Genomic DNA, 72,089 nt, shown 5'->3' with positions numbered 1-72,089 from the left:
GTGTGGTGTAGGAGTTATATTTGAATAACTGTCATATTGGGGGTTACAGTATACAGTCATATTGAGTAAAACCTAATTTTTGTATTTGTGATACTTTCCAAAATACCCGATTCGGTAAAAACTCACATAAATTCAATATTACAGGCTCTTTTAGACAAATTTCAAGTTTGGTTTTGGAGTAATGATTTTAAACAGTTTATATTTAGTATGACAGTTACACTGTTATATTGAATAAAAAAACTAACTTGTGTCTTTGCTAACCTTACAAAATATCATTTTTCTAGTACAACTAACAAAAATACACATCTCTAGGCATTATTAGCTATTTTGCATGTGTTTTTTAGAAGTTATGTTGGAATACATTTTTATTGCTTTTTTTGCATTATCTCAGGATTCTAAGATTATTATAGTCATATTGAGTAAAAAAACTACTTTTTGCATTTGCAAGATTTAAAAAAGCATATGCTTTGAATAAAACTCCCAAAGATGCATTATTTCAGGCATTATTAGCCATTTTTCATGTGTGGTGTCGGAGTTATGTTTAAATAACTGTCATATTGAGTGTTACAGTATACAGTCATATTGAGTAAAACCTAGTTTTTGTATTTGTGATTCTTTCCAAAATACCCGATTCTGGTAAAACTCACATAAATTCAATATTACATGCTTTTTTAGACAAATTTCACGTTTAGTTTTGGAGTTTCTTATTTAGTATGACAGTTACACTGTTATATTGAATAAAAAAACAACTTGTGTCTTTGCAAACCTTACAAAAGATAATTTTTCTAGTACAACTAACAAAAATACATATCTCTAGGCATTATTAGCCATTTTGCATGTGTTGTTTAGAAGTTATGTTGGAATACATTTTTATTGCTTTTTTCGCATTATCTCAGGATTCCAAGCCTATTATAGTCATATTGAATAAAAAAAACTACTTTTTGCATTTGCAAGATTTAAAAAAGCATATGCATCCAGTAAAACTGCCATTATTTCAGGCATTATTAGCCATTTTTCATGTGTGGTGTAGGAGTTATGTTTAAATAACTGTCATATTGAGTGTTACAGTATACAGTCATTTTGAGTAAAACCTAAATTTTGTATTTGCAAACCATAGAAAAACAACTGTATCTAGTAAAACTCACATGTATTCAATATCATAGGCATTTTTAGACATTTTGCACGTTTGGTTTGGGAATTATGTTGGAATACATTTTTATTGTTTTTTTTTGCTTTATCTCAGGAATCTAAGTACATTACTGTCAACTTGAGTAAAAAATTATATTTTTGTTTTTGCAAACCTTGCCAAATGTTTTTTTTTTCAGGAAAACTCTCAAAGATGCATTTCTTCAGGCATTATTAGACATTTTGCATTGTGGTGTAGGAGTTATGTTTAAATAACTGTAAAATATCTGTAAAAAATCTGTAAAATAATCATAGTTTTCTCTGGAACTACCAGCATTGTCACTCCATTAAAGTTGGTTGATCGTAACTAATTGGAAAAACTCTGTAGAAAAAAGGTATTTTTCTGCAGAGCTGTTTGCATCGTCACTTTATTAAAGGTGGTTGATCTTAACAATTTAGTAAAAATCTGAAATTTGTTTATACTTTTCCGCAAAACGTTTAATGAAAATTTCTGTAAATATGTTTTAGTTCATTATTTGGTATACAGCGTTTTACTTTAATTTTATGGTTTTCATTTGGTAGACGTAGCTGCCAGTAGATTACAGTTTTTTTTACAGAATTTTTTTTTACAGTGTACCTTTTGTGTTTGAGAACCTTAAAAAATATATTTTTTCTAGTAAAACTGAAAAAGATAAATGTCTCTACACTGTAAAAAAAATTATGTAAAAAAAACTGTCATCTACTGGCAGATACGGCTGCCAAACGAAAAGTATACAATTTAAGTAAAACATTGTAAACCAAATAATAATCAAAAACATACTTACAGAAATTTTCATGAAACGTTTTGTGGAAAAATATCGTAATTTTACAGACTTTTACTAAATTATTAAATTTAACCACCTTTAATAAAGTAACGATGCAAATAGTTTTGCAGAAAAATACTTTTATTCCACAGGGTTTTTCCAAATGAATACGATCAACCAACTTTAATGATGTGACAATGCTGGCAGTACCACAGAAAAATGCTATTATTTTACAGACTTTTTCTGAGTTGTTAAGATCAGGGGTTTCTAACTCAATTTAACTAGGGTCCACCGGATGCTGAAACTACATGAAAAGTGGATTCACCTTCTTTGAATGGCAATCTAGACTTAGCAACATGCTTGCCAATCCTCCCAAAATATAAAGAGACTTCTTGTGTCTCTCGCAAAGTATTGTTTATTTATCAGTGTGACAATCATTTTAAGGTGATGCCGTGACAACATTAACTTCAACTTCCTTGACAATCTTGCTTTGTGCTCACTAATTCAGCAAACTAACAGCTTGCCAAAAGTAGATGCATGCATGTTGTACAAGGGTTCAATGGTCATACAATGTTGACCACAAGACGTACTTGATCAACAGCCATAAAGATCACACTGACGGTGGCTGTACAAAAAATTTTAACATTGTTACAAATATGCGACACAATGCTAACCCACATCAAACAAGAATGACAAACACATTTTGGGAGAACATCTTCACCGTAACACAAAATAAACACAAAAGAACAAATACCCAGAATTCCATGCAGGGCTACTCTTCCGGGCTACACCCCCGCCAACACCCTACATCACCGCCCCCCTCCATGTGTCGGTTGAGGTGGGCGGGGTTTGGTGGTTGCGGGGGTGTAGCACGGAAGAGTAGCGCTGCTTGGCATTCTGGGTATTTGTTCTTTTGTGTTTATTTTGTGTTACGGTGAAGATGTTCTCGTGAAATGTGTTTGTCATTCTTGTTTGATGTGGGTTCACAGTGTGGCGCATATTTGTAACAGTGTTAAATATATTTGTATGGCCACCGTCAGTGTGACCTGTGTGGCTGTTGGCTGTAGATCAAGTATGTCTTGCACTCACCAACGTGTGTCATATTACAGAGAAAAATCTTAAATTGTTTGTACAAGCATAAACCTTTATATGACAGGCTACAAATATTTTTCAACGTAAATACAAAAATACACATACATATTAAAAAAAATAAGATATTGCTTTAAATTACATATAAAACTGGTAGATTATTAATATGGACATTGACTTTTATATAACAAGTACATGTTAAATGGAAGTTAATTACTGTGATTTTACATGAATTTGAAAGTAATTTGAGAAAACAGAAAATGATATGTATTATTGATTTGGTATTTTTCTGTAATAAAAAATAGTAATATACATAGTTTGTCAATACTGGCATATTACTTAAAATAACAGACAGTTTGTTTATTTACAGATAATGTCTTCAATTCTTCAGTTTTATAACCTATTTAAAAAAAAAGAAAAATTACAGTAGAAATTTAGAGTAAATTAACCATAAAAATATGATTTTTTTTTTACAGTGTAGGCATTATTAGCCATTTTGCATGTGTTGTTTAGAAGTTATGTTTGAATACATTTGTATTGCTTTTTTAGCATTATCTCAGGATTCTAAAAACATGATTGTCATATTGAGTAAAAAACTAGTTTTTGCATTTGCAAGATTTACAAAAGCATATGTTTCCAGCAAAACTCCCAAAGATGCATTCTTTCAGGCATTATTAGCCATTGTTCATGTGTGGTGTAGGAATTATGTTTAAATAACTGTCATATTGAGTGTTACAGTATACAGTCATATTGAGTAAAACCACATTTTTGTATTTGCAAACGATAAAAAAACAACTGCATCTAGTAAAACTCACATGGATTAAATATCGCAGGCATTTTTAGACATTTTGCACGTTTGGATTAGGAATTATATTGGAGGACATTTCATTGCTTTTTTCGCATTATCTCAGGATTCTCAGTACATTACTGTGAAATTGGGTAAAACATTACTTTTTGTTTTTGCAAACCTTACCATATGTTTTTTTTTTCCAGTAAAACTCAAAATGATACATTTAAAATAAATTTGTCTTAAAAAGCCTTAATGTTGAATTTATGTGAGTTTTACCTGAATCAGGTATTTTGGAAAGAATCACAAATACAAAATTTAAGTTTTACTGGCCTCATATTGGTCACACTCAAAATGACAGTTTTTAAAACATAACTCCAAAAATACACATGCAAAATGTCTAATAATAACTGTAGAAATGCATCTTTGAGAGTTTTCCTGAAAAAAAATAATTTGGTAAGGTTTGCAAAAACAAAATTTAATTTTTTACTCAATTTGACATTTGTATTACGAAAAAAGCAATACAAATGTATTCCAACATAATTCCTAATCCAAACGTGCAAAATGTCTAAAAATGCCTGTGATATTGAATACATGTGAGTTTTACTAGATACAGTTGTTTTTCTATGGTTTGCAAATACAAAAATGAGGTTTTACTCAATATGACTGTATACTGTAACACTCAATATGACAGTTATTTAAAGATAACTCCTACACCACACATGAAAAAATGCTAATAATGCCTGAAATAATGCATCTTTGGGAGTTTTACTCGAAACATATGCTTTTTTAAATCTTGCAAATGCAAAAAGTAGTTTTTTATTCAATATTACTATAATAGTCTTAGAATCCTGAGATAATGCAAAAAAAGCAAAAAAAATGTATTCAAACATAACTTCTAAACAACACATGAAAAATGGCTAATAATGCCTAGGGATGTGTATTTTGTTAGTTGTACTAGAAAAATAATCTTTTGTAAGGTTTGCAAAGACACAAGTTAGTTTTTTTTGTTCAATATAACAGTGTAACTGTCATATTAAATATGAAAGGTTTATAATCATAACTCCAAAACCAAACTTGAAATTTGTCTAAAAAAGCCTGTAATGTTGAATTTATGTGGGTTTTAGCAGAATCAGGTATTTTGGAAATGTTCACAAATACAACAATTAGGTTTTGCTGGCCTCATATTGGTCACACTCAAAATGACAGTTTTTGAAACATAACTCAAAAAGTAGAAATGCAAAATGTCTAATAATGCCTGAAGAAATGTATCTTAGACAGTTTTACTGGAAAAAAAAAACATTTGGTAAGGTTTGCGAAAAAAAAAAGTATTTTTTTTACTAAATTTGACAGTAATGTACTTAGAGTCCTGAGATAATGCGAAAAAAGCAATAAAAATGTATTCCAACATAATTCCTAATCCAAACGTGCAAAATGTCTAAAAATGCCTGTGATATTAAATACATATGAGTTTTACTAGATACAGTTGTTTTTCTATGGTTTGCAAATACAAAAATTAGGTTTTACTCAATATAACTGTATACTGTAACACTCAATATGACAGTTATTTAAACATAACTCCGACACCACACATGAAAAATGGCTAATAATGCCTGAGATAATGCATCTTTTGGAGTTTTACTCAAAACATATGCTTTTTTAAATCTTGCAAATGCAAAACGTAGTTTTTTATTCAATATGACTATAATAGTCTTAGAATCCTGAGATAATAAGAAAAAAGCAATAAAAATGTATTCCAATATGACTCCTAATCCAAACGTGCAAAATGTCTAAAAATGCCTGTGATATTGGAATAAGGTTAGTTTTACTAGATACAGTTGTTTTTCTATGCTTTGCAAATACAAAATTTAGGTTTTACTCAATATGTAACACTGTAACACTTAATATGACAGTTATTTAAACATAACTCCTACACCACACATGAAAAATGGCTAATAATGCCTGAAATAATGCATCTTTGGGAGTTTTACTCGAAAAATATGCTTTTTTAAATCTTACAAATGCAAAAAGTAGTTTTTTACTCAATATGACTATAATGTTCTTGGAATCCTGAGATAATGCAAAAAAAGCAATAAAAATGTATTCAAACATAACTTCTAAACAACACATGACAAATGGCTAATAATGCGTTGAGATGTGTAATTTTGTTAGTTGTACTAGAAAAATGATCTTTTGTAAGGTTAGCAAAGACAAAAGTTGTTTTTTTATGCAATATAACAGTGTAACTGTCATATTAAATATGAAAGGTTTATAATCATAACTCCAAAACCAAACTTGAAATTTGTCTAAAAAGCCTATAATATTGAATTTATGTGAGTTTTAACAGAATCGGGTATTTTGGAGAGGTTCACAAATACAACAATTTGGTTTTCCTGGCCTCATATTGGTCACACTCAAAATGACAGTTTTTGAAACATAACTCCAAAAGTAAAAATGCAACGTGTCTAAAAATGCCTGAAGAAATGTATCTTTGAGAGTTTTTCTGTGAAAAAAAACATTTGGTAAGGTTGGCTTAAAAAAAAAGTATTTTTCTACTAATTTGACAGTAATGTACTTAGAATCCTGAGATAATGCACAAAAAGCAATTAAAAGGTATTCCAACATAATTCCTGTTTCAAACGTTCAAAATGTCTAAAAATGCCTGTGATATTGAATAAATGTGAGTTTTACTAGATATAGGTTTTTTTTATGGTTTGCAAATACAAAAATAAGGTTTTACTCAATATGACTGTATAATATAACACTCAATATGACAGTTATTTAAACATAACTCCTACACTACACATGAAAAATGTCTAATAATGCCTGAAATAATGCATCTTTGAGAGTTTTACTCAAAGCATAAGCTTTTTTAAATTTTGCAAATGCAAAAAGTTGTTTTTTACTCAACATGAATATAATGTTCTTAGATTCCTGAGATGATGCGAAAAAAGCAATAAAAACATAACTCCTAATCCAAACGTGCAAAATGTCTAAAAATGCCTGTGATATTGAATTAATATTAGTTTTATTAGATACAGTTGTTTTTCTATGGTTTGCAAATACAAAATTTAGGTTTTACTCAATGTGACTGTATACTGTAACACTCAATATGACAGTTATTTAAACATAACTCCAACACCACACATGAAAAACGGCTAATAATGCCTGAAGTAATGCATCTTTGGGAGTTGTACTCGAAACATATGCTTTTTTAAATATCTTAAATGCAAAAAGTCGTTTTTTACTCAATATGACTACAAATGCTTACAATCCTGACATAATGCAAAAAAACTAAAAAAAAAGGAATTCAAACATAACTTCTAAAAAACACATGCAAAATGGCTAATAATGCCTAGAGATATGTATTTTTGTTAGTTGTACTAGAAAAATTATCTTTTGTAAGGTTTGCAAAGACACAAAATAGTTGTTTTATTCAATATAACAGTGTAACTATCATACTAAATATGAAAGGTTTATAATCATAACTCCAAAACTAAACGTGAAATTTGTCTAAAAAAGCATGTAATATTGAATTTATGTGAGTTTTACCAAAATTGGGTATTTTGGAAAGAATCACAAATACAAAAACTAGGTTTTACTCAATATGACTGTATACTGTAACGCCCAATATAACAGTTATTTAAACATAACTCCTACACCACACATGAAAAATGGCTGATAATGCCTGAAATAATGGGAGTTTTACTCCAAATGCAAAAAGTAGTTTTTTATTCAATATGACTATAATAGTCCTAGAATCCTGAGATAATGCGAAAAAAGCAATAAAAATGTATTCAACATAACTCCTAATCCAAACGTGCAAAATGTCTAAAAATGCCTGTTATATTGAATTAATGTTAGTTTTACTAGATACAGTTGTTTTTCTATGGTTTGCAAATACAAAATTTAGGTTTTACTCAAATGACTGTATACTGTAACACTCAATATGACAGTTATTTAAACATAACTCCGACACCACACATGAAAAATGGCTAATAATGCCTGAGATAATGCATCTTTTGGAGTTTTACTCAAAACATATGCTTTTTTAAATCTTGCAAATGCAAAAAGTAGTTTTTTATTCAATATGACTATAATAGTCTTAGAATCCTGAGATAATGCAAAAAAAGCAATAAAAATGTATTCCAACATAACTTCTAAACAACACATGAAAAATGGCTAATAATGCCTAGAGATGTGTATTTTTGTTAGTTGTACTAGAAAAATGACACAAGTTGTTTTTTGTATTCAATATAACAGTGTAACTGTCATACCAAATATGAAAGGTTTATAATCATAACTCCAAAACCAAACTTGAAATTTGTCTAAAAAAGCCTGTAATATTGAATTTATGTGAGCTTTACCAGAATCAGGTGTTTTGGAAAGAATCAAAAATAAGAAAACTAGGTTTTACTCAATATGACTGTATACTGTAACACTCAATATGACAGTTATTTAAACATTACTCCTACACCACGCATGCAAAATGGCTAATAATGCCTGAAATAATGCATCTTTGGGAGTTTTACTCGAAACATATGCTAATTTAAATATTGCAAATGCAAAAAGACAGTAATGTATTTAGAATCCTGAGATAAAGCGAAAACAAAAAATGAAAATGTATTCCATCATAATTCCTAATCCAAACGTGCAAAATGTCTAAAAATGCCTGTGATATTGAATAATGTTCGTTTTACTAGATACAGTTTTATGGCTTGCAAATACAAAATTTAGGTTTTACTCAATATGACTGTATACTTTAACACTCAATATGACAGTTATTTAAACATAACTCCTACACCACACATGCAAAATGTCTAATAATGCCTGAAGAAATGGATCTTTGAGATTTTTCCTGAAAAAAAAAAACATTTGGCTAGGTTTGCAAAAACAAAATATATTTTTTTACTCAATTTGACAGTAATGTACTTAGAATCCGGAGATAAAGCGAAAAAAACAATAAAAATGTATTCAAACATAATTCCTAATCCAAACGTGCAAAATGTCTAAAAATGCCTATGATATTGAATACGTGTGAGTTTTACTAGATGCAGTTCTTTTTCCATGGTTTGCAAATACAAAAATGAAGTTTTAGTCAATATGACTGTATACTGTAACACTCAATATGACAGTTATTTAAACATAGTTCCTACACCAGACATGAAAAATAGCTAATAATGCCTGAAATAATGCATCTTTGGGAGTTTTACTGGAAGCATTTGCTTTTTTAAATTTTGCAAATGCAAAAAGTAGTTTTTTAATCACTATGACTATAATGTTCTTAGAATCCTGAGATAATGCGAAAAAAGCAATAAAAATGTATTCCAACATAATTCCTAATCGAATCGTGCAAAATGTCTAGAAATGCCTGTGATATTGAATAAATGTTAGTTTTACTAGATACAGTTGTTTTTCTATGGTTTGCAAATAAAAAATTTAGGTTTTACTCAATATGACTGTATACTGTAGCACTCAATATGACAGTTATTTAAACATTACTCCTACACCACACATGCGAAATGGCTAATAATGCCTGAATTAATGCATCTTTGCGATTTTTACTCGAAACATATGCTTTTTAAAATCTTGCAAATGCAAAAAGTAGTTTTTTACTCAATATGACTAAAATGTCCTTAGAATCCTGAGATAATGCGAAAAAAGCAATAAAAATGTATTCCAACATAATTCCTAATCCAAACGTGTAAAATGTCTAAAAATGCCTGTGATATTGAATAAATGTTAGTTTTATTAGATACAGTGGTTTTTCTATGGTTTGCAAATACAAAATTTAGGTTTTACTCAATATGACTGTATACTGTAACACTCAATATGACAGTTATTTAAACATAACTCCTACACCACACATGAAAAATGGCTAATAATGCCTGAAATAATGCATCTTTGGGAGTTTTACTCGAAACATATGCTTTTTTAAATCTTGCAAATGCAAAAAGTAGTTTTTATACAATATGACTATAATAGTCTTAGAATCCTGAGATAATGCGAAAAAAGCAATAAAAATGTATTCAAACATAATTTTTAAACAACACATGCAAATAGGCTAATAATGCCTAGGGATATGTATTTTTGTTAGTTGTACTAGAAAAATGATCCTTTGTTAGGTTTGCAAATGCACAAGTTAGTTTTTTTATTCCATATAACAGTGTAACTGTCTTATTAAATATGAAAGGTTTATAATCATAACTCCAAAACCAAACTTGAAATTTGTCTAAAAAAGCCTGTAATATTGAATTTATGCGAGTTTTACCAGAATCAGGTATTTTGGAAAGACTCACAAATACAAAAACTAGGTTTTACTCAATATGACTGTATACTGTAACACTCAATATGACAGTTATTTAAACATAACTCCTACACCACACATGAAAAATGGCTAATAATGCCTGAAATAATGCATCTTTAGGAGTTTTACTCTAAGCATATGCTTTTTTAAATCTTGCAAATGCAAAAAGTAGTTTTTTATTCATTATGACAACAGTAGTCTTAGAATCCTGAGATAATGCGAAAAAAGCAATGAAAATGTAATCCAACATAACTCTTAATCCAAACGTGCAAAATGTCTAAAAATGCCTGTGATATTGAATTAATGTTAGTTTGACTAGATACAGTTGTTTTTCTATGGTTTGCAAATACAAAATTTAGGTTTTACTCAATATGACTGTATACTGTAGCACTCAATATGACAGTTATTTAAATATAACTCCTACACCACACATGAAAAATGGCTAACAATGCCTGAAATAATGCATCTTTTGGAGTTTTACTGGAAACATATGCTTTTTAAAATCTTGCAAATGCAAAAAGTAGTTTTTTACTCAATATGACTATAATGTCCTTAGAATCCTGAGATAATGCGAAAAAAGCAATAAAAATGTATTCCAACATAATTCCTAATCCAAACGTGCAAAATGTCTAAAAATGCCTGTGATATTGAATACATGTTAGTTTTACTAGAAACAGTGGTTTTTCTATGGTTTGCAAATACAAAATTTAGGTTTTACTCAATATGACTGTATACTGTAACACTCAATATGACAGTTATTTAAACATAACTCCTACACCACACATGAAAAATGGCTAATAATGCCTGAAATAATGCATCTTTGGGAGTTTTACTTGAAGCATATGCTTTTTTAAATCTTGCAAATGCAAAAAGTAGTTTTTTATTCAATATGACTACAATAGTCTTAGAATCCTGAGATAATGCGAAAAAAGCAATAAAAATGTATTCCAACATAACTCCTAATCCAAAGGTGCAAAATGTCTAAAAATGCCTGTGATATTGAATTAATGTTAGTTTGACTAGATACAGTTGTTTTTCTATGGTTTGCAAATACAAAATTTAGGTTTTACTCAATATCATTGTATACTGTAGCACTCAATATGACAGTTATTTAAACATAACTCCTACACCACACATGAAAAATGGCTAATAATGTCTGAAATAATGCATCTTTTGGAGTTTTACTGGAAAAATAAGCTTTTTAAAATCTTGCAAATGCAAAAAGTAGTTTTTTACTCAATATGACTACAATAGTCTTAGAATCCTGAGATAATGCGAAAAAAGCAATAAAAATGTATTCCAACATAACTCCTAATCCAAACGTGCAAAATGTCTAAAAATGCCTGTGATATTGAATAATTTTTAGTTTGACTAGATACAGTTGTTTTTCTATGGTTTGCAAATACAAAATTTAGGTTTTACTCAATATCATTGTATACTGTAGCACTCAATATGACAGTTATTTAAACATAACTCCTACACCACACATGAAAAATGGCTAATAATGCCTGAAATAATGCATCTTTTGGAGTTTTACTGGAAACATATGCTTTTTAAAATCTTGCAAATGCAAAAAGTTGTTTTTTACTCAATATGACTAAAATGTCCTTAGAATCCTGAGATAATGCGAAAAAAGCAATAAAAATGTATTCCAACATAATTCCTAATCCAAACGTGTAAAATGTCTAAAAATGCCTGTGATATTGAAAAAATGTTAGTTTTATTAGATACAGTGGTTTTTCTATGGTTTGCAAATACAACATTTAGGTTTTACTCAATATGACTGTATACTGTAACACTCAATATGACAGTTATTTAAACATAACTCCTACACCACACATGAAAAATGGCTAATAATGCCTGAAATAATGCATCTTTGGGAGTTTTACTCGAAACATATGCTTTTTTAAATCTTGCAAATGCAAAAAGTAGTTTTTATACAATATGACTATAATAGTCTTAGAATCCTGAGATAATGCGAAAAAAGCAATAAAAATGTATTCAAACATAATTTTTAAACAACACATGCAAATAGGCTAATAATGCCTAGGGATATGTATTTTTGTTAGTTGTACTAGAAAAATGATCCTTTGTTAGGTTTGCAAATGCACAAGTTAGTTTTTTTATTCCATATAACAGTGTAACTGTCTTATTAAATATGAAAGGTTTATAATCATAACTCCAAAACCAAACTTGAAATTTGTCTAAAAAAGCCTGTAATATTGAATTTATGCGAGTTTTACCAGAATCAGGTATTTTGGAAAGACTCACAAATACAAAAACTAGGTTTTACTCAATATGACTGTATACTGTAACACTCAATATGACAGTTATTTAAACATAACTCCTACACCACACATGAAAAATGGCTAATAATGCCTGAAATAATGCATCTTTAGGAGTTTTACTCTAAGCATATGCTTTTTTAAATCTTGCAAATGCAAAAAGTAGTTTTTTATTCATTATGACAACAGTAGTCTTAGAATCCTGAGATAATGCGAAAAAAGCAATGAAAATGTAATCCAACATAACTCTTAATCCAAACGTGCAAAATGTCTAAAAATGCCTGTGATATTGAATTAATGTTAGTTTGACTAGATACAGTTGTTTTTCTATGGTTTGCAAATACAAAATTTAGGTTTTACTCAATATGACTGTATACTGTAGCACTCAATATGACAGTTATTTAAACATAACTCCTACACCACACATGAAAAATGGCTAACAATGCCTGAAATAATGCATCTTTTGGAGTTTTACTGGAAACATATGCTTTTTAAAATCTTGCAAATGCAAAAAGTAGTTTTTTACTCAATATGACTATAATGTCCTTAGAATCCTGAGATAATGCGAAAAAAGCAATAAAAATGTATTCCAACATAATTCCTAATCCAAACGTGCAAAATGTCTAAAAATGCCTGTGATATTGAATACATGTTAGTTTTACTAGAAACAGTGGTTTTTCTATGGTTTGCAAATACAAAATTTAGGTTTTACTCAATATGACTGTATACTGTAACACTCAATATGACAGTTATTTAAACATAACTCCTACACCACACATGAAAAATGGCTAATAATGCCTGAAATAATGCATCTTTGGGAGTTTTACTTGAAGCATATGCTTTTTTAAATCTTGCAAATGCAAAAAGTAGTTTTTTATTCAATATGACTACAATAGTCTTAGAATCCTGAGATAATGCGAAAAAAGCAATAAAAATGTATTCCAACATAACTCCTAATCCAAAGGTGCAAAATGTCTAAAAATGCCTGTGATATTGAATTAATGTTAGTTTGACTAGATACAGTTGTTTTTCTATGGTTTGCAAATACAAAATTTAGGTTTTACTCAATATCATTGTATACTGTAGCACTCAATATGACAGTTATTTAAACATAACTCCTACACCACACATGAAAAATGGCTAATAATGCCTGAAATAATGCATCTTTTGGAGTTTTACTGGAAAAATATGCTTTTTAAAATCTTGCAAATGCAAAAAGTAGTTTTTTACTCAATATGACTACAATAGTCTTAGAATCCTGAGATAATGTGAAAAAAGCAATAAAAATGTATTCCAACATAACTCCTAATCCAAACGTGCAAAATGTCTAAAAATGCCTGTGATATTGAATAATTTTTAGTTTGACTAGATACAGTTGTTTTTCTATGGTTTGCAAATACAAAATTTAGGTTTTACTCAATATGACTGTATACTGTAACACTCAATATGACAGTTATACTGTAACACTCAATATGACAGTTATTTAAACATAACTCCTACACCACACATGAGAAATGGCTAATAATGCCTGAAAAAATGCATCTTTGGGAGTTTTACTCTAAGCATATGCTTTTTTAAATCTTGCAAATGCAAAAAGTAGTTTTTTATTCAATATGACCACAATAGTCTTAGAATCCTGAGATAATGCGAAAAAAGCAATAAAAATGTATTCCAACATAACTCCTAATCCAAACGTGCAAAATGTCTAAAAATGCCTGTGATATTGAATTAATGTTAGTTTGACTAGATACAGTTGTTTTTCTATGGTTTGCAAATACAAAATTTAGGTTTTACTCAATATCATTGTATACTGTAGCACTCAATATGACAGTTATTTAAACATAACTCCTACACCACACATGAAAAATGGCTAATAATGCCTGAAATAATGCATCTTTTGGAGTTTTACTGGAAACATATGCTTTTTAAATTCTTGCAAATGCAAAAAGTAGTTTTTTACTCAATATGACTATAATGTCCTTAGAATCCTGAGATAATGCGAAAAAGCCAATAAAAATGTATTCCAACATAATTCCTAATCCAAACGTGCAAAATGTCTAAAAATGCCTGTGATATTGAATAAATGTTAGTTTTACTAGATACAGTGGTTTTTCTATGGTTTGCAAATACAAAATTTAGGTTTTACTCAATATGACTGTATACTGTAACACTCAATATGACAGTTATTTAAACATAACTCCTACACCACACATGAAAAATGGCTAATAATGCCTGAAATAATGCATCTTTTGGAGTTTCACTGGAAACATATGCTTTTTAAAATCTTGCAAATGCAAAAAGTAGTTTTTTACTCAATATGACTAAAATGTCCTTAGAATCCTGAGATAATGCGAAAAAAGCAATAAAAATGTATTCCAACATAATTCCTAATCCAAACGTGCAAAATGTCTAAAAATGCCTGTGATATTGAATAAATGTTAGTTTTATATATGCATCTTTGGGAGTTTTACTCGAAACATATGCTTTTTTAAATCTTGCAAATGCAAAAAGTAGTTTTTATTCAATATGACTATAATAGTCTTAGAATCCTGAGATAATGCGAAAAAAGCAATAAAAATGTATTCAAACATAATTTTTAAACAACACATGCAAATAGGCTAATAATGCCTAGGGATATGTATTTTTGTTAGTTGTACTAGAAAAATGATCCTTTGTTAGGTTTGCAAATGCACAAGTTAGTTTTTTTATTCCATATAACAGTGTAACTGTCTTATTAAATATGAAAGGTTTATAATCATAACTCCAAAACCAAACTTGAATTTTGTCTAAAAAAGCCTGTGATATTGAATTTATGTGAGTTTTACCCGAATCAGGTATTTTGGAAAGAATCACAAATACAAAAACTAGGTTTTACTCAATATGACTGTATACTGTAACACTCAATATTACAGTTATTTAAACATAACTCCTAAACCACACATGAAAATGGCTAATAATGCCTGAAATAATGCATCTTTGGGAGTTTTACTCGAAACATATGCTTTTTAAAATCTTGCAAATGCAAAAAGTAATTTTTTACTCAATATGACTATAATGTTCTTAGAATCCTGAGATAATGCAAAAAAAGCAATAAAAATGTATTCCAACATGACTCCTAATCCAAACGTGCAAAATGTCTAAAAATGCCTGTGATATTGAATAATTGTTAGTTTTACTAGATACAGTTGTTTTTCTATGGTTTGCAAATACAAAATTTAGGTTTTACTCAAATGACTGTATACTGTAACACTCAATATGACAGTTATTTAAACATAACTCCTACACCACACATGAAAAATGGCTAATAATGCCTGAAATAATGCATCATTGGGAGTTTTACTCGAAACATATGCTTTTTTAAATCTTGCAAATGCAAAAAGTAGTTTGTATTCAATATAACTATAATAGTCTTAGAAACGTGAGATAATGCGAAAAAAGCAATACAAATGTATTCAAACATAACTTTTAAACAACACATGCAAAATGGCTAATAATGCCTAGAGATATGTATTTTTGTTAGTTGTACTAGAAAAATGATCTTTTGTAAGGTTTGCAAAGACACAAGTTAGTTTTTTTATTCCATATAACAGTGTAACTGTCATTTTAAATATGACAGGTTTATAATCATAACTCCAAAACTAAACGTGAAATTTATCTAAAAAAGCCTGTAATATTGAATTTATGTGAGTTTTGCCAGAATCGGGTATTTTGGAAAGAATCACAAATACAAACATTAAGTTTTACTGGCCTCATATTGGTCACACTCAAAATGACCATTTTTGAAACAAAACTCCAAAAATAAGCATGCAAAATTACTAATAATGCCTGAAAAAATGCATCTTTGAGAGTTTTCCTGAAAAAAAAAACATTCGGTAAGGTTTGCAAAAACAAAATTTTATTTTTTACTCAATTTGACAGTAATGTACTTAGAAAACCGAAGATAAAGCAAAAAAAGAAATGAAAATGTATTCCATCATAAATTCCAAATCCAAACGTGCAAAATGTCTAAAAATGCCTGTGATATTGAATACAAAGATGCATTTCTTCAGGCATTATTAGACATTTTGCATGCATAAAACAACTTGTGTCTTTGCTAACCTTACAAAAGATCTTTTTTCTAGTACAACTAACAAAAATACACATCTCTAGGCATTATTATCCATTTTGCATGTGTTGTTTTGACGTTGTGTTGGAATACCTTTTTATTGCTTTTTTCGCATTATCTCAGGATTCTAAGACTATTATAGTCATATTTAATAAAAAACTACTTTTTGCATTTGCAAGATTTAAAAAAAGCATATGTTTCGAGTAAAACTCCCAAAGATGTATTATTTCAGGCATTATTAGCCTTTTTTCATGTTTTGTGTAGGATGTATGTTTAAATAACTGTTATATTGAGTGTTACAGTATACAATCATATTGACTAAAACTTCATTGTTGTATGTGCAAACCATAGAAAAACAATTTTATCTAGTAAAACTCACATGTATTCAATATCATAGGCATTTTTAGACATTTTGCACGTTTGGATTAGGAATTATGTTGGAATACATTTTTATTGTTTTTTTTTAGCTTTATCTCAGGATTCTAAGTACTTTACTGTCAAATTGAGTAAAACATTATATTTTGTTTTTGCAAACCTTGCCAAATGTTTTTTTCTTCCGGAAAACTCTCAAAGATGCCTTTTTTCAGGCATTATTAGACATTTTGCATGCATATTTTTGGAGTTTTGTTTCAAAAACTGTCATTTTGAGTGTGACCAATATGAGGCCAGTAAAACCCAATGTTTGTATTTGTGATTCTTTCCAAAATACCCGATTCTGGTAAAACTCACATAAATTCAATATTACAGGCTTTTTTAGACAAATTTCATGTTTGGTTTTAGAGTTATGATTATAAACCTTTCATATTTAGTATGACAGTTATACTGTTATATGGAATAAAAAAACTAACTTGTGTCTTTGCAAACCTTACAAAAGATCATTTTTCTAGTACAACTAACAAAAATACATATCTCTAGGCATTATTAGCCATTTTGCATGTGTTGTTTAGAAGTTATGTTGGAATACATTTTTATTGCTTTTTTCGCATTATATCAGGATTCTAAGACTATCATAGTCATATTGAATAAAAAATAACTTTTTGCATTTGCAAGATTTAAAAAAGCATATGCTTCGAGTGAAACCCCCAAAGATGCATTATTTCAGGCATTATTAGCCATTTTCCATGTGTGGTGTAGGACTTATGTTTAAATAACTGTCATTTTGAGTGGTACAGTATACAGTCATATTGAGTAAAACCTAAATTTTGTATTTGCAAACCATAGAAAAACAACTGTATCTAGTCAAACTAACAATTATTCAATATCACAGGCATTTTTAGACATTTTGCACGTTTGGATTAGGAGTTATGTTGGAATACATTTTTATTGCTTTTTTCGCATTATCTCAGGATTCTAAGAACATTATAGTCATATTGTGAAAAAAACAACTTTTTGCATTTGCAAAATTTAGAAAAGCATATGCTTCGAGTGAAACCCCCAAAGATGCATTATTTCAGGCATTATTAGCCATTTTCCATGTGTGGTGTAGGACTTATGTTTAAATAACTGTCATATTGATTGTTACAGTATACACTCATATTGAGTAAAACCTAAATTTTGTATTTGCAAACCATAGAAAAACAACTGTATCTAGTAAAACTAACAATTATTCAATATCACAGGCCTTTTTTGAGACATTTTGCACGTTTGGATTAGGAGTTATGTTGGTATACATTTTTATAGCTTTTTTCGCATTATCTCAGGATTCTAAGAACATTATAGTCATATTGAGTAAAAAACTACTTTTTGAATTTGCAAGATTTAAAAAAGCATATGTTTCGAGTAAAACTCCCAAAGATGCATTATTTCAGGCATTATTAGCCATTTTCATTTAGGAGTAATGTTTAAATAACTGTCATATTGAGTGTTACAGTATACAGTCATATCGAGTAAAACCTAAATTTTGTATTTGCAAACCATAGAAAAAACACTGTATCTAATAAAACTAACAATTATTCAATATCACAGGCATTTCTAGACATTTTGCACGATTGGATTAGGAATTATGTTGGAATACATTTTTATTGCTTTTTTCGCATTATCTCAGGATTCTAAGACTATTATAGTCATATTGAATAAAAAAGAACTTTTTGCATTTGCAAGATTTAAAAAAGCATATGCTTCGAGTGAAACCCCCAAAGATGCATTATTTCAGGCATTATTAGCCATTTTCCATGTGTGGTGTAGGACTTATGTTTAAATAACTGTCATTTTGAGTGTTACAGTATACAGTCATATTGAGTAAAACCTAAATTTTGTATTTGCAAACCATAGAAAAACAACTGTATCTAGTCAAACTAACAATTATTCAATATCACAGGCATTTCTAGACATTTTGCATGATTGGATTAGGACTAATGTTGGAATACATTTTTATTGCTTTTTTCGCATTATCTCAGGATTCTAAGAATATTATAGTCATATTGAGTAAACAACTACTTTTTGCATTTGCAAAATTTAAAAAAGCATATGCTTCCAGTAAAACTCCAAAAGATGCATTATTTCAGGCATTATTAGCCATTTTTCATGTGTTGTGTGGGATTTATGTTTAAATAACTGTTATATTGAGTGTTACAGTATACGGTCATATTGACTAAACCCTCATTTTTGTATTTGCAAACCATAGAAAAACAACTGTATGTAGTAAAACTCACATGTATTCAATATCAGAGACATTTTTAGACATTTTGCACGTTTGGATTAGGAATTCTGTTGGAATACATTTTTACTGTTTTTTTCGCATTATCTCAGGATTCTAAGACCATTACTGTCAAATTGAGTAAAAAATTATAATTTGTTTTTGCAAATATTGCCAAATGTTTTTTTTTTTTTTTCAGGAAAACTCTCAAAGATGCATTTCTTCAGGAATTATTAGACATTTTGCATGCATATTTTTGGAGTTTTGTTTCAAAAACTGTCATTTTGAGTGTTACCAATATGAGGCCAGTAAAACCCAATGTTTGTATTTGTGATTCTTTCCAAAATACCCGATTCTGGTAAAACTCACATAAATTCAATATTACAGGCTTTTTTGGACAAATTTCATGTTTGGTTTTGGAGTTATGATTAAAAACCTTTCATATTTAGTATGGCAGTTACACTGTTATATGGAATAAAAAAAACTAACTTGTGTCTTTGCAAACCTTACAAAAGATCATTTTTCTAGTACAACTAACAAAAATACATATCTCTAGGCATTACTAGCTATTTTGCATGTGTTGTTTAGAAGTTATGTTGGAATACATTTTTATTGCTTTTTTCACATTATCTCAGTATTCTAAGACTATTGTTGTCATATTAAATAAAAAACTACTTTTTGCATTTGCAAGATTTAAAAAAGCATATGTTTCGAGTAAAACTCCCAAAGGTGCATTATTTCAGGCATTATTAGCCATTTTTCATGTGTGGTGTAGGAGTTATGTTTAAATAACTGTCATATTGAGTGTTACAGTATACAATCATATTGAGTTAAACCTAAATTTTGTATTTCCAAACCATAGAAAAACAACTGTATATAGTCAAACTAACAATTATTCAATATCACAGGCATTTTTAGACATTTTGCACGTTTGGATTAGGAGTTATGTTGGAATACATTTTTATTGCTTTTTTTGCATTATCTCAGGATTCTAAGACTATTGTAGTCATATTGAATAAGAAACTACTTTTTGCATTTGCAAAATTTAAAAAAGCATATGCTTCCAGTAAAACTCCCAAAGATGCATTATTTCAGACATTATTAGACATTTTGCATGTGTGGTTTAGGAGTTATGTTTAAATAACTGTCATATTGAGTGTTACAGTATACAGTCATATTGAGTAAAACCTAGTTTTTGTATTTGTGATTCTTTCCAAAATACCTGATTCTGGTAAAACTCACATAAATTCAATATTACAGGCTTTTTTAGACAAATTTCAAATTTGGTTTTGGAGTTATGATTATAAACCTTTCATATTTAGTATGACAGTTACACTGTTATATTGAATACAAAAACCAACTTGTGTCTTTGCTAACCTTACAAAAGATCATTTTTCTAGTACAACTAACAAAAATACACATCTCTAGGCATTATTAGCCATTTTTTATGTGTTGTTTAGAAGTTATGTTTGAATACATTTTAACTGCTTTTTTCATATTATCTCAGGATTCTAAGACTATTATAGTCATACTGAATAAAAAACTACTTTTTGCATTTGCAAGATTTAAAAAAAGCATATGTTTTGAGTAAAACTCCCAAAGATGCATTATTTCCGGCATTATTAGCCATTTTGCATGTGTGGTGTAGGAGTAATGTTTAAATAACTGTCATATTGAGTGTTACAGTATACAGTCATATTGAGTAAAACCTAAATTTTGTATTTGCAAACCATAGAAAAACAACTGTATCTAGTAAAACTAACATTTATTCAATATCACAGAAATTTCTAGACATTTTGCACGATTGGATTAGGAATTATGTTGGAATACATTTTTATTGCTTTTTTCGCATTATCTCAGGATTCTAAAAACATTATAGTCATGTTGAGTAAAAAACTACTTTTTGCATTTGCAAAATTTAAAAAAGCATATGCTTCCAGTAAAACTCCCAAAGATGCATTTTTTCCGGCATTATTAGCCATTTTTCATGTGTTGTGTAGGATTTATGTTTAAATAACTGCTATATTGAGTGTTACAGTATACAGTCATATTGACTAAAACCTCATTTTTGTATTTGCAATCCATAGAAAAACAACTGTATCTCGTAAAACTCACATGTATTTAATATCATAGGCGTTTTTAGACATTTTGCACGTTTGGATTAGGAATTATGTTGGAATACATTTTTATTGTTTTTTTCGCTTTATCTCAGGATTCTAAGAACATTGTCAAAATGACTAAAAATTATACTTTGTTTTTTCAGGAAAACTCTCAAAGATGCATTTCTTCAGGCATTATTAGACATTTTGCATGCATATTTTTGGAGTTTTGTTTCAAAAACCGTCATTTTGAGTTTGACCAATATGAGGCCAGTAAAACCCAATGTTTGTATTTGTGATTCTTTCCAAAATACCCGATTCTGGTAAAACTCACGTAAATTCAATATTACAGGCTTTTTTAGACAAATTTCATGTTTGGTTTTGGAGTTATGATTATAAACCTTTCATATTTAGTATGACAGTTACACTGTTATATGGAATAAAAAAAACTTTCTTGTGTCTTTGCAAACCTTACAAAAGATCATTTTTCTAGTACAACTAACAAAAATACATATCTCTAGGCATTATTAGTCATTTTGCATGTGTTGTTTAGAAGTTATGTTGGAATACATTTTCATTGCTTTTTTCGCATTATCTCAGGATTCTAAGATTATTATAGTCATCTTGAATACAAAAAAACTTTTTGCATTTGCAAGATTTTAAAAAGCATATGTTTCGAGTAAAACTCCCAAAGGTGCATTATTTCAAGCATTATTACCCATTTTTCATGTGTTGTGTAGGAGTTATGTTTAAATAACTGTCATATTGAGTGTTAGAGTATACAGTCATATTGACTAAAACCTAGTTTTTGTATTTGTGATTCTTTCCAAAATACCCGATTCTGGTAAAACTCACATAAATTCAATATTACATGCTTTTTTAGACACATTTCACGTTTAGTTTTGGAGTTGTGATTATAAACCTTTCATATTTAGTATGACAGTTACACTGTTATATTGAATAAAAAAACTAACTTGTTTCTTTGCAAACCTTACAAAAGATAATTTTTCTAGTACAACTAACAAAAATGTACTTCACTAGGGTCACAGGGAGTCTCCTGTGAAGATTGGCAAGTATGTTGCCAGGTCAGTATTGCCATTCAAGGAAGGTGAATCCACTTTTCACATAGTTTCTACACACAGTAGCCCCCCGGTTAACTGAGTTTGAGATTCTTGATCTTAATAATTCAGAAAAAATCTATAAAATAATCATATTTTTCTGTGGAACTGCCAGCATTGTCACTCCATTAAAGTTGGTTGATCATAATTAATTGGAAAAACTCTGTAGAAAAAAGGTATTTTTCTGCAGAACTGTTTGCATCGTCACTTTATGAAAGGTGGTTGATCTTAACAATTTAGTAAAAATCTAAAAAATGTTGATATTTTTCCACAAATGGTTTAATGAAAATTTCTGTAAATATAATGTTTTAGATCATTATTTGGTCTACAGTGTTTTTGCTTTAATTTTATGGTTTTCATTTGGCAGCCGTAGCTACCAGTAGATTACAGTTTTTTTTACAGAATTTTTTTTTACAGTGTACCTTGTGTGTTTGAGAACCTTAAAAAATATATTTTTCTGGTAAAACTGACAAAGATAAATGTCTATACACTGTAAAAAAAAATTCTGTAAAAAACCTGTCATCTACTGGCAGATACGGCTGCCAAACAAAACTATAAAATTTAAGTAAAACTTTGTAAACCAAATAATAATCAAAAACATTATATTTACAGAAATTTTCATGAAACGTTTTGCGGAAAAATATCGTAATTTTACAGATTTTTACCAAATTATTAAGGTCAACCACCTTTAATAAAGTATCGATGCAAACAGTTTTGAAGAAAAATACTTTTATTCTACAGAGTTTTTCCAAATTAATATGATCAACCAACTTTAATAAAGTGACAATGCTGGCAGTTCCACAGAAAAATACCATAACTCCAAAAGTAGAAATGCAACGTGTCTAAAAATGCTTGAAGAAATGTATCTTTGAGAGTTTTTCTGGAAAAAAAACATTTGTTAAGGTTGGCGAAAACAAAAAGTATTTTTCTACTAAATTGACAGTAATGTACTTAGAATCCTGAGATAATGCGAAAAAAGCAACTAAAAGGTATTCCAACATAATTCCTAATTCAAAAGTTCAAAATGTCTAAAAATGCCTGTGATATTGAATAAATGTGAGTTTTACTAGATACAGTTTTTTTTATGGTTTGCAAATACAAAAATTTAGGTTTTACTCAATATGACTGTATAATGTAACACTCAATATGACAGTTAGGTAAACATAACTCCTACACCACACATGAAAAATGTCTAATAATGCCTGGAATAATGCATCTACTATATCTAGTAAAACTCACATTTATTCAATATCACCGGCATTTTTAGACATTTTGAACGTTTGAATTAGGAATTATGTTGGAATACCTTTTAATTGCTTTTTTTGCATTATCTCAGGATTCTAAGTACATTACTGTCAAATTAGTAGAAAAATACTTTTTGTTTTCGCCAACCATACCAATTTTTTTTTTCCAGAAAAACCCTCAAAGATACATTTCTTCAGGCATTTTTAGACATGTTGCCTTTCTACTTTTGGAGTTATGTTTCAAAAACTGTCATTTTGAGTGTGACCAATATGAGGCCAGGAAAACCTAATTTTTGTATTTGTGAACCTCTCCAAAACACCTGATTCTGTTAAAGCTCACATAAATTCAATATTATAGGCTTTTTAGACAGATTTCAAGTTTGGTTTTGGAGTTATGATTATAAACCTTTCATATTTAGTATGACTGTTACACTGTTATATTGAATAAAAAAAGTAACTTGTGTCTTTGCAAACCTTACAAAAGATAATTTTTCTAGTACAACTAATAAAAATACATATCTTTAGGCATTATTAGCCATTTTGCATGTGTTTTTTAGAAGTTATGTTTGAATACATTTTTTTTTTACTTTTTTGCATTATGTCAGGATTGTAAGCCCTTGTAGTCATATTGAGTAAAAAACAACTTTTTGCATTTGCAATATTTAAAAAAGCATATGTTTCGAGTAAAACTCCCAAAGATGCATTATTTCAGGCATTATTAGCCGTTTTTCATGTGTGGTGTTGGAGTTATGTTTAAATAACTGTCATATTGAGTGTTACAGTCTACAGTCATATTGAGTAAAACCTCATTTTTGTTTTTGCAACCTATAAAAAAAACAACTGTGTCTAGTAAAACTCACATGTATTCAATATCACAGGCATTTTTAGACATTTTGCACGTTTGGATTAGGAATTATGTTTTTATTGCTTTTTTGGCAGTATCTCAGGAATCTAAGAACATTATAGTCATGTTGAGTAAAAAACAACTTTTTGCATTTGAAAATTTATGTGAGTTTTACCAGAACCGGGTACTTTGGAAAGAATCACAAATACAAACATTGGGTTTTACTGGCCTCATATTGGTCACACTCAAAATGACAGTTTTTGAAACAAAACTCCAAAAATATGCATGCAAAATGTCTAATAATGCCTGAAGAAATGCATCTTTGAGAGTTTTCCTGAAAAAAAAAAACATTTGGCAAGGTTTGCAAAAACAAAATATAATTTTTTACTCAATTTGACAGTAATGTACAATAAAAATGTATTCCAACATAATTCCTAATCCAAACGTGCAAAATGTCTAAAAATGCCTATGATATTGAATACATGTGAGTTTTACTAGAGACAGTTGTTTTTCTATGGTTTGCAAATACAAAAATGAGGTTTTAGTCGATATGACTGTATACTGTAACACTCAATATAACAGTTATTTAAACATAACTCCTACACCACACATGAAAAATGGCTAATAATGCCTGAAATAATGCATCTTTTGGAGTTTTACTCAAAGCATATGCTTTTTTAAATTTTGCAAATGCAAAAAGTAGTTTTTTTCTCAATATGACTACAATGTTCTTAGAATCCTGAGATAATGCGAAAAAAGCAATAAAAATGTACGCCAACATAATTCCTAATCAAAACGTGCAAAATGTCTAAAAATGCCTGTGATATTGAATACATGTGAGTTTTACTGGATGCAGTTGTTTTTCTATGGTTTGCAAATACAAAATTTAGGTTTTACTCAATATGATTGTATACTGTAACACTCAATATGACAGTTATTTAAACATAACTCCTACACCACACATGAAAAATGGGTAATAATGCTTGAAATAATGCACCTTTGGGAGTTTTACTCGAAACATATGCTTTTTAAAATCTTACAAATGCAAAAAGTTTTTTTTTATTCAAGATGACTATAATAATCTTAGAATCCTGAGATAATGCGAAAAAAGCAATACAAATGTATTCCAACATAACTTCTAAACAACACATGCAAAATGGCTAATGATGCCTGAAATAATGCATCTTTGGGAGTTTTACTCGAAAACATATGCTTTTTTAAATCTTGCAAATGCAAAAAGTAGTTTTTTACTCAATTTGACAGTAATGTACCTAGAATCCTGAGATAAAGTGAAAACAAAAAATGCTAATGTATTCCATCATAATTCCTAATCCAAACGTGCAAAATGTCTAAAATGCATATGATATTGAATTAATGTTCGTTTTACTAGATACAGTTCAATGGTTTGCAAATACAAAATTTAGGAATTACTCAATATGACTGTATATTTTAACACTCAATATGACAGTTATTTAAACATAACTCCTACACCACACATGCAAAATGTCTTATAATGCCTGAAGAAATGCATCTTTGAGAGTTTTCCTGAAAAAAAAAAACATTTGCAAGGTTTGCAAAAACAAAATATAATTTTTTACTCAATTTGACAGTAATGTACTTAGAATCCGGAGATAAAGCGAAAAAAACAATAAATATGTATTCAAACATAATTCCTAATCCAAACGTGCAAAATGTCGAAAAATGCCTATGATATCGAATACGTGTTAGTTTTACAAGATGCAGTTGTTTTTTTATGGTTTGCAAATACAAAAATGAGGTTTTAGTCAATATGACTGTATACTGTAACACTCAATATGACAGTTATTTAAACATAGTTCCTACACCACAAATGAAAAATGGCTAATAATGCCTGAAATAATGCATCTTTCAGAGTTTTACTCGAAGCATTAGCTTTTTTAAATTTTGCAAATGCAAAAAGTAGTTTTTTACTCAACATGACTATAATGTTCTTAGATTCCTGAGATAATGCGAAAAAGGCAATAAAAACATAACTCCTAATCCAAACGTGCAAAATGTCTAAAAATGCCTGTGATATTGAATACATGTGAGTTTTACTAGACACAGTTGTTGTTTATTATTGTTTGCAAAAACAAAAATGAGGTTTTACTCAATATGACTGTATACTGTAACACTCAATATGACAGTTATTTAAACATAACTCCAACACCACACATGAAAAACGGCTAATAATGCCTGAAATAATGCATCTTTGGAAGTTTTACTCGAAACATATGCTTTTTTAAATATTGCAAATGCAAAAAGTTGTTTTTTACTCAATATGACTACAAAGGCTTACAATCCCGACATAATGCAAAAAAGTAAAAAAAATGTATTCAAACATAACTTCTAAAAAGCACATGCAAAATGGCTAATAATGCCTAGAGATATGTATTTTTGTTAGTTGTATTAGAAAAATGATCTTTTGTAAGGTTTGCAAAGACACAAGTTAGTTTTTTGATTCAATATAACAGTGTAACAGTCATACTAAATATAAAAGGTTTATAATCATAACTCCAAAACCAAACTTGAAATCTGTCTAAAAAGCCTATAATATTGAATATATGTGAGTTTTAACAGAATCAGGTATTTTGGAGAGGTCCACAAATACAAACATTTGGTTTTCCTGGCCTCATATTGGTCACACTCAAAATGACAGTTTTTAAAACATAACTCCAAAAGTAGAAATGCAACGTGTCTAAAAATGCTTGAAGAAATGTACCTTTGAGAGTTTTTCTGGAAAAAAACATTTGGTAAGGTTGGCGAAAACAAAAAGTATTTTTCTACTAATTTGACAGTAATGCACTTAGAATCCTGAGATAATGCGAAAAAAGCAATTAAAAGGTATTCCAACATAATTCCTAATTCAAACGTTCAAAATGTCTAAAAATGCCTGTGATATTGAATAAATGTGAGTTTTACTAGATACAGTTTTTTTATGGTTTGCAAATACAAACATTTAGGTTTTACTCAATATGACTGTATAATGTAACACTCAATATGACAGTTATTTAAACATAACTCCTACAACACACATGCAAAATGTCTAATAATGCCTGAGGAAATGCATCTTTGAGAGTTTTCCTGAAAAAAAAAAAACATTTGGCAAGGTTTGCAAAAACAAAATATAATTTTTTACTCAATTTGACAGTAATGTACTTAGAATCCTGAGATAATGCAAAAAAAGCAATAAAAATGTATTCAAACATAACTTCCAAACAACGCATGAAAAATGGCTGATAATGCCTAGAGATGTGTATTTTTGTTAGTTGTACTAGAAAATTGATCTTTTGTAAGGTTAGCAAAGACACAAGTTAGTTTTTTATTCAATATAACAGTGTAACTATCATACTAAATATGAAAGGTTTATAATCATAACCCCAAAACCAAACTTGAAATTTGTCTAAAAAAGCCTGTAATATTGAATTTATGTGAGTTTGACCAGAAACTGGTATTTTGGAAAGAATCTCAAATACAAAAACTAGGTTTTACTCAATATGACTGTATACTGTAACACTCAATATGACAGTTATATAAACATAAATCCTACACCACACATGAAAAATGGCTAATAATGCTTGAAATAATGCATATTTTGGAGTTTTACTCGAGGCATATGCTTTTTTAAATCTTGCAAATGCAAAAAGTAGTTTTTTAGTCATTATGACTATAATGTTCTTCGAATCCTGAGATAATAAGAAAAAAGCAATAAAAATGTATTCCAACAAAACTCCTAATCCAAACGTGCAAAATGTCTAAAAATGCCTGTTATATTGAATTAATGTTAGTTTTACTAGATACAGTTGTTTTGCTATAGTTTGCAAATACAAATTTTAGGTTTTACTCAAAAGGACTGTAATACTGTAACACTCAATATGACAGTTATTTAAACATAACTCCTACGCCACACATGAAAAATGGCGAATAATGCCTGAAATAATGCATCTTTTGGAGTTTTACTCGAATTATATGCTTTTTTAAATCTTGCAAATGCAAAAAGTTGTTTTTTATTCAATATGACTGTAATAGTCTTAGAATCCTGAGTAGTAGGTCTTTTGTAAGGTTTGCAAAGACACAAGTTAGTTTTTTTATTCCATATAACAGTGTTACTGTCATACTAAATATGAAAGGTTTATAATCATAACTCCAAAACCAAACTTGAAGATTGTCTAAAAAAGCCTGTAATATTGAATTTACGTGAGTTTTACCAGAATCGGGTATTTTGGAAAGAATCACAAATAAAAACATTGGGTTTTACTGGCCTCATATTGGTCACACTCAAAATGACAGTTTTTGAAACAAAAATCCAAAAATATGCATGCAAAATGTCTAATAATGCCTGAAAAAAGGCATCTTTGAGAGTTTTCCTGAAAAAAAAAAAACATTTGGCAAGGTTTGCAAAAACAAAATATAATTTTTCACTCAATTTGACATTAATGTACTTAGAATCCTGAGATAAAGCGAAAAAAACAATAAAAATGTATTCCAACATAATTCCTAATCCAAACGTGAAAAATGTCTAAAAATGCCTGTGATATTGAATACATGTGAGTTTTACTAGATACAGTTGTTTTTCTATGGTTTGCAGATACAAAAATGAAGTTTTAGTCATTATGAATGTATACTGTAACACTCAATTTAACAGTTATTTAAACATAAATCCTACAAAAAACATGAAAAATGGCTAATAATGCCTGAAATAATGCACCTTCGGAGTTTTACTGGAAGCATATGCTTTTTTAAATCTTGCAAATGCAAAAAGTAGTTTTTTAATCAATATGACTATAATGTTCTTAGAATCCTGAGATAATGCGAAAAAAGGAATAAAAATGTATTCCAACATAATTCCTAATCCAATCGTGCAAAATGTCTAGAAATGCCTGTGATATTGGATAATTGTTAGTTTTACTAAATACAGTTGTTTTTCTATGGTTTGTAAATACAAAATTTAGGTTTTACTCAATATGACTGTATACTGTAACACTCAATATGACAGTTATTTAAACATTACTCCTACACCACACATGCAAAATGGCTAATAATGCCTGAAATAATGCACCTTTGGGAGTTTTACTCCAAAAATATGCTTTTTTAAATCTTGCAAATGCAAAAAGTTGTTTTTTAGTCATTATGACTATAATGTTCTTCGAATCCTGAGATAATAAGAAAAAAGCAATAAAAATTTATTCCAATATAACTCCAAATCCAAACGTGCAAAATGTCTAAAAATGCAGTGATATTGAATAAATGTTAGTTTTACTAGATACAGTTGTTTTTCTATGGTTTGCAAATACAAAATTTAGGTTTTACTCAATATGACTGTATACTGTAACACTCAATATGACAGTTATTTAAACATTACTCCTACACCACACATGCAAAATGGCTAATAATGCCTGAAATAATGCATCTTTGGGAGTTTTACTCGAAACATATGCTTTTTTTAAATCTTGCAAATGCAAAAAGTAGTTTTTTATTCAATATGACTATAATAGTCTTAGAATCCTGAGATAATGCAAAAAAGCAATAACAATGTATTCAAACATAACTTCTAAACAACACATGAAAAATGGCTAATAATGCCTAGAGATGTGTATTTCTGTTAGTTGTACTGGAAAAATTTTCTTTTGTAAGGTTAGCAAAGACACAAGTTGGTTTTTTTTTTATTCAATATAACAGTGTAAATGTCATACTAAATATGAAAGGTTTATAATCATAACTCCAAAACCAAACTAGAAATTTTTCTAAAAAAGCCTGTAATATTGAATTTATGTGAGTTTTACCAGAATCGGGTATTTTGGAAAGAATCACAAATACAAAAACTAGGTTTTGCTCAATATGACTGTATACTGTAACACTCAATATGACAGTTATTTAAACATAACTCTTACACCACACATAAAAAAATGGCTGAAAATGACTGAAATAATGCATCTTTGGGAGTTTTACTCGAAGCATCTGCTTTTTTAAATCTCGCAAATGCAAAAAGTAGTTTTTAATTCAATATGACTACAATAGTCTTAGAATCCTGAGATAATGCGAAAAAAGCAATAAAAATGTATTCCAACATAACTCCTAATCCAAACGTGCAAAATGTCTAAAAATGCCTGTTATATTGAATTAATGTTAGTTTTACCAGATACAGTTGTTTTTATATGGTTTGCAAATACAAAATTTAGGTTTTACTCAAAAGGACTGTATACTGTAACACTCAATATGACAGTTATTAAACATAACTCCGACACCACACATGAAAAATGGCTAATAATGCCTGAGATAATGCATCTTTTGGAGTGTTACTCAAAACATATGCTTTTTTAAATCTTGCAAATGCAAAAAGTAGTTTTTTATTCAATATGACTATAATAGTCTTAGAATCCTGAGATAATGCAAAAAAGCAATAAAAATGTATTCCAACATAACTTCTAAACAACACATGCAAAATGGTTAATAATGCCTAGAGATATGTATTTTTGTTAGTTGTACTAGAAAAATGATCTTTTGTAAGGTTTGCAAAGACACAAGTTAGTTTTTTGATTCAATATAACAGTGTAACTGTCATACTAAATATGAAATGTTTATAATCATAACTCCAAAACTAAACGTGAAATTTGTCTAAAAAAGCCTGTAATATTGAATTTATGTGAGTTTTACCAGAATCGGGTATTTTGGAATGAATCACAAATACACACATTGGGTTTTACTGGCCTCATATTGCTCACACTCAAAATGACAGTTTTTGAAACAAAACTCCAAAAATATGCATGCAAAATGTCTAATAATGCCTGAAGAAATGGATCTTTGAGAGTTTTCCTGAAAAAAAAAAACATTTGGAAAGGTTTGCAAAAACAAAATATAATTTTTTACTCAATTTGACAGTAATATACTTAGAATCCTGAGATAAAGCTAAAAAAACTATAAAAATGTTTTCCAACATAATTCCTAATCCAAACGTGCAAAATGTCTAAAAATGCCTCTGATATTGAATACATGTGAGTTTTACTAGATACAGTTGTTTTTCTATGGTTTGCAAATACAAAAATGAGGTTTTAGTCAATATGACTGTATACTGTAACACTCAATATAACAGTTATTTAAACATAAATCATACACAACACATGAAAAATGGCTAATAATGCCTGAAATAATGCACCTTTGGGAGTTTTACTGGAAGCATATGCTTTTTTAAATCTTACAAATACAAAAAGTAGTTTTTTACTCAATATGACTATAATGTTCTTAGAATCCTGGGATAATGCAAAAAAGCAATACAAATGTATTCAAACATAACTTCTAAACAACACATGAAAAATTGCTAATAATGCCTAGAGATGTGTATTTTTGTTAGTTGTACTAGAAAAATGATCTTTTGTAAGGTTAGCAAAGACTCAAGTTAGTTTTTTTATTCAATATAACAGTGTAACTGTCATACTAAATATGAAAGGTTTATAATCATTACTCCAAAACCAAACTTGAAATTTGTCTAAAAAAGCCTGTAATATTGAATTTATGTGAGTTTTAACCGAATCGGGTATTTTGGAAAGAATCACAAATACAAAAACTAGGTTTTACTCAATATGACTGTATACTGTAACCCCCAATATGACAGTTATTCAAATATAACTCCTACACCACACATGAAAAATGGCTAATAATGCCTAAAATAATGCATCTTTGGGAGTTTTACTCAAAGCATATGCGTTTTTAAAATCTTGCACATGCAAAAGTAGTTTGTTACTCAATATGACTATAATGTTCTTAGAATCCTGAGATAATGCGAAAAAAGCAATAAAAATTTATTTCAACATAACTCCTAATCCAAACGTGCAAAATGTCTAAAAATGCCTGTGATATTGAATAAATGTGAGTTTTACTAGATATAGGTTTTTTTTATTGTTTGCAAAAATAAAAATGAGGTTTTACTCAATCTGACTGTATACTGTAACACTCAATATGACAGTTATTTAAACATTACTCCTACACCCCACATGCAAAATGGCTAATAATGCCTGAAATAATGATTCTTTGGGAGTTTTACTCGAAACATATTCCTTTTTTAAATCTTGCAAATGCAAAAAGTAGTTTTTTATTCAATATGACTATAATAGTCTTAGAATCCTGAGATAATGCGAAAAAAGCAATAAAAATGTATTCCAACATAACTTCTAAACAACACATGCAAAATGGCTAATAATGCCTAGAGATATGTATTTTTGTTAGTTGTACTAGAAAAATGATAAGGTTAGTAAAGACACAAGTTATTTTTGTCATTCAATATAACAGTGTAACTTTCATACGAAATATGAAAGGTTTATAATCATAACTCCAAAACCAAACTTGAAATTTGTCTAATAATTCCTGAAGAAACGTATCTTTGGTATGGTTGGCGAAAACAAAAAGTATTTTTCTACTAATTTGACAGTAATGTACTTAGAATCCTGAGATAATGTGAAAAAAGCAATACAAATGTATTCCAACATAATTCCTGATTCAAACGTTCAAAATGTCTAAAAATGCCTGTGATATTGAATACATGTGAGTTTTACTAGATATAGTTTTTTTTGGATGGTTTGCAAATACAAAAACGAGGTTTTACTCAATATGACTGTATAATTTAACAATCAATATGACAGTTATTTAAACATAACTCCTGCACCACAAATGCAAAATGTCTAGTACTGCCTGAAGAAATGCATCCTTGAGTATTTTTCCTGTAAAAAAAACATTTGGCAAGGTTTGCAAAAACAAAATATAATTTTTTACTCAATTTGAAGGTAATCCTGAGATAATGCGAAAAAAGCAATACGAATGTATTCAAACATAACTTCTAAACAACACATGCAAAATGGCTGATAATGCCTAGGGATGTGTATTTTTGTCAGTTGTACTAGAAAAATTATCTTTTGTAAGATTAGCAAAGACACAAGTTATTTTTGTCATTCAATATACAGTGTAACTGTCATAAGAAATATGAAAGGTTTATAATCATAACTCCAAAACCAAACTTGAAATTTGTCTAAAAAAGCCTGTAATATTGAAGTTATGTGAGTTGTACCAGAATCGGGTATTTTGGAAAGAATCACAAATACAAAAACTAAGTTTTACTCAATATGACTGTATACTGTAAAACTCAATATGACAGTTATTTAAACATAGCTCCTACACCACACATGAAAAATAGCTAATAATGCCTGAAATAATGCAACTTTGGGAGTTTTACTCGAGGCATATGCTTTTTTAAATCTTGCAAATGCAAAAAGTTGTTTTTTAGTCATTATGACTATAATGTTCTTCGAATCCTGAGATAATAAGAAAAAAGCAATAAAAATTTATTCCAATATAACTCCAAATCCAAACGTGCAAAATGTCTAAAAATGCAGTGATATTGAATAAATGTTAGTTTTACTAGATACAGTTGTTTTTCTATGGTTTGCAAATACAAAATTTAGGTTTTACTCAATATGACTGTATACTGTAACACTCAATATGACAGTTATTTAAACATTACTCCTACACCACACATGCAAAATGGCTAATAATGCCTGAAATAATGCATCTTTGGGAGTTTTACTCGAAACATATGCTTTTTTTAAATCTTGCAAATGCAAAAAGTAGTTTTTTATTCAATATGACTATAATAGTCTTAGAATCCTGAGATAATGCAAAAAAGCAATAACAATGTATTCAAACATAACTTCTAAACAACACATGAAAAATGGCTAATAATGCCTAGAGATGTGTATTTCTGTTAGTTGTACTGGAAAAATGTTCTTTTGTAAGGTTAGCAAAGACACAAGTTGGTTTTTTTTTTATTCAATATAACAGTGTAAATGTCATACTAAATATGAAAGGTTTATAATCATAACTCCAAAACCAAACTAGAAATTTTTCTAAAAAAGCCTGTAATATTGAATTTATGTGAGTTTTACCAGAATCGGGTATTTTGGAAAGAATCACAAATACAAAAACTAGGTTTTGCTCAATATGACTGTATACTGTAACACTCAATATGACAGTTATTTAAACATAACTCTTACACCACACATAAAAAAATGGCTGAAAATGACTGAAATAATGCATCTTTGGGAGTTTTACTCGAAGCATCTGCTTTTTTAAATCTCGCAAATGCAAAAAGTAGTTTTTAATTCAATATGACTACAATAGTCTTAGAATCCTGAGATAATGCGAAAAAAGCAATAAAAATGTATTCCAACATAACTCCTAATCCAAACGTGCAAAATGTCTAAAAATGCCTGTTATATTGAATTAATGTTAGTTTTACCAGATACAGTTGTTTTTATATGGTTTGCAAATACAAAATTTAGGTTTTACTCAAAAGGACTGTATACTGTAACACTCAATATGACAGTTATTAAACATAACTCCGACACCACACATGAAAAATGGCTAATAATGCCTGAGATAATGCATCTTTTGGAGTGTTACTCAAAACATATGCTTTTTTAAATCTTGCAAATGCAAAAAGTAGTTTTTTATTCAATATGACTATAATAGTCTTAGAATCCTGAGATAATGCAAAAAAGCAATAAAAATGTATTCCAACATAACTTCTAAACAACACATGCAAAATGGTTAATAATGCCTAGAGATATGTATTTTTGTTAGTTGTACTAGAAAAATGATCTTTTGTAAGGTTTGCAAAGACACAAGTTAGTTTTTTGATTCAATATAACAGTGTAACTGTCATACTAAATATGAAATGTTTATAATCATAACTCCAAAACTAAACGTGAAATTTGTCTAAAAAAGCCTGTAATATTGAATTTATGTGAGTTTTACCAGAATCGGGTATTTTGGAATGAATCACAAATACACACATTGGGTTTTACTGGCCTCATATTGCTCACACTCAAAATGACAGTTTTTGAAACAAAACTCCAAAAATATGCATGCAAAATGTCTAATAATGCCTGAAGAAATGGATCTTTGAGAGTTTTCCTGAAAAAAAAAAACATTTGGAAAGGTTTGCAAAAACAAAATATAATTTTTTACTCAATTTGACAGTAATATACTTAGAATCCTGAGATAAAGCTAAAAAAACTATAAAAATGTTTTCCAACATAATTCCTAATCCAAACGTGCAAAATGTCTAAAAATGCCTCTGATATTGAATACATGTGAGTTTTACTAGATACAGTTGTTTTTCTATGGTTTGCAAATACAAAAATGAGGTTTTAGTCAATATGACTGTATACTGTAACACTCAATATAACAGTTATTTAAACATAAATCATACACAACACATGAAAAATGGCTAATAATGCCTGAAATAATGCACCTTTGGGAGTTTTACTGGAAGCATATGCTTTTTTAAATCTTACAAATACAAAAAGTAGTTTTTTACTCAATATGACTATAATGTTCTTAGAATCCTGGGATAATGCAAAAAAGCAATACAAATGTATTCAAACATAACTTCTAAACAACACATGAAAAATTGCTAATAATGCCTAGAGATGTGTATTTTTGTTAGTTGTACTAGAAAAATTATCTTTTGTAAGGTTAGCAAAGACACAAGTTGTTTTTTGTATTCAATATAACAGTGTAACTGTCATACCAAATATGAAAGGTTTATAATCATAACTCCAAAACCAAACTTGAAATTTGTCTAAAAAAAGCCTGTAATATTGAATGTATCTGAGTTTTACCAGAATCAGGTGTTTTGGAAAGAATCACAAACACAAAAACTAGGTTTTACTCAATATGACTGTATACTGTAACACTCAATATGACAGTTATTTAAACATTACTCCTACACCACACATGTAAAATGGCTAATAATGCCTGAAATAATGCATCTTTGGGAGTTTTACTCGAAACATATGCGTATTTAAATATTGCAAATGCAAAAAGACAGTAATGTACTTAGAATCCTGAGATAAAGGGAAAACAAAAAATGAAAATGTATTCCATCATAATTCCTAATCCAAACGTGCAAAATGTCTAAAAATGCCTGTGATATTGAATTAATGTTCGTTTTACTAGATACAGTTTTATGGCTTGCAAATACAAAATTTAGGTTTTACTCAATATGACTGTATACTTTAACATTCAATATGACAGTTATTTAAACATAACTCCTACACCACACATGCAAAATGTCTAATAATGCCTGAAGAAATGCATCTTTGAGAGTTTTCCTGAAAAAAAAAAAAAACATTTGGCAAGGTTTGCAAAATCAAAATTTAATTTTTTACTCAATTTGACAGTAATGTACCTAGAATCATGAGATAAAGCGAAAAAAGAAATGAAAATGTATTCCATCATAATTCCTAATCCAAACGTGCAAAATGTCTAAAAATGCCTGTGATATTGAATGCAAAGATGCATTTCTTCAGGCATTATTAGACATTTCGCATGCATATTTTAAGAGTTTTGTTTCAAAAACTGTCATTTTGAATGACAGTTTTATCTTTATCTCAGGATTCTAAGCACATTACTGTCAAATTGAGTAAAAAATTATATTTTGTTTTTGCAAATATTGCCAAATGTTTTTTTATTTTCAGGAAAACTCATAAAAGATGCATTTCTACAGGCATTATTAGACATTTTGCATGCATATTTTAGGAGTTTTGTGTCAAAAACTGTCATTTTGAGTGTGACCAATATGAGGCCAGTAAAACCCAATGTTTGTATTTGTGATTCTTTCCAAAATACCCGATTCTGGTAAAACTCACATAAATTCAATATTACAGGCTTTTTTAGACAAATGTCATGTTTGGTTTTGGAGTTATGATTATAAACCTTTCATATTTAGTAAGACAGTTACACTGTTATATGGAATAAAAAACTAACTTGTGTCTTTGCAAACCTTACACAAGATCATTTTTCTAGTACAACTAACAAAAATACATATCTCTAGGCATTACTAGCCATTTTGCATGTGTTGTTTAGAAGTTAAGTTGGAATACATTTTTATTGCTTTTTTCGCATTATCTAAGACTATTGTAGTCATATTGAATAAAAAACTACTTTTTGCATTTGCAAGATTTAAAAAAGCATATGTTTCGAGTAAAACTCCCAAAGGTGCATTATTTCAGGCATTATTAGTCATTTTTCATGTGTGGTGTAGGAGTTATGTTTAAATAACTGTCATATTGAGTGCTACAGTATACAATGATATTGAGTAAAACCTAAATTTTGTATTTGCAAACCATAGAAAAACAACTGTATCTAGTCAAACTAACATTAATTCAATATCACAGGCATTTTTAGACATTTTGCACGTTTGGATTAGGAGTTATGTTGGAATACATTTTTATTGCTTTTTTCGCATTATCTCAGGATTCTAAGACTATTGTAGTCATATTGAATAAAAAACTACTTTTTGCATTTGCAAGATTTAAAAAAGCATATGCTTAGAGTAAAACTCCCAAAGATGCATTATTTCAGTCATTATTAGCCATTTTTCATGTGTGGTGTAGGAGTTATGTTTAAATAACTGTCATATTGAGTGTTACAGTATACAGTCATATTGAGTAAAACCTAGTTTTTGTATTTGTGATTCTTTCCAAAATACCTGATTCTGGTAAAACTCACATAAATTCAATATTACAGGCTTTTTTAGACAAATTTCAAGTTTGGTTTTGGAGTTATGATTATAAACCTTTCATATTTAATAAGACAGTTACACTGTTATATGGAATAAAAAAACTAACTTGTGCATTTGCAAACCTAACAAAGGATAATTTTTCTAGTACAACTAACAAAAATACATATCCCTAGGCATTATTAGCCTATTTGCATGTGTTGTTTGGAAGTTATGTTGGAATACATTTTTATTGCTTTTTTCGCATTATCTCAGGATTCTAAGACTATTATAGTCACATTGAATAAAAAAAAACTTTTTGCATTTGCAAGATTTAAAAATGCATATGCTTCGAGTAAAACTCCAAAAGATGCATTATTTCAGGTATTATTAGCCATTTTTCATGTGTGGTGTAGGAGTTAAGTTTAAATAACTGTCATATTGAGTGTCACAGTATACAGTCATATTGAGTAAAACCTAAATTTTGTATTTGCAAACCATAGAAAAACAACTGTATCTTGTCAAACTAACATTAATTCAATATCACAGGCATTTTTAGACATTTTGCACGTTTGGTTTAGGAGTTATGTTGGAATACATTTTTATTGCTTTTTTCGCATTATCTCAGGATTCTAAGACTATTGTAGTCATATTGAATACAAAACTACTTTTTGCATTTGCAAGATTTAAAAAAGCATATGCTTAGAGTAAAACTCCCAAAGATGCATTATTTCAGGCATTATTAGCCATTTTTCATGTGTGGTGTAGGAGTTATGTTTAAATAACTGTCATATTGAGTGTTACAGTATACAGTCATATTGAGTAAAACCTAAATTTTGTATTTGCAAACCATAGAAAAACCACTGTATCTAGTAAAACTAACATTTATTCAATATCACAGGCATTTTTAGACATTTTGCACGTTTGAATTAGGAATAATGTTGGAATACATTTTTATTGCTTTTTTCGCATTATCTCAGGATTCTAAGGACATTTTAGTCATATTGAGTAAAAAACTACTTTTTGCATTTGCAAGATTTTAAAAAGCATATGTTTCCAGGAAAACTCCAAAAGATGCATTATTTCAGGCATTATTAGCCATTTTTCATGTGTGGTGTAGGAGTTATGGTTAAATAACTGTCATATTGAGTGTTACAGTATACAATCATATTGAGTAAAACCTAAATTTTGTATTTGCAAACCATAGAAAAACAACTGTATCTAGTCAAACTAACAATTGTTCAATATCACAGGCATTTTTAGACATTTTGCACGTTTGGATTAGGAGTTATGTTGGAATACACTTTTATTGCTTTTTTCGCATTATCTCAGGATTCTAAGACTATTGTAGTCATATTGAATAAAAAACTACTTTTTGCATTTGCAAGATTTAAAAAAGCATATGCTTCGAGTAAAACTCCCAAAGATGCATTATTTCAGGCATTATTAGCCATTTTTAATGTGTGGTGTAGGAGTTATGTTTAAATAACTGTCATATTGAGTGTTACAGTATACAGTCATATTGAGTAAAACCTAGTTTTTGTATTTGTGATTCTTTCCAAAATACCTGATTCTGGTAAAACTCACATAAATTCAATATTACAGGCTTTTTTAGACAAATTTCAAGTTTGGTTTTGGAGTTATGATTATAAACCTTTCATATTTAATAAGACAGTTACACTGTTATATGGAATAAAAAACTAACTTGTGCATTTGCAAACCTAACAAAGAATCATTTTTCTAGTACAACTAACAAAAATACATATCCCTAGGCATTATTAGCCTATTTGCATGAGTTATTTGGAAGTTATGTTGGAATACATTTTATTGCTTTTTTCGCATTATCTCAGGATTCTAAGGACATTATAGTCATATTGAGTAAAAAACTACTTTTTGCATTTGCAAGATTTTAAAAAGCATATGTTTCCAGTAAAACTCCAAAAGATGCATTATTTCAGGCATTATTAGCCATTTTTCATGTGTGGTGTAGGAGTTATGTTTAAATAACTGTCATATTGAGTGCTACAGTATACAGTCATATTGAGTAAAACCTAAATTTTGTATTTGCAAACCATAGAAAAACAACGGTATCTAGTCAAACTAACATTAATTCAATATCACAGGCATTTTTAGACATTTTGCACGTTTGGATTAGGAATTATGTTGGAATACATTTTTATTGCTTTTTTCGCATTATCTCAGGATTCTAAGACAATTGCAGTCATACTGAATAAAAAACTACTTTTTGCATTTGCAAGATTTAAAAAAGCATATGCTTAGAGTAAAACTCCTAAAGATGCATTATTTCAGGCATTATTAGCAATTTTTCATGTGTGGTGTAGGAGTTATGTTTAATAACTGTCATATTGAGTGTTACAGTATACAGTCATATTGAGTAAAACCTAGTTTTTGTATTTGTGAGTCTTTCCAAAATACCTGATTCTGGTAAAACTCACATAAATTCAATATTACAGGCTTTTTTAGACAAATTTCAAGTTTGGTTTTGGAGTTATGATTATAAACCTTTCATATTTAATAAGACAGTTACACTGTTATATGGAATAAAAAAACTAACTTGTGCATTTGCAAACCTAACAAAGGATCATTTTTCTAGTACAACTAACAAAAATACATATCCCTAGGCATTATTAGCCTATTTGCATGTGTTGTTTAAAAATTATGTTTGAATACATTTTTATTGCTTTTTTCGCATTATCTCAGGATTCTAAGACTATTATAGTCATATTGAATAAAAACTACTTTTTGCATTTGCAAGATTTAAAAAAGCATATGTTTCGAGTAAAACTCCCAAAGATGCATTATTTCAGGCATTATTAGCCATTTTTCATGTGTGGTGTAGGAGTTATGTTTAAATAACTGTCATATTGAGTGTTACAGTATACAGTCATATTGAGTAAAACCTAAATTTTGTATTTGCAAACCATAGAAAAAACACTGTATCTAATAAAAATAACATTTATTCAATATCACAGGCATTTTTAGACATTTTGCACGTTTGGATTAGGAATTATGTTGGAATACATTTTTATTGCTTTTTTCGCATTATCTCAGGATTCTAAGGACATTTTAGTCATATTGAGTAAAAAACTACTTTTTGCATTTGCAAGATTTTAAAAAGCATATGTTTCCAGTAAAACTCCAAAAGATGCATTATTTCAGGCATTATTAGCCATTTTTCATGTGTAATGTAGGAGTTATGTTTAAATAACTGTCATATTGAGTGTTACAGTATACAATCATATTGAGTAAAACCTAAATTTTGTATTTGCAAACCATAGAAAAACAACTGTATCTAGTCAAACTAACAATTATTCAATATAACAGGCATTTTTAGACATTTTGCACGTTTGGATTAGGAGTTATGTTGGAATACATTTTTATTGCTTTTTTCGTATTACTCAGGATTCTAAGACTATTGTAGTCATATTGAATAAAAAACTACTTTTTGCATTTGCAAGATTTAAAAAAGCATATGCTTCGAGTAAAACTCCAAAAGATGCATTATTTCAGGCATTATTAGCCATTTTTCATGTGTGGTGTAGGAGTTATGTTTAAATAACTGTCATATTGAGTGTTACAGTATACAGTCATATTGAATAAAACCTAGTTTTTTTATTTGTGATTCTTTCCAAAATACCCGTTTCTGGTAAAACTAACATAAATACAATAGTACAGGCTTTTTTAGACACATTTCACGTTAAGTTTTGGAGTTATGATTATAAACCTTTCATATTTAGTATGACAGTTACACTGTTATATGGAATAAAAAAAACTAACTTGTGTCTTTGCAAACCTTACACAAGATCATTTTCCTAGTACAACTAACAAAAATACATATCTCTAGGCATTACTAGCCATTTTGCATGTGTTGTTTAGAAGTTATGTTGGAATACATTTTTATTGCTTTTTTCACATTATCTCAGGATTCTAAGACTATTATAGTCATAGTGAATAAAAACTACTTTTTGTATTTGCAAGATTTAAAAAAGCATATGTTTCGAGTAAAACTCCCAAAGATGTATTATTTCAGGCATTATTAGCCGTTTTTCATGTGAGGTGTAGGAGTTATGTTTAAATAACTGTCATATTGAGTGTTACAGTATACAGTCATATTGAGTAAAACCTAAATTTTGTATTTGCAAACCATAGAAAAACAACTGTATCTAGTAAAACTAACATTAATTCAATATAACAGGCATTTTTAGACATTTTGCACGTTTTGGATTAGGAGTTATGTTGAATACATTTTCATTGCTTTTTTCGCATTATCTCAGGATTCTAAGGACATTATAGTCATATTGACTAAAAAACTACTTTTTGCATTTGCAAGATTTTAAAAAGCATATGTTTCGAGTAAAAATTGCAAAGATGCATTATTTCAGGCATTATTAGCCATTTCGCATGTGTGGTGTAGGAGTAATGTTTAAATAACTGTCATATTGAGTGTTACAGTATACAGTCATATTGAGTAAAACCTACATTTTTTATTTGCAAACCATAGAAAAACAACTGTATCTAGTAAAACTAACATTTATTCAATATCACAGGCATTTCTAGACATTTTGCACGATTCGATTAGGAATTATGTTGGAATACATTTTTATTGCTTTTTTCGCATTATCTCAGGATTCTAAGAACATTATAGTCATAGTGATTAAAAAACTACTTTTTGCATTTGCAAAATTTAAAAAAGCAAATGCTTCCAGTAAAACTCCCAAAGATGCATAATTTCAGGCATTATTAGCCAATTTTCATGTGTGGTGTAGGAACTATGTTTAAATAACTGTCATATTGAGTGTTACAGTATACAGTCATATTGACTAAAACTTCATTTTTGTATTTGCAAACCATGGAAAAATAACTGCATCTAGTAAAACTCATACGTATTCAATATCATAGGCATTTTTAGACATTTTGCATGTTTGAATTAGGAATTATGTTTGAATACATTTTTATTGTTTTTTCGCTTTATCTCCGGATTCTAAGTACATTACTGTCAAATTGAGTAAAAAAATATATTTTGTTTTTGCAAACCTTGCCAAATGGTTTTTTTTTTCAGGAAAACTCTCAATGATGCATTTCTTCAGGCATTATTAGATATTTTGCATGTGTGGTGTAGGAGTTATGTTTAAATAACTGTCATATTGAGTGTTAAAGTATACAGTCATATTGAGTAAAACCTAAATTTTGTATTTGCAAGCCATAAAACTGTATCTAGTAAAACGAACATTGTTCAATATCACAGGCATTTTTAGACATTTTGCACGTTTGGATTAGGAATTATGATGGAATACATTTTCATTTTTTGTTTTCGCTTTATCTCAGGATTCTAAATACATTACTGTCTTTTTGCATTTGCAATATTTAAATTAGCATATGTTTCGAGTAAAACTCCCAAAGATGCATTATTTCAGGCATTATTAGCCATTTTGCATGTGTGGTGTAGGAGTAATGTTTAAATAACTGTCATATTGAGTGTTACAGTATACAGTCATATTGAGTAAAACCGAGTTTTTGTATTTGTGATTCTTTCCAAAACACCTGATTCTGGTAAAGCTCACATAAATTCAATATTACAGGCTTTTTTAGACAAATTTCAAGTTTGGTTTTGGAGTTATGATTATAAACCTTTCATATTTGGTATGACAGTTACACTGTTATATTGAATACAAAAAACAACTTGGGTCTTTGCTAACCTTACAAAAGATCATTTTTCTAGTACAACTAACAAAAATACACATCTCTAGGCATTATTAGCCATTTTTCATGTGTTGTTTAGAAGTTATGTTGGAATACATTTTTATTGCTTTTTTCGCATTATCTCAGGATTCTAAGAACATTATAGTCATAGTGATTAAAAAACTACTTTTTGCATTTGTAAGATTTAAAAAAGCATATGCTTTCAGTAAAACTCCAAAGATGCATTATTTCAGGCATTATTAGCCATTTTTCACGTGTTGTGTAGGATTTATGTTTAAATAACTGTTATATTGAGTGTTACAGTATATAGTCATATTGACTAAAACCTCATTTTTGTATTTGCAAACCATAGAAAAACAACTGTATCTAGTAAAACTCACATGTATTCAATATCATAGGCATTTTTAGATATTTTGCACGTTTGGATTAGGAATTATGTTGGAATACATTTTTCTAGTTTTTTTAGCTTTATCTCGGGATTCTAAGTATATTACTGTCAAATTGAGTAAAAAATTATATTTTGTTTTTGCAAACCTTGCCAAATGTTTTTTTTTTCAGGAAAACTCTCAAAGATCCATTTCTTCAGGCATTATTAGACATTTTGCATGCACATTTTTGGAGTTTTGTTTCAAAAACTGTCATTTTGAGTGTGACCAATATGAGGCCAGTAAAACCCAATGTTTGTATTTGTGATTCTTTCCAAAATACCCGATTCTGGTAAAACTCACATAAAATCAATATTACAGGCTTTTTTAGACAAATTTCACGTTTAGTTTTGGAGTTATGATTATAAACCTTTCATATTTAGTATGACAGTTACACTGTTATATTGAAAAAAAAAACTAACTTGTGTCTTTGTAAACCTTACAAAATATATTTTTTCTAGTACAACTAACAAAAATACATATCTCTAGGCATTATTAACCATTTTGCATGTGTTGTTTAGAAGTTATGTTGGAATACATTTTTTTGGCTTTTTTCGCATTATCTCAGGATTCTAAGACTATTATAGTCATATTGAATAAAAAACTACTTTTTGCATTTGCAAGATTTAAAAAAGCATATGTTTAGAGTAAAACTCCAAAAGATGCATTATCTCAGGCATTATTAGCCATTTTTCATGTGTGGTGTCGGAGTTATGTTTAAATAACTGTCATATTGAGTGTTACAGTATACAGTCCTTTTGAGTAAAACCTAAATTTTGTATTTGCAAACCATAGAAAAACAACTGTATCTAGTAAAACTAAATTTAATTCAATATAACAGGCATTTTTAGACATTTTGCACATTTGGATTAGGAGTTATGTTGAATACATTTTTATTGCTTTTTTCGCATTATCTCAGGATTCTAGGACTATTATAGTCATATTGAATAAAAAACTACTTTTTGCATTTCGAGTAAAACTCCCATTATTTCAGGCATTATTAGCCATTTTTCATGTGTGGTGTAGGAGTTATGTTTAAATAACTGTCATATTGGGCGTTACAGTATACAGTCATATTGAGTAAAACCTAGTTTTTGTATTTGTGATTCTTTCCAAAATACCCGATTTTGGTAAAACTCACATAAATTCAATATTACATGCTTTTTTAGACAAATTTCACGTTTAGTTTTGGAGTTATGATTATAAACCTTTCATATTTAGTATGATAGTTACACTGTTATATTGAATAAAAAAACTATTTTGTGTCCTTGCAAACCTTACAAAAGATAATTTTTCTATTACAACTAACACAAATACATATCTCTAGTCATTATTAGCCATTTTGCATGTGTTTTTTAGAAGTTATGTTTGAATACATTTTTTTTTAGTTTTTTTGCATTATGTCAGGATTGTAAGCATTTGTAGTCATGTTGAGTAAAAAACTACTTTTTGCTTTTGCAAAATTTAAAAAACCTAATGCTTCGAGTAAAACTCCAAAAGATGCATTATTTCAGGCATTATTAGCCATTTTTCATGTGTGGTGTAGGAACTATGTTTAAATAACTGTCATATTGAGTGTTACAGTATACAGTCATATTGACTAAAACCTCATTTTTGTATTTGCAAACCATAGAAAAGAACTGCATCTAGTAAAACTCACACGTATTCAATATCATGGGCATTTTTAGACATTTTGCACGTTTGGATTAGGAATTATGTTTGAACACATTTTTATTGTTTTTTTCGCTTTATCTCCGGATTCTAAATACATTACTGTCAAATTGAGTAAAAAAATATATTTTGTTTTTGCAAACCTTGCCAAATGTTTTTTTTTTCAGGAAAACTCTCAAAGATGTATTTCTTCAGGCATTATTAGACATTTTGCATGTGTGGTGTAGGAGTTATGTTTAAATAACTGTCATATTGAGTGTTAAAGTATACAGTCATATTGAGTAAAACCTAAATTTTGTATTTGCAAGCCATAAAACTGTATTTAGTAAAACGAACAATAATTCAATATCACAGGCATTTTTAGACATTTTGCACGTTTGGATTAGGAATTATGATGGAATACATTTTCATTTTTTGTTTTCGCTTCATCTCAGGATTCTAAGTATATTACTGTCTTTTTGCATTTGCAATATTTAAATAAGCATATGTTTCGAGTAAAACTCCCAAAGATGCATTATTTCAGGCATTATTAGCCATTTTACATGTGTGGTGTAGGAGTAATGTTTAAATAACTGTCATATTGAGTGTTACAGTATACAGTCATATTGAGTAAAACCTAGTTTTTGTATTTGCGAGATTTAAAAAAGCATATCCTTTGAGTAAAACTCCCAAATATGCATTATTTCAGTCATTATCAGCCATTTTTTATGTGTGGTGTAGGAGTTATGTTTAAATAACTGTCATATTGAGTGTTACAGTATACAGTCATATTGAGTAAAACCTAGTTTTTGTATTTGTGATTCTTTCCAAAATACCTGATTCTGGTGAAACTCACATAAATTCAATATTATAGGCTTTTTTAGACAAATTTCAAGTTTTGGTTTTGGAGTTATGATTATAAACCTTTCATATTTAGTATGACAGTTACACTGTTATATTGAATACAAAAAACAACTTGTGTCTTTGATAACCTTACAAAAGTTCATTTTTCTAGTACAACTAACAAAAATACACATCTCTATGCATTATTAGCCATTTTTCATGTGTTGTTTAGAAGTAATGTTTGAATACATTTTTATTGCTTTTTTCGCATTATCTCAGGATTCTAGGACTATTATAGTCATATTGAATAAAAAACTACTTTTTGCATTTCGAGTAAAACTCCCATTATTTCAGGCATTATTAGCCATTTTTTATGTGTGGTGTAGGAGTCATGTTTAAATAACTGTCATATTGAGTAAAACCTAGTTTTTGTATTTGTGATTCTTTCCAAAATACCCGATTTTGGTAAAACTCACATAAATTCAATATTACATGCTTTTTTAGACAAATTTCACGTTTAGTTTTGGAGTTATGATTATAAACCTTTCATATTTAGTATGACAGTTACACTGTTATATTGAATAAAACAATTATTTTGTGTCTTTGCAAACCTTACAAAAGATCATTTTTCCAGTACAACTAACAAAAATACATATCTCTAGGCATTATTAGCCATTTTGCATGTGTTTTTTAGAAGTTATGTTTGAATACATTTTTTTTTACTTTTTTTGCATTATGTCAGGATTGTAAGCATTTGTAGTCATATTGAGTAAAAAACTACTTTTTGCATTTGCAAGATTTTAAAAAGCATATGTTTCCAGGAAAACTCCAAAAGATGCATTATTTCAGGCATTATTAGCCATTTTTCATGTGTGGTGTAGGAGTTATGGTTAAATAACTGTCATATTGAGTGTTACAGTATACAATCATATTGAGTAAAACCTAAATTTTGTATTTGCAAACCATAGAAAAACAACTGTATCTAGTCAAACTAACAATTGTTCAATATCACAGAAATTTTTAGACATTTTGCACGTTTGGATTAGGAGTTATGTTAGAATACACTTTTATTGCTTTTTTCGCATTATCTCAGGATTCTAAGACTATTGTAGTCATATTGAATAAAAAACTACTTTTTGCATTTGCAAGATTTAAAAAAGCATATGCTTCGAGTAAAACTCCCAAAGATGCATTATTTCAGGCATTATTAGCCATTTTTCATGTGTGGTGTAGGAGTTATGTTTAAATAACTGTCATATTGAGTGTTACAGTATACAGTCATATTGAGTAAAACCTAGTTTTTGTATTTGTGATTCTTTCCTAAATACCTGATTCTGGTAAAACTCACATAAATTCAATATTACAGGCTTTTTTAGACAAATTTCAAGTTTGGTTTTGGAGTTATGACTATAAACCTTTCATATTTAATAAGACAGTTACACTGTTATATGGAATAAAAAACTAACTTGTGCATTTGCAAACCTAACAAAGGATCATTTTTCTAGTACAACTAACAAAAATACATATCCCTAGGCATTATTAGCCTATTTGCATGAGTTATTTGGAAGTTATGTTGGAATACATTTTTATTGCTTTTTTCGCATTATCTCAGGATTCTAAGACAATTGCAGTCATAATGAATAAAAAACTACTTTTTGCATTTGCAAGATTTAAAAAAGCATATGCTTAGAGTAAAACTCCTAAAGATGCATTATTTCAGGCATTATTAGCCATTTTTCATGTGTGGTGTAGGAGTTATGTTTAATAACTGTCATATTGAGTGTTACAGTATACAGTCATATTGAGTAAAACCTAGTTTTTGTATTTGTGAGTCTTTCCAAAATACCTGATTCTGGTAAAACTCACATAAATTCAATATTACAGGCTTTTTTAGACAAATTTCAAGTTTGGTTTTGGAGTTATGATTATAAACCTTTCATATTTAGTATGACAGTTACACTGTTATATGGAATAAAAAAACTAACTTGTGTCTTTGCAAACCTTACACAAGATCATTTTTCTAGTACAACTAACAAAAATACATATCTCTAGGCATTACTAGCCATTTTGCATGTGTTGTTTAGAAGTTATGTTGGAATACATTTTTATTGCTTTTTTCGTATTATCTCAGGATTCTAAGACTATTATAGTCATAGTGAATAAAAATTACTTTTTGTATTTGCAAGATTTAAAAAAGCATATGTTTCGAGTAAAACTCCCAAAGATGCATTATTTCAGGCATTATTAGCCGTTTTTCATGTGAGGTGTAGGAGCTAAGTTTAAATAACTTTCATATTGAGTGTTACAGTATACAGTCATATTGAGTAAAACCTAAATTTTGTATTTGCAAACCATAGAAAAACAACTGTATCTAGTCAAACTAACATTAATTCAATATAACAGGCATTTTTAGACATTTTGCACCTTTGGATTAGGAGTTATGTTGAATACATTTTCATTGCTTTTTTCGCATTATCTCAGGATTCTAAGGACATTATAGTCATATTGACTAAAAAACTACTTTTTGAATTTGCAAGATTTTAAAAAGCATATGTTTCGAGTAAAAATTGCAAAGATGCATTATTTCAGGCATTATTAGCCATTTCGCATGTGTGGTGTAGGAGTAATGTTTAAATAACTGTCATATTGAGTGTTACAGTATACAGTCATATTGAGTAAAACCTACATTTTTTATTTGCAAACCATAGAAAAACAACTGTATCTAGTAAAACTAACATTTATTCAATATCACAGGCATTTCTAGACATTTTGCACGATTCGATTAGGAATTATGTTGGAATACATTTTTATTGCTTTTTTCGCATTATCTCAGGATTCTAAGAACATTATAGTCATAGTGATTAAAAAACTACTTTTTGCATTTGCAAAATTTAAAAAAGCAAATGCTTCCAGTAAAACTCCCAAAGATGCATAATTTCAGGCATTATTAGCCATTTTTCATGTGTGGTGTAGGAACTATGTTTAAATAACTGTCATATTGAGTGTTACAGTATACAGTCATATTGACTAAAACTTCATTTTTGTATTTGCAAACCATGGAAAAATAACTGCATCTAGTAAAACTCATACGTATTCAATATCATAGGCATTTTTAGACATTTTGCACGTTTGGATTAGGAATTATGTTTGAATACATTTTAATTGTTTTTTTCGCTTTATCTCCGGATTCTAAGTACATTACTGTCAAATTGAGTAAAAAAGTATATTTTGTTTTTGCAAACCTTGCCAAATGGTTTTTTTTTTCAGGAAAACTCTCAATGATGCATTTCTTCAGGCATTATTAGACATTTTGCATGTGTGGTGTAGGAGTTATGTTTAAATAACTGTCATATTGAGTGTTAAAGTATACAGTCATATTGAGTAAAACCTAAATTTTGTATTTGCAAGCCATAAAACTGTATCTAGTAAAACGAACATTGTTCAATATCACAGGCATTTTTAGACATTTTGCACGTTTGGATTAGGAATTATGATGGAATACATTTTCATTTTTTGTTTTCGCTTTATCTCAGGATTCTAAATACATTACTGTCTTTTTGCATTTGCAATATTTAAATTAGCATATGTTTCGAGTAAAACTCCCAAAGATGCATTATTTCAGGCATTATTAGCCATTTTGCATGTGTGGTGTAGGAGTAATGTTTAAATAACTGTCATATTGAGTGTTACAGTATACAGTCATATTGAGTAAAACCTAGTTTTTGTATTTGTGATTCTTTCCAAAACACCTGATTCTGGTAAAGCTCACATAAATTCAATATTTCAGGCTTTTTTAGACAAATTTCAAGTTTGGTTTTGGAGTTATGATTATAAACCTTTCATATTTGGTATGACAGTTACACTGTTATATTGAATACAAAAAACAACTTGTGTCTTTGCTAACCTTACAAAAGATCATTTTTCTAGTACAACTAACAAAAATACACATCTCTAGGCATTATTAGCCATTTTTCATGTGTTGTTTAGAAGTTATGTTGGAATACATTTTTATTGCTTTTTTCGCATTATCTCAGGATTCTAAGAACATTATAGTCATAGTGATTAAAAAACTACTTTTTGCATTTGTAAGATTTAAAAAAGCATATGCTTTCAGTAAAACTCCCAAAGATGCATTATTTCAGGCATTATTAGCCATTTTTCATGTGTTGTGTAGGATTTATGTTTAAATAACTGTTATATTGAGTGTTACAGTATATAGTCATATTGACTAAAACCTCATTTTTGTATTTGCAAACCATAGAAAAACAACTGTATCCAGTAAAACTCACATGTATTCAATATCATAGGCATTTTTAGATATTTTGCACGTTTGGATTAGGAATTATGTTGGAATACATTTTTCTAGTTTTTTTAGCTTTATCTCGGGATTCTAAGTATATTACTGTCAAATTGAGTAAAAAATTATATTTTGTTTTTGCAAACCCTGCCAAATGTTTTTTTTTTTCAGGAAAACTCTCAAAGATCCATTTCTTCAGGCATTATTAGACATTTTGCATGCATATTTTTGGAGTTTTGTTTCAAAAACTGTCATTTTGAGTGTGACCAATATGAGGCCAGTAAAACCCAATGTTTGTATTTGTGATTCTTTCCAAAATACCCGATTCTGGTAAAACTCACATAAATTCAATATTACAGGCTTTTTTAGACAAATTTCACGTTTAGTTTTGGAGTTATGATTATAAACCTTTTATATTTAGTATGACAGTTACACTGTTATATTGAAAAAAAAAACTAACTTGTGTCTTTGTAAACCTTACAAAATATATTTTTTCTAGTACAACTAACAAAAATACATATCTCTAGGCATTATTAACCATTTTGCATGTGTTGTTTAGAAGTTATGTTGGAATACATTTTTTGGGCTTTTTCGCATTATCTCAGGATTCTAAGACTATTATAGTCATATTGAATAAAAAACTACTTTTTGCATTTGCAAGATTTAAAAAAGCATATGTTTAGAGTAAAACTCCAAAAGATGCATTATCTCAGGCATTATTAGCCATTTTTCATGTGTGGTGTCGGAGTTATGTTTAAATAACTGTCATATTGAGTGTTACAGTATACAGTCCTTTTGAGTAAAACCTAAATTTTGTATTTGCAAACCATAGAAAAACAACTGTATCTAGTAAAACTAAAACTAATTCAATATAACAGGCATTTTTAGACATTTTGCACATTTGGATTAGGAGTTATGTTGAATACATTTTTATTGCTTTTTTCGCATTTTCTCAGGATTCTAGGACTATTATAGTCATATTGAATAAAAAACTACTTTTTGCATTACGAGTAAAACTCCCATTATTTCAGGCATTATTAGCCATTTTTCATGTGTGGTGTAGGAGTTATGTTTAAATAACTGTCATATTGGGCGTTACAGTATACAGACATATTGAGTAAAACCTAGTTTTTGTATTTGTGATTCTTTCCAAAATACCCGATTTTGGTAAAACTCACATAAATTCAATATCACATGCTTTTTTAGACAAATTTCACGTTTAGTTTTGGAGTTATGATTATAAACCTTTCATATTTAGTATGATAGTTACACTGTTATATTGAATAAAAAACTATTTTGTGTCCTTGCAAACCTTACAAAAGATAATGTTTCTATTACAACTAACAAAAATACATATCTCTAGTCATTATTAGCCATTTTGCATGTGTTTTTTAGAAGTTATTTTTGAATACATTTTTTTTTAGTTTTTTTGCATTATGTCAGGATTGTAAGCATTTGTAGTCATGTTGAGTAAAAAACTACTTTTTGCTTTTGCAAAATTTAAAAAAGCTAATGCTTCGAGTAAAACTCCAAAAGATGCATTATTTCAGGCATTATTAGCCATTTTTCATGTGTGGTGTAGGAACTATGTTTAAATAACTGTCATATTGAGTGTTACAGTATACAGTCATATTGACTAAAACCTCATTTTTGTATTTGCAAACCATAGAAAAGAACTGCATCTAGTAAAACTCACACGTATTCAATATCATGGGCATTTTTAGACATTTTGCACGTTTGGATTAGGAATTATGTTTGAATACATTTTTATTGTTTTTTTCGCTTTATCTCCGGATTCTAAATACATTACTGTCAAATTGAGTAAAAAATTATATTTTGTTTTTGCAAACCTTGCCAAATGTTTTTTTTTTCAGGAAAACTCTCAAAGATGCATTTCTTCGGGCATTATTAGACATTTTGCATGTGTGGTGTAGGAGTTATGTTTAAATAACTGTCATATTGAGTGTTACAGTATACAGTCATATTGAGTAAAACCTAGTTTTTGTATTTGTGAGTCTTTCCAAAATACCTGATTCTGGTAAAACTCACATAAATTCAATATTACAGGCTTTTTTAGACAAATTTCAAGTTTGGTTTTGGAGTTATGATTATAAACCTTTCATATTTAATAAGACAGTTACACTGTTATATGGAATAAAAAAACTAACTTGTGCATTTGCAAACCTAACAAAGGATCATTTTTCTAGTACAACTAACAAAAATACATATCCCTAGGCATTATTAGCCTATTTGCATGTGTTGTTTAAAAATTATGTTTGAATACATTTTTATTGCTTTTTTCGCATTATCTCAGGATTCTAAGACTATTATAGTCATATTGAATAAAAACTACTTTTTGCATTTGCAAGATTTAAAAAAGCATATGTTTCGAGTAAAACTCCCAAAGATGCATTATTTCAGGCATTATTAGCCATTTTTCATGTGTGGTGTAGGAGTTATGTTTAAATAACTGTCATATTGAGTGTTACAGTATACAGTCATATTGAGTAAAACCTAAATTTTGTATTTGCAAACCATAGAAAAAACACTGTATCTAATAAAAATAACATTTATTCAATATCACAGGCATTTTTAGACATTTTGCACGTTTGGATTAGGAATTATGTTGGAATACATTTTTATTGCTTTTTTCGCATTATCTCAGGATTCTAAGGACATTTTAGTCATATTGAGTAAAAAACTACTTTTTGCATTTGCAAGATTTTAAAAAGCATATGTTTCCAGTAAAACTCCAAAAGATGCATTATTTCAGGCATTATTAGCCATTTTTCATGTGTAATGTAGGAGTTATGTTTAAATAACTGTCATATTGAGTGTTACAGTATACAATCATATTGAGTAAAACCTAAATTTTGTATTTGCAAACCATAGAAAAACAACTGTATCTAGTCAAACTAACAATTATTCAATATAACAGGCATTTTTAGACATTTTGCACGTTTGGATTAGGAGTTATGTTGGAATACATTTTTATTGCTTTTTTCGTATTATCTCAGGATTCTAAGACTATTGTAGTCATATTGAATAAAAAACTACTTTTTGCATTTGCAAGATTTAAAAAAGCATATGCTTCGAGTAAAACTCCAAAAGATGCATTATTTCAGGCATTATTAGCCATTTTTCATGTGTGGTGTAGGAGTTATGTTTAATAACTGTCATATTGAGTGTTACAGTATACAGTCATATTGAATAAAACCTAGTTTTTTTATTTGTGATTCTTTCCAAAATACCCGTTTCTGGTAAAACTAACATAAATACAATAGTACAGGCTTTTTTAGACACATTTCACGTTAAGTTTTGGAGTTATGATTATAAACCTTTCATATTTAGTATGACAGTTACACTGTTATATGGAATAAAAAAACTAACTTGTGTCTTTGCAAACCTTACACAAGATCATTTTCCTAGTACAACTAACAAAAATACATATCTCTAGGCATTACTAGCCATTTTGCATGTGTTGTTTAGAAGTTATGTTGGAATACATTTTTATTGCTTTTTTCACATTATCTCAGGATTCTAAGACTATTATAGTCATAGTGAATAAAAACTACTTTTTGTATTTGCAAGATTTAAAAAAGCATATGTTTCGAGTAAAACTCCCAAAGATGCATTATTTCAGGCATTATTAGCCGTTTTTCATGTGAGGTGTAGGAGTTATGTTTAAATAACTGTCATATTGAGTGTTACAGTATACAGTCATATTGAGTAAAACCTAAATTTTGTATTTGCAAACCATAGAAAAACAACTGTATCTAGTAAAACTAACATTAATTCAATATAACAGGCATTTTTAGACATTTTGCACGTTTGGATTAGGAGTTATGTTGAATACATTTTCATTGCTTTTTTCGCATTATCTCAGGATTCTAAGGACATTATAGTCATATTGACTAAAAAACTACTTTTTGCATTTGCAAGATTTTAAAAAGCATATGTTTCGAGTAAAAATTGCAAAGATGCATTATTTCAGGCATTATTAGCCATTTCGCATGTGTGGTGTAGGAGTAATGTTTAAATAACTGTCATATTGAGTGTTACAGTATACAGTCATATTGAGTAAAACCTACATTTTTTATTTGCAAACCATAGAAAAACAACTGTATCTAGTAAAACTAACATTTATTCAATATCACAGGCATTTCTAGACATTTTGCACGATTCGATTAGGAATTATGTTGGAATACATTTTTATTGCTTTTTTCGCATTATCTCAGGATTCTAAGAACATTATAGTCATAGTGATTAAAAAACTACTTTTTGCATTTGCAAAATTTAAAAAAGCAAATGCTTCCAGTAAAACTCCCAAAGATGCATAATTTCAGGCATTATTAGCCAATTTTCATGTGTGGTGTAGGAACTATGTTTAAATAACTGTCATATTGAGTGTTACAGTATACAGTCATATTGACTAAAACTTCATTTTTGTATTTGCAAACCATGGAAAAATAACTGCATCTAGTAAAACTCATACGTATTCAATATCATAGGCATTTTTAGACATTTTGCATGTTTGAATTAGGAATTATGTTTGAATACATTTTTATTGTTTTTTTCGCTTTATCTCCGGATTCTAAGTACATTACTGTCAAATTGAGTAAAAAAATATATTTTGTTTTTGCAAACCTTGCCAAATGGTTTTTTTTTCAGGAAAACTCTCAATGATGCATTTCTTCAGGCATTATTAGATATTTTGCATGTGTGGTGTAGGAGTTATGTTTAAATAACTGTCATATTGAGTGTTAAAGTATACAGTCATATTGAGTAAAACCTAAATTTTGTATTTGCAAGCCATAAAACTGTATCTAGTAAAACGAACATTGTTCAATATCACAGGCATTTTTAGACATTTTGCACGTTTGGATTAGGAATTATGATGGAATACATTTTCATTTTTTGTTTTCGCTTTATCTCAGGATTCTAAATACATTACTGTCTTTTTGCATTTGCAATATTTAAATTAGCATATGTTTCGAGTAAAACTCCCAAAGATGCATTATTTCAGGCATTATTAGCCATTTTGCATGTGTGGTGTAGGAGTAATGTTTAAATAACTGTCATATTGAGTGTTACAGTATACAGTCATATTGAGTAAAACCTAGTTTTTGTATTCGTGATTCTTTCCAAAACACCTGATTCTGGTAAAGCTCACATAAATTCAATATTACAGGCTTTTTTAGACAAATTTCAAGTTTGGTTTTGGAGTTATGATTATAAACCTTTCATATTTGGTATGACAGTTACACTGTTATATTGAATACAAAAAACAACTTGTGTCTTTGCTAACCTTACAAAAGATCATTTTTCTAGTACAACTAACAAAAATACACATCTCTAGGCATTATTAGCCATTTTTCATGTGTTGTTTAGAAGTTATGTTGGAATACATTTTTATTGCTTTTTTCGCATTATCTCAGGATTCTAAGAACATTATAGTCATAGTGATTAAAAAACTACTTTTTGCATTTGTAAGATTTAAAAAAGCATATGCTTTCAGTAAAACTCCCAAAGATGCATTATTTCAGGCATTATTAGCCATTTTTCATGTGTTGTGTAGGATTTATGTTTAAATAACTGTTATATTGAGTGTTACAGTATATAGTCATATTGACTAAAACCTCATTTTTGTATTTGCAAACCATAGAAAAACAACTGTATCTAGTAAAACTCACATGTATTCAATATCATAGGCATTTTTAGATATTTTGCACGTTTGGATTAGGAATTATGTTGGAATACATTTTTCTAGTTTTTTTAGCTTTATCTCGGGATTCTAAGTATATTACTGTCAAATTGAGTAAAAAATTATATTTTGTTTTTGCAAACCTTGCCAAATGTTTTTTTTTTCAGGAAAACTCTCAAAGATCCATTTCTTCAGGCATTATTAGACATTTTGCATGCATATTTTTGGAGTTTTGTTTCAAAAACTGTCATTTTGAGTGTGACCAATATGAGGCCAGTAAAACCCAATGTTTGTATTTGTGATTCTTTCCAAAATACCCGATTCTGGTAAAACTCACATAAAATCAATATTACAGGCTTTTTTAGACAAATTTCACGTTTAGTTTTGGAGTTATGATTATAAACCTTTCATATTTAGTATGACAGTTACACTGTTATATTGAAAAAAAAACTAACTTGTGTCTTTGTAAACCTTACAAAATATATTTTTTCTAGTACAACTAACAAAAATACATATCTCTAGGCATTATTAACCATTTTGCATGTGTTGTTTAGAAGTTATGTTGGAATACATTTTTTTGGCTTTTTTCGCATTATCTCAGGATTCTAAGACTATTATAGTCATATTGAATAAAAAACTACTTTTTGCATTTGCAAGATTTAAAAAAGCATATGTTTAGAGTAAAACTCCAAAAGATGCATTATCTCAGGCATTATTAGCCATTTTTCATGTGTGGTGTCGGAGTTATGTTTAAATAACTGTCATATTGAGTGTTACAGTATACAGTCCTTTTGAGTAAAACCTAAATTTTGTATTTGCAAACCATAGAAAAACAACTGTATCTAGTAAAACTAAATTTAATTCAATATAACAGGCATTTTTAGACATTTTGCACATTTGGATTAGGAGTTATGTTGAATACATTTTTATTGCTTTTTTCGCATTATCTCAGGATTCTAGGACTATTATAGTCATATTGAATAAAAAACTACTTTTTGCATTTCGAGTAAAACTCCCATTATTTCAGGCATTATTAGCCATTTTTCATGTGTGGTGTAGGAGTTATGTTTAAATAACTGTCATATTGGGCGTTACAGTATACAGTCATATTGAGTAAAACCTAGTTTTTGTATTTGTGATTCTTTCCAAAATACCCGATTTTGGTAAAACTCACATAAATTCAATATTACATGCTTTTTTAGACAAATTTCACGTTTAGTTTTGGAGTTATGATTATAAACCTTTCATATTTAGTATGATAGTTACACTGTTATATTGAATAAAAAAACTATTTTGTGTCCTTGCAAACCTTACAAAAGATAATTTTTCTATTACAACTAACACAAATACATATCTCTAGTCATTATTAGCCATTTTGCATGTGTTTTTTAGAAGTTATGTTTGAATACATTTTTTTTTAGTTTTTTTGCATTATGTCAGGATTGTAAGCATTTGTAGTCATGTTGAGTAAAAAACTACTTTTTGCTTTTGCAAAATTTAAAAAACCTAATGCTTCGAGTAAAACTCCAAAAGATGCATTATTTCAGGCATTATTAGCCATTTTTCATGTGTGGTGTAGGAACTATGTTTAAATAACTGTCATATTGAGTGTTACAGTATACAGTCATATTGACTAAAACCTCATTTTTGTATTTGCAAACCATAGAAAAGAACTGCATCTAGTAAAACTCACACGTATTCAATATCATGGGCATTTTTAGACATTTTGCACGTTTGGATTAGGAATTATGTTTGAACACATTTTTATTGTTTTTTTCGCTTTATCTCCGGATTCTAAATACATTACTGTCAAATTGAGTAAAAAATTATATTTTGTTTTTGCAAACCTTGCCAAATGTTTTTTTTTTCAGGAAAACTCTCAAAGATGTATTTCTTCAGGCATTATTAGACATTTTGCATGTGTGGTGTAGGAGTTATGTTTAAATAACTGTCATATTGAGTGTTAAAGTATACAGTCATATTGAGTAAAACCTAAATTTTGTATTTGCAAGCCATAAAACTGTATTTAGTAAAACGAACAATAATTCAATATCACAGGCATTTTTAGACATTTTGCACGTTTGGATTAGGAATTATGATGGAATACATTTTCATTTTTTGTTTTCGCTTCATCTCAGGATTCTAAGTATATTACTGTCTTTTTGCATTTGCAATATTTAAATAAGCATATGTTTCGAGTAAAACTCCCAAAGATGCATTATTTCAGGCATTATTAGCCATTTTACATGTGTGGTGTAGGAGTAATGTTTAAATAACTGTCATATTGAGTGTTACAGTATACAGTCATATTGAGTAAAACCTAGTTTTTGTATTTGCGAGATTTAAAAAAGCATATCCTTTGAGTAAAACTCCCAAATATGCATTATTTCAGTCATTATCAGCCATTTTTTATGTGTGGTGTAGGAGTTATGTTTAAATAACTGTCATATTGAGTGTTACAGTATACAGTCATATTGAGTAAAACCTAGTTTTTGTATTTGTGATTCTTTCCAAAATACCTGATTCTGGTGAAACTCACATAAATTCAATATTATAGGCTTTTTTAGACAAATTTCAAGTTTGGTTTTGGAGTTATGATTATAAACCTTTCATATTTAGTATGACAGTTACACTGTTATATTGAATACAAAAAACAACTTGTGTCTTTGATAACCTTACAAAAGTTCATTTTTCTAGTACAACTAACAAAAATACACATCTCTATGCATTATTAGCCATTTTTCATGTGTTGTTTAGAAGTAATGTTTGAATACATTTTTATTGCTTTTTTCGCATTATCTCAGGATTCTAGGACTATTATAGTCATATTGAATAAAAAACTACTTTTTGCATTTCGAGTAAAACTCCCATTATTTCAGGCATTATTAGCCATTTTTTATGTGTGGTGTAGGAGTTATGTTTAAATAACTGTCATATTGAGTAAAACCTAGTTTTTGTATTTGTGATTCTTTCCAAAATACCCGATTTTGGTAAAACTCACATAAATTCAATATTACATGCTTTTTTAGACAAATTTCACGTTTAGTTTTGGAGTTATGATTATAAACCTTTCATATTTAGTATGACAGTTACACTGTTATATTGAATAAAACAATTATTTTGTGTCTTTGCAAACCTTACAAAAGATCATTTTTCCAGTACAACTAACAAAAATACATATCTCTAGGCATTATTAGCCATTTTGCATGTGTTTTTTAGAAGTTATGTTTGAATACATTTTTTTTTACTTTTTTTGCATTATGTCAGGATTGTAAGCATTTGTAGTCATATTGAGTAAAAAACTACTTTTTGCATTTGCAAGATTTTAAAAAGCATATGTTTCCAGGAAAACTCCAAAAGATGCATTATTTCAGGCATTATTAGCCATTTTTCATGTGTGGTGTAGGAGTTATGGTTAAATAACTGTCATATTGAGTGTTACAGTATACAATCATATTGAGTAAAACCTAAATTTTGTATTTGCAAACCATAGAAAAACAACTGTATCTAGTCAAACTAACAATTGTTCAATATCACAGAAATTTTTAGACATTTTGCACGTTTGGATTAGGAGTTATGTTAGAATACACTTTTATTGCTTTTTTCGCATTATCTCAGGATTCTAAGACTATTGTAGTCATATTGAATAAAAAACTACTTTTTGCATTTGCAAGATTTAAAAAAGCATATGCTTCGAGTAAAACTCCCAAAGATGCATTATTTCAGGCATTATTAGCCATTTTTCATGTGTGGTGTAGGAGTTATGTTTAAATAACTGTCATATTGAGTGTTACAGTATACAGTCATATTGAGTAAAACCTAGTTTTTGTATTTGTGATTCTTTCCTAAATACCTGATTCTGGTAAAACTCACATAAATTCAATATTACAGGCTTTTTTAGACAAATTTCAAGTTTGGTTTTGGAGTTATGACTATAAACCTTTCATATTTAATAAGACAGTTACACTGTTATATGGAATAAAAAACTAACTTGTGCATTTGCAAACCTAACAAAGGATCATTTTTCTAGTACAACTAACAAAAATACATATCCCTAGGCATTATTAGCCTATTTGCATGAGTTATTTGGAAGTTATGTTGGAATACATTTTTATTGCTTTTTTCGCATTATCTCAGGATTCTAAGGACATTATAGTCATATTGAGTAAAAAACTACTTTTTGCATTTGCAAGATTTTAAAAAGCATATGTTTCCAGTAAAACTCCCAAAGATGCATTATTTCAGGCATTATTAGCCATTTTTCATGTATGGTGTAGGAGTTATGTTTAAATAACAGTCATATTGAGTGCTACAGTATACAGTCATATTGAGTAAAACCTAAATTTTGTATTTGCAAACCATAGAAAAACAACGGTATCTAGTCAAACTAACATTAATTCAATATCACAGGCATTTTTAGACATTTTGCACATTTGGATTAGGAGTTATGTTGGATTACATTTTTATTGCTTTTTTCGCATTATCTCAGGATTCTAAGACAATTGCAGTCATAATGAATAAAAAACTACTTTTTGCATTTGCAAGATTTAAAAAAGCATATGCTTAGAGTAAAACTCCTAAAGATGCATTATTTCAGGCATTATTAGCCATTTTTCATGTGTGGTGTAGGAGTTATGTTTAATAACTGTCATATTGAGTGTTACAGTATACAGTCATATTGAGTAAAACCTAGTTTTTGTATTTGTGAGTCTTTCCAAAATACCTGATTCTGGTAAAACTCACATAAATTCAATATTACAGGCTTTTTTAGACAAATTTCAAGTTTGGTTTTGGAGTTATGATTATAAACCTTTCATATTTAGTATGACAGTTACACTGTTATATGGAATAAAAAAACTAACTTGTGTCTTTGCAAACCTTACACAAGATCATTTTTCTAGTACAACTAACAAAAATACATATCTCTAGGCATTACTAGCCATTTTGCATGTGTTGTTTAGAAGTTATGTTGGAATACATTTTTATTGCTTTTTTCGCATTATCTCAGGATTCTAAGACTATTATAGTCATAGTGAATAAAAATTACTTTTTGTATTTGCAAGATTTAAAAAAGCATATGTTTCGAGTAAAACTCCCAAAGATGCATTATTTCAGGCATTATTAGCCGTTTTTCATGTGAGGTGTAGGAGTTAAGTTTAAATAACTTTCATATTGAGTGTTACAGTATACAGTCATATTGAGTAAAACCTAAATTTTGTATTTGCAAACCATAGAAAAACAACTGTATCTAGTCAAACTAACATTAATTCAATATAACAGGCATTTTTAGACATTTTGCACGTTTGGATTAGGAGTTATGTTGAATACATTTTCATTGCTTTTTTCGCATTATCTCAGGATTCTAAGGACATTATAGTCATATTGACTAAAAAACTACTTTTTGAATTTGCAAGATTTTAAAAAGCATATGTTTCGAGTAAAAATTGCAAAGATGCATTATTTCAGGCATTATTAGCCATTTCGCATGTGTGGTGTAGGAGTAATGTTTAAATAACTGTCATATTGAGTGTTACAGTATACAGTCATATTGAGTAAAACCTACATTTTTTATTTGCAAACCATAGAAAAACAACTGTATCTAGTAAAACTAACATTTATTCAATATCACAGGCATTTCTAGACATTTTGCACGATTCGATTAGGAATTATGTTGGAATACATTTTTATTGCTTTTTTCGCATTATCTCAGGATTCTAAGAACATTATAGTCATAGCGATTAAAAAACTACTTTTTGCATTTGCAAAATTTAAAAAAGCAAATGCTTCCAGTAAAACTCCCAAAGATGCATAATTTCAGGCATTATTAGCCATTTTTCATGTGTGGTGTAGGAACTATGTTTAAATAACTGTCATATTGAGTGTTACAGTATACAGTCATATTGACTAAAACTTCATTTTTGTATTTGCAAACCATGGAAAAATAACTGCATCTAGTAAAACTCATACGTATTCAATATCATAGGCATTTTTAGACATTTTGCACGTTTGGATTAGGAATTATGTTTGAATACATTTTAATTGTTTTTTTCGCTTTATCTCCGGATTCTAAGTACATTACTGTCAAATTGAGTAAAAAAATATATTTTGTTTTTGCAAACCTTGCCAAATGGTTTTTTTTTTCAGGAAAACTCTCAATGATGCATTTCTTCAGGCATTATTAGACATTTTGCATGTGTGGTGTAGGAGTTATGTTTAAATAACTGTCATATTGAGTGTTAAAGTATACAGTCATATTGAGTAAAACCTAAATTTTGTATTTGCAAGCCATAAAACTGTATCTAGTAAAACGAACATTGTTCAATATCACAGGCATTTTTAGACATTTTGCACGTTTGGATTAGGAATTATGATGGAATACATTTTCATTTTTTGTTTTTGCTTTATCTCAGGATTCTAAATACATTACTGTCTTTTTGCATTTGCAATATTTAAATTAGCATATGTTTCGAGTAAAACTCCCAAAGATGCATTATTTCAGGCATTATTAGCCATTTTGCATGTGTGGTGTAGGAGTAATGTTTAAATAACTGTCATATTGAGTGTTACAGTATACAGTCATATTGAGTAAAACCTAGTTTTTGTATTTGTGATTCTTTCCAAAACACCTGATTCTGGTAAAGCTCACATAAATTCAATATTTCAGGCTTTTTTAGACAAATTTCAAGTTTGGTTTTGGAGTTATGATTATAAACCTTTCATATTTGGTATGACAGTTACACTGTTATATTGAATACAAAAAACAACTTGTGTCTTTGCTAACCTTACAAAAGATCATTTTTCTAGTACAACTAACAAAAATACACATCTCTAGGCATTATTAGCCATTTTTCATGTGTTGTTTAGAAGTTATGTTGGAATACATTTTTATTGCTTTTTTCGCATTATCTCAGGATTCTAAGAACATTATAGTCATAGTGATTAAAAAACTACTTTTTGCATTTGTAAGATTTAAAAAAGCATATGCTTTCAGTAAAACTCCCAAAGATGCATTATTTCAGGCATTATTAGCCATTTTTCATGTGTTGTGTAGGATTTATGTTTAAATAACTGTTATATTGAGTGTTACAGTATATAGTCATATTGACTAAAACCTCATTTTTGTATTTGCAAACCATAGAAAAACAACTGTATCCAGTAAAACTCACATGTATTCAATATCATAGGCATTTTTAGATATTTTGCACGTTTGGATTAGGAATTATGTTGGAATACATTTTTCTAGTTTTTTTAGCTTTATCTCGGGATTCTAAGTATATTACTGTCAAATTGAGTAAAAAATTATATTTTGTTTTTGCAAACCCTGCCAAATGTTTTTTTTTTTCAGGAAAACTCTCAAAGATCCATTTCTTCAGGCATTATTAGACATTTTGCATGCATATTTTTGGAGTTTTGTTTCAAAAACTGTCATTTTGAGTGTGACCAATATGAGGCCAGTAAAACCCAATGTTTGTATTTGTGATTCTTTCCAAAATACCCGATTCTGGTAAAACTCACATAAATTCAATATTACAGGCTTTTTTAGACAAATTTCACGTTTAGTTCTGGAGTTATGATTATAAACCTTTTATATTTAGTATGACAGTTACACTGTTATATTGAAAAAAAAAACTAACTTGTGTCTTTGTAAACCTTACAAAATATATTTTTTCTAGTACAACTAACAAAAATACATATCTCTAGGCATTATTAACCATTTTGCATGTGTTGTTTAGAAGTTATGTTGGAATACATTTTTGGGGCTTTTTCGCATTATCTCAGGATTCTAAGACTATTATAGTCATATTGAATAAAAAACTACTTTTTGCATTTGCAAGATTTAAAAAAGCATATGTTTAGAGTAAAACTCCAAAAGATGCATTATCTCAGGCATTATTAGCCATTTTTCATGTGTGGTGTCGGAGTTATGTTTAAATAACTGTCATATTGAGTGTTACAGTATACAGTCCTTTTGAGTAAAACCTAAATTTTGTATTTGCAAACCATAGAAAAACAACTGTATCTAGTAAAACTAAAACTAATTCAATATAACAGGCATTTTTAGACATTTTGCACATTTGGATTAGGAGTTATGTTGAATACATTTTTATTGCTTTTTTCGCATTTTCTCAGGATTCTAGGACTATTATAGTCATATTGAATAAAAAACTACTTTTTGCATTTCGAGTAAAACTCCCATTATTTCAGGCATTATTAGCCATTTTTCATGTGTGGTGTAGGAGTTATGTTTAAATAACTGTCATATTGGGCGTTACAGTATACAGACATATTGAGTAAAACCTAGTTTTTGTATTTGTGATTCTTTCCAAAATACCCGATTTTGGTAAAACTCACATAAATTCAATATCACATGCTTTTTTAGACAAATTTCACGTTTAGTTTTGGAGTTATGATTATAAACCTTTCATATTTAGTATGATAGTTACACTGTTATATTGAATAAAAAACTATTTTGTGTCCTTGCAAACCTTACAAAAGATAATTTTTCTATTACAACTAACAAAAATACATATCTCTAGTCATTATTAGCCATTTTGCATGTGTTTTTTAGAAGTTATTTTTGAATACATTTTTTTTTAGTTTTTTTGCATTATGTCAGGATTGTAAGCATTTGTAGTCATGTTGAGTAAAAAACTACTTTTTGCTTTTGCAAAATTTAAAAAAGCTAATGCTTCGAGTAAAACTCCAAAAGATGCATTATTTCAGGCATTATTAGCCATTTTTCATGTGTGGTGTAGGAACTATGTTTAAATAACTGTCATATTGAGTGTTACAGTATACAGTCATATTGACTAAAACCTCATTTTTGTATTTGCAAACCATAGAAAAGAACTGCATCTAGTAAAACTCACACGTATTCAATATCATGGGCATTTTTAGACATTTTGCACGTTTGGATTAGGAATTATGTTTGAATACATTTTTATTGTTTTTTTCGCTTTATCTCCGGATTCTAAATACATTACTGTCAAATTGAGTAAAAAATTATATTTTGTTTTTGCAAACCTTGCCAAATGTTTTTTTTTTCAGGAAAACTCTCAAAGATGCATTTCTTCGGGCATTATTAGACATTTTGCATGTGTGGTGTAGGAGTTATGTTTAAATAACTGTCATATTGAGTGTTAAAGTATACAGTCATATTGAGTAAAACCTAAATTTTGTATTTGCAAGCCATAAAACTGTATTTAATAAAACGAACAATAATTCAATATCACAGGCATTTTTAGACATTTTGCACGTTTGGATTAGGAATTATGATGGAATACATTTTCATTTTTTGTTTTCGCTTCATCTCAGGATTCTAAGTATATTACTGTCTTTTTGCATTTGCAATATTTAAATAAGCATATGTTTCGAGTAAAACTCCCAAAGATGCATTATTTCAGGCATTATTAGCCATTTTACATGTGTGGTGTAGGAGTAATGTTTAAATAACTGTCATATTGAGTGTTACAGTATACAGTCATATTGAGTAAAACCTAGTTTTTGTATTTGCGAGATTTAAAAAAGCATATCCTTTGAGTAAAACTCCCAAATATGCATTATTTCAGTCATTATCAGCCATTTTTTATGTGTGGTGTAGGAGTTATGTTTAAATAACTGTCATATTGAGTGTTACAGTATACAGTCATATTGAGTAAAACCTAGTTTTTGTATTTGTGATTCTTTCCAAAATACCTGATTCTGGTAAAACTCACATAAATTCAATATTATAGGCTTTTTTAGACAAATTTCAAGTTTGGTTTTGGAGTTATGATTATAAACCTTTCATATTTAGTATGACAGTTACACTGTTATATTGAATACAAAAAACAACTTGTGTCTTTGCTAACCTTACAAAAGTTCATTTTTCTAGTACAACTAACAAAAATACACATCTCTATGCATTATTAGCCATTTTTCATGTGTTGTTTAGAAGTAATGTTTGAATACATTTTTATTGCTTTTTTCGCATTATCTCAGGATTCTAGGACTATTATAGTCATATTGAATAAAAAACTACTTTTTGCATTTCGAGTAAAACTCCCATTATTTCAGGCATTATTAGCCATTTTTTATGTGTGGTGTAGGAGTTATGTTTAAATAACTGTCATATTGAGTAAAACCTAGTTTTTGTATTTGTGATTCTTTCCAAAATACCCGATTTTGGTAAAACTCACATAAATTCAATATTACATGCTTTTTTAGACAAATTTCACGTTTAGTTTTGGAGTTATGATTATAAACCTTTCATATTTAGTATGACTGTTACACTGTTATATTGAATCAAAAAACTAACTTGTGTCTTTGCAAACCTTACAAAAGATCATTTTTCTAGTACAACTAACAAAAATACATATCTCTAGGCATTATTAGCCATTTTGCATGTGTTTTTTAGAAGTTATGTTTGAATACATTTTTATTGCTTTTTTCACATTATCTCAGGATTCCAAGAACATTATAGTCATATTGAGTAAAAAACTACTTTTTGCATTTGCAATATTTAAAAAAGCATATGTTTCGAGTAAAACTCCCAAAGATGCATTATTTCAGGCATTATTAGCCGTTTTTCATGTGTGGTGTTGGAGTTATGTTTAAATAACTGTCATATTGAGTGTTACAGTATAGGGTCATATTGAGTAAAACCTCATTTTTGTTTTTGCAAACTATAAAAAAACAACTGTGTCTAGTAAAACTCACATGTATTCAATATCACAGGTATTTTTAGACATGTTGCACGTTTGGATTAGGAGTTATGTTTTTATTGCTTTTTTCGCAGTATCTCGGGAATCTAAGAACATTATAGTCATGTTGAGTAAAAAACAACTTTTCGCATTTGCAAAATTTAAAAAAGCTTATGCTTCGAGTAAAACTCCCAAAGATGCATTATTTCAGACATTATTTGCATTTTTTCATGTGTGGTGTAGGAGTTATGTTCAAATAACTGTCATATTGAGTGTTAATTTATACAGTCATATTGAGTAAAACCTCATTTTGGTATTTGCAAACCATCAAAAAAAACTGTATCTAGTAAAACTCACATGTATTCAATATCACAGGCATTTTTAGACATTTTGAACGTTTGAATTACGAATTATGTTGGAATACATTTGTATGGTTTTTTCGCATTATCTCAGGATTCTAAGTACTTTACTGTCAAATTAGTAGAAAAATACTTTTTGTTTTCGCCAACCTTACCAAATGTTTTTTTTCCCGAAAAACTCTCAAAGATACATTTCTTCAGGCATTATTAGATATGTTGTATTTCTACTTTTGGAGTTATGTTTCAAAAACTGTCATTTTGAGTGTGACCAATATGAGGCCAGGAAAACATAATTTTTGTATTTGTGAACCTCTCCAAAATACCTGATTCTGTTAAAACTCACATGAATTCAATATTACAGGCTTTTTAAGACAAATTTCAAGTTTGGTTTTGGAGTTATGATTATAAACCTTTCATATTTAATATGACAGTTACACTATTATATTGAATAAAAAAAACTAACTTTTGTCTTTGCAAACCTTACAAAAGATTATTTTTCTAGTACAACTAACAAAAATACACATCTCTAGGGATTATCAGCCATTTTGCATGTGGTTTTTAGAAGTTATGTTTGAATACATTTTTATTACTTTTTTCGCATTATGTCAGGATTGTAAGACTTTGCAGTCATATTGAGTAAAAAACTACTTTTGGCATTTGCAATATTTAAAAAAGGATATGTATCGAGTAAAACTCCCAAAGATGCATTATTTCAGGCATTATTAGCAATGATTCATGTGTTGTGTAGGATTTATGTTTAAATAACTGTTATATTGAGTGTTACAGTATACAGTCATATTGAGTAAAACCTCATTTTTGTTTTTGCGAACTACAAAAAAAACAACTGTGTCTAGTAAAACTAACATTTATTCAATATTACAGGCATTTTTAGACATTTTGCACGTTTGGATTAGGAGTTATGTTGGAATACATTTTTTTTTTTTTTTTTTTTCGCATTATCTCAGGATTGTAAGAACATTATAGACATATTGAGTAAAAAACTACTTTTTGCATTTTCAAGATTTAAAAAAAGCATATGCTTCAAGTAAAACTCCCAAAGATGCATTATTTCAGGCATTATTAGCCATTTTTCATGTGTGGTGTAGGAGTTATGTTTAAATAACCGTCATATTGAGTGTTACAGTATACAGTCATATTGAATAAAACCTAGTTTTTGTATTTGTGATTCTTTCCAAAATACCCGATTCTGTTAAAACTCACATAAATTCAATATTACAGGCTTTTTTAGACAAATTTCAAGTTTGGTTTTGGAGTTATGATTATAAACCTTTCATATTTAGTATGATATTTACACTGTTATATTGAATAAAAAAACTAACTTGTGTCTTTGCTAACCTTACAAAAGATAAATTTTCTAGTACAACTAACAAAAATACACATCTCTAGGCATTATCAGCCGTTTTTCATGCGTCGTTTGGAATTATGTTTGATTTTTTATTGCTTTTTTTGCATTATCTCAGGATTCTAAGTACATTACTGTCAAATTGAGTAAAACATTATATTTTGTTTTTGCAAACCTTGCCAAATGTTTTTTTTTTTCAGGAAAACTCTCAAAGATGCATTTTTTCAGGCATTATTAGACATTTTGCATGTGTGGTGTAGGAGTTATGTTTAAATAACTGTCATATTGAGTGTTACAGTATACAGTCACATTGAGTAAAACCTAAATTTTGTATTTGTAAACCATAGAAAAACAACTGTATCTAGTAAGACTAACATTAATTCAATATCACAGGCATTTTTAGACATTTTGCACGTTTGGATTAGGAGTTATGTTGAATACATTTTTATTGCTTTTTTTGCATTATCTCAGGAATCTAAGAACATTATAGTCATGTTGAGTAAAAAACAAATTTTTGCATTTGTAAAATTTAAAAAAGCTTATGCTTTGAGTAAAACTCCCAAAGATGCATTATTTCAGGCATTATTAGACATTTTTCATGTGTGGTGTAGGAGTTATGTTTAAATAACTGTCATATTGAGTGTTATAATATACAGTCATATTGAGTAAAACCTTATTTTTGTATTGGCAAACCATAAAAAAAAACCTATATCTAGTAAAACTCACATTTATTCAATATCACAGGCATTTTTAGACATTTTGAACGTTTGAAACAGGAATTATGTTGGAATACCTTTTAATTGCTTTTTTTGCATTATCTCAGGATTCTAAGTACATTACTGTCAAATTAGTAGAAAAATACTTTCTGTTTTCGCCAACCTTACCAAATGTTTTTTTTTTTCCAGAAAAACTCTCAAAGATACATTTCTTCAGGCATTTTTAGACACGTTGCATTTCTACTTTTGGAGTTATGTTTCAAAAACTGTCATTTTGAGTGTGACCAATATGAGGCCAGGAAAACCAAATTGTTGTATTTGTGAACCTCTCCAAAATACCTGATTCTGTTAAAACTCACATACATTCAATATTATAGACTTTTTAGACAAATTTCAAGTTTGGTTTTGGAGTTATGATTATAAACCTTTCATATTTAATATGACAGTTACACTGTTATATTGCATAAAAAAACAACTTTTGTCTTTGCTAACCTTACAAAATATATTTTTTCTAGTACAACTAACAAAATTACACATCTCTACGCATTATTAGCCATTTTTCATGTGTTGTTTAGAAGTTATGTTTGAATACATGTTTATTGCTTTTTTCACATTATCTCAGGATTCCAAGAACATTATAGTCATATTGAGTAAAAAACTACTTTTTGCATTTGTAAGATTTAAAAAAGCATATGTTTCGAGTAAAACTCCAAAAGATGCATTATTTCAGGCATTATTAGCCATTTTTCATGTGTGGTGTAGGAGTTATGTTTAAATAACTGTCATATTGAGTGTTACCGTATACAGTCATATTGAGTAAAACCTAAATTTTGTATTTGCAAACCATAGAAAAACAACTGTATTTAGTAAAACTCATATGTATTTAATCTTGCAGGCATTTTTAGACATTTTGCACGTTTTGATTAGGAATTATGTTTGAATACATTTTTATTGCTTTTTTCGCATTATCTCAGGATTATAAGTACATTACAGTCAAATTTAGTAAACAAAATACTTTCTGTTTTTGCAAACATTACCAAATGTTTTTTTTTTTTTTTTCCATTAAAACTCTCAAAGATACATTTCTTCAGGCATTATTAGACATTTTGCATTACTACTTTTGGAGTTATTTTTCAAAAACTGTCATTTTGAGTGTGACCAATATGAGGCCAGTAAAACCTAATTTTTGTATTTGTGAACCTTTCCAAAATACCTGATTCTGCTAAAACTCACATAAATTCAATATTACAGGTTTTTTTTTGACAAATTTCAAGTTTAGTTTTGGAGTAATGATTATAAACCTTTCATATTTAGTATGACAGTTACACTGTTATATTGAATTAAAAGAAAACTAACTTGTGTCTTTGCAAACCTTACAACATATCATTTTTCTGGTACAACTAACACAAATACATATCTCTAGGCATTATTAGCAATTTTTCATGTGCTGTTTAGAAGTTATGTTTGAATACATTTTTATTCCTTTTTTCACATTATCTCATAATTCTAAGAACATTATTGTCATATTTAGTAAAAAACGCCTTTACTCATTTGAAAGATTTAAAAAAGCATATGTTTCGAGTAAAACTCCCAAAGATGCATTATTTCAGGCATTATTAGCCATTTGTCTAAAAATGCCTGTAATATTGAATAAATGTTAGTTTTACTAGACACAGTTGTTTTTTTTATAGTTTGCAAAAACAAAAATGAGGTTTTACTCAATATGACTGTATACTGTAACACTCAATATAACAGTTATTTAAACATAAATCCTACACAACACATGAATCATTGCTAATAATGCCTGAAATAATGCATCTTTGGGAGTTTTACTCGATACATATCCTTTTTTAAATATTGCAAATGCCAAAAGTAGTTTTTTACTCAATATGACTGCAAAGTCTTACAATCCTGACATAATGCGAAAAAAGTAATAAAAATGTATTCAAACATAACTTCTAAAAACCACATGCAAAATGGCTGATAATCCCTAGAGATGTGTATTTTTGTTAGTTGTACTAGAAAAATAATCTTTTGTAAGGTTTGCAAAGACAAAAGTTAGTTTTTTTTATTCAATATAATAGTGTAACTGTCATATTAAATATGAAAGGTTTATAATCATAACTACAAAACCAAACTTGAAATTTGTCTTAAAAAGCCTGTAATATTGAATTCATGTGAGTTTTAACAGAATCAGGTATTTTGGAGAGGTTCACAAATACAAAAATTATGTTTTCCTGGCCTCATATTGGTCACACTCAAAATGACAGTTTTTGAAACATAACTCCAAAAGTAGAAATACAACATATCTAATAATGCCT

Source organism: Nerophis ophidion, linkage group LG02 (assembly GCF_033978795.1).
Source record: "Nerophis ophidion isolate RoL-2023_Sa linkage group LG02, RoL_Noph_v1.0, whole genome shotgun sequence".
In the NCBI taxonomy this organism is placed as follows: Eukaryota; Metazoa; Chordata; class Actinopteri; order Syngnathiformes; family Syngnathidae; genus Nerophis; species Nerophis ophidion.
Note: the sequence above shows the minus strand (reverse complement) of the source record.